This window comes from Silurus aristotelis, assembly GCF_946808225.1.
Source record: "Silurus aristotelis genome assembly, chromosome: 13".
NCBI classification, from domain to species: Eukaryota; Metazoa; Chordata; class Actinopteri; order Siluriformes; family Siluridae; genus Silurus; species Silurus aristotelis.
In genome coordinates, this window is record NC_139586.1 from 16,386,478 (window position 1) to 16,458,566 (window position 72,089).

Below are 72,089 nucleotides of genomic sequence, written 5' to 3' on the forward strand. Positions count from 1 at the left end.
CTTTTTTAGAATGCAAATAGAAGCTCGAATTAGCTTTTTTTTTTGCTTCCCAGGAGGAGGAAACTTGATTACCACTGCGTGCACACCCAGATTTCAAGGAAAGGCACTGGTAATGTTTCACAGAAAAAAAAGTATTATAAGTAAGACTGCAGCATCACAACTTTTTTTTTTCACTTTTATGAAGTCTAATTAGCCATGTTTCAGGCCTTCCTGTTGCAGTAGTTGTTTGTTTTATGAGACACCTGTATGTCATTTCCTAATGGATTACACACGGTGTGCAGATGGAGATTACTGTATTACTTTTACGCAGCAACAAAACAGTGGTGTCAGGTTCTGTTTAATTTTCAATTGTCTAAATCAGGGTTGTTTGGCATCTATCATTATGAGTAGAAATCTAGGTCTGAGTGTATTCTACTTAGAGTGACACACAGAGACAGATGCAGTCTTAAGAATTTCCTTGTCAGAAAACAGGTTAATAATCCGTTACTACTTTGCCAAACCTTATAATTATGACAATATTAGCCGGGAATGTCAACTTTTGTGAACACCACCTCCAAAATATGCCTATTCAGCAGTGGGGCTGATAACAGCTGCATGAGAGAGAGGGACATGTACTGTATTTCTAAACAAGCACCACTAAAAAGGCACACCGCCCTGTTTCAGGAGTTCATTAATGTTGAATGGCTCCTCTCACCAAGGCCCCTCAAAGTGGTATGATGTAGTGCACAAAACCAAAAGCAGAGCTGAAGCGCAAGGAAGAGGCCAGAGCGCTGAAAGGCCTAACCCATGATAATGTTTAATGTACAAATGGGACACAAATGCAAATAAGAACTGAATTCAATTATTTTTAAATCTCATAAGTCCATATTTTATTGACAATAGAACATAGATGACATATTAAATGCTTAACCTGCTTAAACTTATTTTACTTTTAACAACAGACTGTATATGTCAGGGAACTGAGGAGACTAGTTGCAGCAGTTTTGGAAGATAAGTATTGTCACATTTGTGTCCGATACAGATACTTTGAACTGAGCACTGATAACAAGCTGGATGGTCCCTCTCCTTTTTTGTCCGGAGAACTTTCATGGTTTTTAAAAAGAATTTCTCATTTTGATTGGTCTGACTGCAGAACAGTTTTCCATGTTGACTCAGTGAATTTAAAATGAGCTTTGGCCCAGAGAAGAGGGCAGTGATTCTGGCTTAAGTATATAATACATATATACATATAAAGAGAGCAAATAATATGCACAAATCACACAATTTTACATTTGGTGTTCATTTGGTTCATTAGATGACGTTATTTATTAACAAACATACAAATAAATAAATAACATTTCAATTAAAAAAGTGTAGTTAATATGAATAAAATATGTTTTATTTAATTTAACGAATCCAGTGGTGATATTAAAATGTGTGTGTGTGTGTGTGTGTGTGCGTGTGCGTGTGCGCGTGTGCGTGTGCGTGTGTGTGTGTGATTAAGTGAATACACCCTAGTGCAGAATGAACTTCAAGAGCACATCATAATTAATTACATAGGATATGAGTGGTAGAATAAAAATTAATAAAGCATACCATTCTGCATTTACTAAGGATATGTAAATTGTTAATTGGTACACATGGGTTTGGAAAAATTTATTTATTTATATATTTATATATAACATGATATCTAGCATCATGAAAGTTTCAAATTGGTAATGTAAGTTCTTGATCTGTTACTTCCACTTTATGGGGAATAGATTTTCAAAGTTTTATTATTTTACTCCCACATTTTCGTATCAGTTATTCAAATGTTTTTAACAGATAGTATCAGACACCACATCCAAGTCTTCACCAGTGTGTGTATGCATGTGCAGTACGATTTGTGAAAGCTTACAGATCATGTCCTCTTTTCATTAATTAATAATTTCCTTCCAATATCTAACACTTCCTGTTTTAAAGCAGTCACGAATGAAAAGGCATGCAGTCGTTCATATGTAGACACAATTAATCCATTGACGTTACAAAGGCAGGTAGCTACAAAGCCTACCTCTAGTCCCCCCAGTGCTTTCATCCTGGCTTTCCCAGGCTCCATTTGGCAATTAGCAATTTTAATGCATTTCATACAAACCCCCTTATTACTTAAACCTCGAGGTGGGAGATCCCCAGGCAGGTATTGTGTTTTTCTATTCAATTTTTTAAAATTTTTTTTACTAATTCTACCTCAAACTCATGGATACAGGCAAGCAGTAGCTGCGGGGTTTGATGAAAACCTCTCAGCACCTCACCCTGTGTCCTGGTGCACAAGCAGGACCCCTAATGTGAACTTCGAGGAGTAAGGGGACCACCCTGCGGGGCCTCTGCAAAAGTGAGGACTCGCATTCCAGTGTCCACCTATTGAAACACAAACAGTCCATTTAAATTGGCTCCTTGATATGACCTGGACGGGTCTCCTTTTAAAGCTTGTACAGAATGCACTCATTAGGTTTAAGATGGTGGAACGGGTGGCAGTTTGTGGTTAGAGAGAGGGGGTTGGTGGAGAGGAAAAGACCATGCTGGAGAGGCGCACCATCTGGAACAGTGATAGGGGAATTGGCCAGTGTTTGTATAAGCTGTGATGTTTTCTCTTATTCATCTCTTATTTGTAAACAGAAGGCTAGCAGGGCTATCTCCGGTGTTAATTGTTGACCCTCCTTGTGCCATGGGACAATTCATGCTGAAGCATCCTTTCTGTTTACCAATTGTGTTGGGGCCAAGTGTTGGGGTAATTAAAGACTTTTAATCGAGTGCTCTCCCATTGAAGTGCAGCAAGTCCACTCCATGTTCATTCGCAAAGTGAGACAGCACTTTCCTTACACTTACTTATGACAATTAACACCTTCATTGGGGGACACTTTAAATAAACACAACAAATAGATTTAAGCTTTGATGCAACCTGCTGACTGATTTCTGACTTTGCTGCTTTCCAATGTGATTTGTTTTCTTGTGAAAGCAATCAGAGGGTATTTGTCAATGTACATAATATTCTAAGAAGGACACTAAAGCTTATATTGTGTGTCTACAAAATACTCTCCTGCCCCTTACATGTTTAAGATACCTTGCAGAAAATAACAGTGCAACTTTAGCAACACTACACATTCAATGAGCTTTTTGTAATGTTATTATAAAAAATGCAATATAATATTTTGGAGTTGTTTAAATTGTTATTTTAGGCTATTTGTAGCCTTTCACATTGACATTATATTTTCAAACTCCTTTATCAAACTCCTGTTTGATAGCGTAACTACTTACTCGTAGTCTCTTTTTTATTTTTTTTCTTATCTTATCTTATCTTATCTTATCTTATCTTATCTTATCTTATCTTATCCTAACTTATCTTATCTTATCTTATTCATGCAACTAATTACCATTAATTCTAATGCAAAATAAAAAGCAAAAGTTGACCCAGACAGTGACCACATGTACAATCAGGGCGAAAAATTTACAGGAACATGTCAGAGTGTATTGCAAATAATGACGTTGCTGTACATCTGCTGGTGAAAGGGGTCGGACAAGGTGAACAACCACAGCCAGATGACCCTTCAGTGTCTCATCACTTAGTCACCAAAACTGCTTACAAAGCAAGTGAGGGGAAAAGAGAGAACAGAAAAAGTGACATTTACAATAAAGAAATAAGAAACAAAAGAGTGCATGTGATGGTTCAGAGTGGTTATCTTCTTAGATGTGGTGAGACTCAGGATTTGGGACGTAATGATCTGCACCAACAGATGCCCCGGGGCTGCAGCTGCCCCCGTGTTCAACTGCTGAACCCCTTCTGGTGCCCCCCGCCTCTCATACAGGGCGGCTTAGCAGTCGGTTTGGAGCGAGTCAGTCCCAAATCACACACACATGCGACGGGAAAAGAGAATGCTTTGATTGTGCAGAGCAGAACGCAAGCACCACCATACTCGTGCATTTATTTTAGCCTGTGTGTCCCTGTCCCTATGCACCATTCAACAGCTCTGAGGCTCGTGTACGCCTCACATGGTGACTCCCCCCTTACACTCCCCTCCTCTCTGCACCCCTCGCAACTCCTCTCACCCTGGAACTTTCCTAAAACCTCTCTGCAGGAGAAGCTGAAATAGCCAGAACAAAAGAAGGGAACCTCTTTAACATATTTTTTCTATCATTATTATTTTCATTCATTCAGCGTTCAGATGTAGCAGGATGACTGAATGCTATTGAGTCCATCTTCAGCTTGCATTTAACGCCTCTCTATCCCAACACTAAGAATGGGTTTATCAAAGACTTGGCAAAATGGTGTGTATTTCTAATAAGAGCAGGATTTTCCATCTTTTATGCACTTTGTGAACCATGACAAAGCAAAGTGGCAAACCTAATTACACCAGTGGAAAAAAAAACTATAGCCAATGCGAACTTTCAGGCTTTATTAAAATACACATTTAAAAAAGAAAAAAAAAGAAAAAGAAAAACTATTTTATTAACTTGTTTTGGGATTCACTGACCTTTAGAATTTCCCAAAATACTAAGCATGTAACTAAATACATTCAAAATAAGACCGTTTCAAATAGGATATGCAATATTCTATCGCTTTTATATTATTTTAAACTGAACTAGATGTGGAACAAGGTTAAAGAAAGAAAGAGCAAGTCAAATGGGTACTTACATCTTTAGGATCATTTAAAAATAGCCAGTGCCTTTAAAAACTGTAATAATAAACCTAAATCTAATATCAAAATATCGTCAAAAAAGGGAAACATGTAGGTGCAGACAGCGTACCTCCAATTTTACAAAACTATTTCCGTTGTAAAATACATTGCAAGATGAACGAGGGGTGAAGAAGTTTTGACAGTGGGAAGATAATAAAAAGGCTGGTATAGTTGAAATACATGCACACCTCTGTGATCCTGTTTTCCTTTGTTGTTTAAAAATCAATCACAGTTTGGAGTAGTTTCAGATAATTTTAATTAAGTTGGGCCTGACCTTTTGCTAAGATCTGGCAACTCTGGTTGGATACAAGGCTTGTGGGGAAAAAGTGTGTCAGTCCTAAAAATGGCATTAAATCTCAATTCAGACATGGATACACATATTCAGAGCACAAAACAAATAATTGTTACAGATAGTATTCTTGTAATTGTGTTATACCCCAACGAGTATCTTTTCAGGTTTGGTATCTGTCCATATAATCTTTGGGTTTCACTTTAACACATCAAACTGGATCACCAGGTTTGGGTTTGCATTACAACACTGTTAAAATGCTTTATTTATTACTTTGGCCTTATTATAAGCATGCTGATGGTTTGGATGCAATGTTCATCACTGATGCTGTTTACATGTCATTATCTGGTTCAGAAATTTCTAGATTATATCTGCAGTAATGTAAAGAGAATATTATGAGATATCATATCAAAACAGTCTTTAAGCTGTCTAAAAAGGTAGTCTAAAACGCTTAATAATCAGATTAGACAGTATATAATCAGATTAGTCGTGTATAACATTAGTGTATATATTATTTGTTTGGATCTGTACATATGCACAAACATAACCAGCGCATCATGTGCACCATTTCCAGGCATTCAAACAAAAAAAGTGTAGAAGTTTGAGTTTGTGTACATAATGTCCGTTTTCAGTAAATGTTGCAATTCAACTTTACAGGATATTACTTAATGTAATTGCGATTCAAGTTTCTCATGATCAAATTACCTAATTCTGGAGCCTGCATACGGATTTATCAGCAAATTCTAAACTATTTTTTTGCAGATAATTTTTTGTCATTTTTAAATTGTTCTGGTCAACATTTTATAAAATTACTTAAAAAATAAATAAATAAAGAAAAAAATAAAAAAATAATATATATATATATATATATATATATATATATATATATATATATATATATATATATATATATATATATATATATAAAACCAAGAGCAGAGAACGTAGAGTTGTCACCAAATTAATGATTAAATAATTACTGTATAAAATATACTGGACAAAATTATAAATGCAACACTTTTGTTTTTGCCCCCGTTTCTTATGAGCTGAACTAGAAAATCTAAGACTTTTCTATGTACATAAAATGACTATTTCTCTCAAATATTGTTCACAAATCTGTCCAAATCTGTGTTAGTGAGCACTTCTCCTTTGCCGAGATAATCCATCCACCTCACAGGTGTGGCATATCAAGATGCTGATTAGACAGCATGATTATTGCACAGGTGTGCATTAGGCTGGCCACAATAAAAGGCCACTCTAAAATGTGCAGTTTTATCACACAGCACAATGCCACAGATGTCGCAAGTTTTAAGGGAGCGTGCAATTGGCATGCTGACTGCAGGAATAGCCACCAGAGCTGTTGCTTGCTAACACAGATTACAACAGAAGTGTGAACAATATTTGAGAGAAATAGGTCTTTTGTGTACATAAAAAAAGTTTTAGATCTTGGAGATCAACTGAAAAAATGGGGGCAAAAACAAGTTTTGCGTTTATAATTTTGTTCAGTGTAACTTTTTTATAGATTTATAGCTGTGTATTTTAGTGTTTTGTCAGCCCAGTTGGGTTGGTATATTAATACTAACTAATGATCTCAGCAACAAATTATTGGTCGGAAAATGAGCATCCATTTGCTCAATACATTTTGCAATAAACTGAGGAAAAAGCTACAAACACAGAAATTTGTTTTCTTGTACACAAAGGTCAAAGCTAACTATTTGATGCAAATAAAAGTCATGTATGAGTTCAAGAAATTGTTTATACTACTGGTAAAAGTTTTATAGACATCAGCATTGATTGGAATGTCTCTGACTCTTATATCTATAAAATGCTATATGCAAGTTTACAAAGAATGCATACACATCTATAGAAATCAAAGGAAACTTTAATTAACTGTCAAATTCTTGCTACCTGTTCTGACAATTGTTTGTTTTTAAGACCATTATAATTGTGATATTTTGAACATGTGAAATTTGCAGTATTTCGTGTGGAAATCAAAAATCATATAATTACAAACGCTCAATCATGCTCCATGTTCAATGTGCTGTGTTGCAGTTCAACTGAGATGCTTAACCCTGTTTCTGCCACCTCATTTCAAAACTGCTGGGTTCAAAACCGAGAAGCCGTCCAGACACCAAACAAAACCTGCCAGTACCAGGAATGATCTAGTGCTTTTCTAATATGTTGTTAGAATGTGATGACTAGGAGTGACTTTGTGAGCCTCAAACCACAACACCGGATTCACTGCCTCTGCTTATCTAAACAATGTCAAAGTGTTCACTTTTACTGGTGGTCTGTGCCTCTCTTGACAGATTCCATCTGCTATTTTACAGGCTTATGGGCTATATAACAGAGGCCTTCTATAGCCAAGAGAAGAGCAATGAAAGGAGATGCTGGTATTTGACCGAAACATTAGACTTTTAGTTTTAAGGAGGCAATGATTTAGCCACCTTGAAATCCGAGCTTCCTAAAAAAAGAAATAAAAAAGCCCACAATCATATGTCCTCTACCCAACCTGTACGTGCATATTGTTAGAGAAGAAACCTTAATTGTCACTTTAGTGTGACAGCATGACAAATTTTTGCTATGCTCTGTTGACTCTGAACATTGCAGTTGCCTGGGAAGTACCTTTCCTTTATCTATACTTTATCTAAAGCGACGTTGCATGCAGCTGAGTAAGTGCCTTGTACTTGTGGGAGACAGGTTTTCACTGACCTCCATCTAGTATGATGTTAAATAACATCAGTGACAAAACTTAATTCTTGTCTGGGCAAGCTCCAACATGCCATGAACCATACTATGGTCACTCAGATGGAGGTCAGTTAAAATGAAATTAGTTAATCAGCATACAACTTCCTGGATGAGTGTAAGGAGAGGATTGCAATGAAATAAGCCCATAAGACAAAATCTAAGGAAGCCTGCCTTTACCATGGTATAGTTATTTTTGTGTGTCATTAACATAGCATACATGAACCAACCCCAGCCACTCTTAGTGCCGGTCCCAAGCCCGGATAAATGGGGAGGGTTGCGTTAGGAAGGGCATCCAGCGTAAAAATGTGCCAAATCAAACATGCGGATGATCCGCTGTGGCGACCCCTAATGGGAGAAGCCGAAAGAAAGTTATTAACATAGCATACATACTTCAACCACTGATTATTTACATAACAAATATAAAAATATAATTCTGTCACTCGTAGTCTTATCTGACCCTTATATTCTTTTTATCCAGGCTGAGGTTTATTCCTGGCCATGCCACTGGCTGATTAATACATTTGTGTGTCTTTGACTGGAAATGAGAACACTAACTCATATGTCATTCAGAACATAGCACTAGAGGGGGAAAGCCTTGACCACTGGGTGGTAATTGGCCATATACTCTACCTTCAATGTGTGGACTGTTTGATAAACATGTGACTTGTGTGTTATGTTTTGTTGGAAGTTGGTGGCAAAAAAAAGTGTACTAATCGTTTTGATGGTGTTGTGTTTCTGATTTCCTCTTCCTTACTTCAATTCATACATGATCAATTGCTTGATGATTAGAGAGTAATGATGTGGAAGAGTAAATATTTACAGATTGGAAATGAGTACTGGAGAAGCACCCAGAACTCCCCTTTTGAATAATACTCCTTACCTCCTCCCTTGCAGCAATAACATACATTCCTCTCCAAATCTGGATTCCACTGATGACAAATCCAGTTTGCCCAGGTTTAATTCATGTGCTGCAAAAGTAAAGGTCTGCATTTTGGTACTGGGTTTGGGGAGGCTGGGATAGGAAGGTCCCTCTAGTTTGCTCATTCACTTATTACCATTTCTTGATTGATGTCTTAAGATTACATAATCTAAGAGTTTTAATAGCGTTCTGCAAGTAAAAAAAAAGCTACTTCATGCTTCCTAATCAGCGGACGTATTGGTGAAGTAGAAGAAGACTACAATTGCATCCCAAAGGTGATTTCCTCACAGTATGTCTACTATTCATTCAATCTACTATTCATTTAATATGATCCTTTAATAATGATAAATGCTCCAGCAATCAGCTCCAATCCTTCTAAAAAAAAATGTCTGTGGTATCAAACAGAGCAGGACTGCCATGTCCAGGCTGCCTGTTCCTCTTCATCTATTGTACCTCATCAGTAGATCACTCCTGGTGAAAGATGGAGCTTAGGTCCGCATCAAAAGACATTCCTCTTGCTCCTAAAAGACAGGGGTCTCTGCTTTCAGTCCTTAGGCCAAAGTGCATACATGACCTCCCCTCCTCCCGCACCTCAGCCACTCCCCCTGGTCCACCACACAAGCCTTTCATGACTGGCCTGACTCAAAGCTTTGCAGCTTGTGAGAGGAAGTTTCCAATTTCAGCCATGCATGTGGGAAAATATGTACGTTTCTGAGAGGACCTTTTGTCTCCAGCCGTAATGGCAGCAATTGGAGTGCAGAGGTCATGAAATGCAGTGTGTCACTGACACTAAGCAGGCATGTATGTGACATTTTATAAGGGCCCCCCTGTGCTGGCAGAAAGACTGCCACTGTCACCTCAATGCAATATTGTAATTTAATAGATTGTACATCCTGGTATGTCCATAGGTTGTAAATGTTTCTGAAAACTGAGCTGAATGAAGTTCAGCAGGCTTTCCTGTTCTGGAAAAGGATGGCATTATTTTATAGCACTCCTTTTCTTACCATGAGGAGGTGGGGTGGGTCGGGGGTGTTGGGATAGTGCTTGTTGTTTTAACCCTGCTGCTGAGGGGTGGCAAAACATGGTGACAAAGACCAACCTGTCCAGTTCCAGCCTATAAAAACATGCACAGGCCTCAATGTGATGATCATAGCCTTGAGTTTGGCTCAGATCACCAAGGCCCCCAGGAGCAAAGACAGAAATAATTTCCCCATTCAGCTGTTTTTTTTATGACTTCTAATCAGCTTGCAGGCTTGGCAAACCAAATGTGTGACAGAGAAAAGAAAAAAAAAAAAAACTTGTAAATTCCTTCCAAACAAAGGAGATGGCGGGGAAAGGTGCTCTTATTTTGAAATAGTAACGGGAAGTCTTTCAGGCTGAACAGAGCAGGCTAGAAATAAAAGTGTTATGGTCCACAAAATAGCTTTACAATAAAAAAGAGCATCTTTCAACTAAAGATTACAAAAGTACCTAGATGTTTATTTAGTCTTTCATTCCTTTGAGCAAGGTTACTTTATAGAATTGAGACCCTAATAGGAGGAGGCTGCAGCATACCAATTCCCCCCCATGCCTACCCCCCACACTAGGCCCTGGTCGAGCCCCTGTCGAGTTAACCCCATGATTAAAGTGCCTATTTCCCCTCGCAAGGTTCAGGGGACACAATGCGTGGGCCTGGAGAGCCCTGCCACAAAAGAGGCCAAATCTTCCCACAACCCCAGCATGTCTCTCACTGCCAGGATTTCACAAAATCTATCACCATATCAAAAGTGCATTCTACCTGACCCCCATTCCCAAACACTGCGACCCCAAGCTTTAATTGCTGCGGCAAGACAAATGGTCACTACATGCCCTGTCTGAGCAGCCTTTTGTCCACTTTGGAGTCCCATCATTTTTGGCCTGACAGGTAAGTTACTGCACAGGATTCCCTTTCTCTCTAGTTTTGACAAGGAAATGGAAAAATGGTAAATAACTGAAAAACGCATTCATTAGAAATCCTAATCCTTAATAACATTAAAAAATGAATAACATAATTAAAACAACACCGTTAAAAACACAACAAAACAAAAGTCAACAGAAAACTTTACACAACAACGAAGCCAAAAAAATTACAACAAATAAGAAAATCTAAATAAAAACTTCATTAATTTAAAAAAGGAAAGGGTAGGTCCATGTCGAGCACAGCATGTTTGTTTCTTAATGGCTACAATACATGCCAAGAAAAAAAATTCATAAAGAGAAAGTAAGAGGCTATATGATCCTTTTTCAATCTTTATTTATGTTATTTGTATAGTTTTGGCTTTCTAGCCAAAATCATGGCTTTCTCAAAACATTTATTGATTATTAAATAATAAACTAGCTGTTGCTATATAATTTGATCACTGTTTTTCATGTTAATGGTGGTTAGGGAAACATTTCCTTACCATTTTTGGAACTGTTTCTAAAAGGGCTTGGGTGAAGTACTATTTTACATTTTCCTTTATAATTCATGATTCATGAGTTTTTCACATTGGCTTCATTTGATTTATGTTACCCCAATGGAGAGTTATAATAGTATTGCGGATTTGCTCATTCATTCAAGCTCCATTTGATGACTTCCCTGCCTGCTGTTTTAAAATTTCATATTAAATATAAATATTTTATATGTATTTACACACATCATATATTCATACAAATCTTTATGACATTCTCTCAATGTAGATGATCAATCTTGGAAATAAGTAAATCACACAGATTGTTGCTACCTGAACTTCTTAACAGTGTGGCCCCTTAGAGGAGGATCTTTCACCCCTCACTTCAATCCCCCCCTTTTCTCCTAACCCCTGATGGCTAGACAGCCCATGTGTATCTCATATCTCCCACCTCTGTCGTGCAATTTTACATGACCTCACTGCCCGTCTGTTGCATATCTTGAAGTCAAAAAGTCCACCCAAGTTGCTGAGTGCTTTCTACTGAGAAATTAAATATAAAAATCAATCAAGTAACATTTTCCTATTTAAGATTATTTTAGCTGGTAGAGATAGTGTTCAATGTGATGTTTCAGCTAGCATTTAACCATGATCTCCCACTCCAAGGAGAACCAATATTTATTATATGCTTTATTATATGCTATTTATTATATAAAAAAAAGAAAAAACATTTAGAACTTGAATAATTTTCATTTCTGTTGAGCTGTAATGTTGTCAACTTAAACATTCAGACTAATTTAGCAAGCTCAGCTGAATTTTCTTTCTCAATTTTTTTTAACATGTTCTCAAACGACTATAGTGCAAAACTACAATTAAACACACTTTTCTTTCTGCATGTTAGATTTTTGTTAGCAAATTCAACATGATTTAACACGATATTGTTTTACATTGAGAAAACATTTACATTAAATTTAACATTCCATAAAGCAACACAACCAATGCTATATAGAATCACATACGATGTTTGTTGATCTAAAAACATTTGTGAAATTTTATATTAACATTTCTGTTCAGGAACAGTTACCACTGAGTACATTTTCGGTTGCATTTTTTGTTCATTTTAGAATTTTTTTGTTCCTTGAACTAAAGCTCTACTTCTGTAAAAATCTGACATTACTGGATACAGGTTATAAAGAGCATCCGATAAATGCACAACAAAATTTTGAAATAAGTTTGACAGAAAGTAAAAATAACAGAAATAAATAGAACAACGAGATATATATATATATATATATATATATATATATATATATATATATATATATATATATATATAAACTCACTGTCATGAGGAAGTATATAAAAATATTCATTTATTTCAACATTCAACATTCATATTTGCATATGTCACAGCCAGCCCCGGCATTATTATTATTACTAAATCCCTACTTATGTCAGCTGCTTTCTTATTTTGCATGCATAATTTTATATGAAATGTATTTACCTGCTACCATATGACATTCTGTCTTTGTCACCACTTTGTAAAACACCTTTACTGTTTCCAGTAAGGGCAAAAAGCTTGCCAAAAAAGCAATCAGTTGTCGCTTCACTATAAAACTAAGTGTAATAAAGGAAGCCTTGGTTGCGAAAGAATTGACATTTCATATAGCCACTTCCTTTAACAATGCCACCTTAATGAAACATTTAAATAAGAAAACTTCCTTACTATAAGCAGTGCTCATCATGATATACAGTACTGGATTTAGTCTGAGCCTGTTACCAACAACAGGACAATTTCAGTCTCTCAACTTTTCCATTCTCTCTACCAGCTTATAGTAACTTCTTTACACCCAGATTTCCATGACAGGTGAAATTAGCGAGAGCTGCCGCAGCAACCCCGATCAAAAGGGCCTCTCTTCTCTGCAGCTGTTGCGTGTAAATCAGGAGCGATTTCCGCATGCTGTCTGCTCCTAAGAGAACCATGGAGGAGGGGGTCCAGGGAAAAATTGACCCGCTGGACTCGTGTTGTGCAACGAACACAGAGATGGCCAGGTTTAGAACATGGTGTTCAGATGACGAGATGACACTGTGTGTCAGCCACAGAGATACGTGGATGACAGCTGGCTTGGTCATGGAGGCACACATGGCCGCTAATGTATCATGCATTCCAAACCACTGGAATCACATTAAAAGCAGCGGTGGCGGTTTCCCTCAGAGGCGCCTGCAGCTTTAGTGCCTCATTGGCCAACCTCTCACGCTAATTATGCCCAACCTGAGCTGGTGAGACGGGTCATACAAGCAGGACTCCAAAGAAATGTTTACTCATCCAGATGAATTAATGAGCCTGAACACATGTGTGAGTTCAGAGGGACACCGTTACATAAGAAAAGCTACTTTATCAGAACTGAAGCTTGGTTTGGTGTGATGACAGAAAGGCTGCATGTGGGTTGACACTGATGTAACCTATACCAAAAAGTATCAGTTTCACAACAAAATCGCAGAAAGATTGCCATAAACTTAGATTCATCACCGTTAAATAAAACTGTAGAGCAAATCCATAACCCTTGCTGTGCATAAGAAGACATTTCTCCTTTTCATTTGTAGGTAAATTGTTTAGAGATTAAAAAGGCAATAAAAGCTGACAGAAAGTGGCGTGTGGTTTCTTTTTGCACTGAGAGCATTCATTCATTAAAACAAAAGGGGAAGGGCAATGCACAGTTCTTGGAAATGGGAACAGCCGCAAAGAAGGCAGCTGCTATAAACAGTAGAAGTGATTCTGTTGTGAAGAGAGGATGATCTCAGTGCACCAGGTGTAAAAAATTATATCGTGTGCATGAATAAGCAGTTGGAGATTTTAAGCGCGTATATTAGTCAATGTAGCAGGTACACCTGCATTATCAACTGCATACAAACACCAATGAGCAAAGGTTTAAGAGTTATTAAGCAATGCGATGACAAAAATCGCCAACTTGCAGTGATACTGTGGGGGTTGATCATAACTAGCATTTACTGTTTATACTTTAGTCTCTAAATACAGTAGGTTTACTAGTGGCGCTATATTGTGTTTTGTGTATCTGTCCTACACTGCAGCGTCTTTTGTCTGCACTGTTTGCACTAGGTTGCACACGATGCACTTTATGTGGATAGGAAAACTTATTTTAGTCCTTAACTCTGTTTTCTGTATGTAGCTCAGTGTTGTGTGTTGTGACGTAGCTCTATGTTGTTTTATGTAGCACCAGGGTTCTGGAGAAACGTTGTCTTATTTCACAGTGAACTGAGTCAGCTAAATATGGTTAAAATAACAATAAAAGCTTCTTGACTTGACTTGACTTGACTAAATACCTATACACTTACAAGGTGAGGTCCCTTGAGACAAGTGGACTAAAACAAGACACACTAATATAGTAATATAACCACAATTAAAAAAATATCTGGCCAGACCAACCATTAATTAACTTCATAGTAACAGATGGACTTGCAACTCTATTTTAGCTAATAATGATTTAATAATAAACATTTTTTAACTGCAGAAACTTTAGGTAGAACATAAACAAATATCTACATACAGTATTGTTTCTATTATTTTGTAAAGAGTTGCAATGTGATTTGAATGGCAGCTCCACAAAAACAGTTTTTCTGCATCCTAATTGAACTACTACATTTACATTATATTTACAGCATTTAAAAGATGCCCTTATACAGAGCAACGTACGAAAGTGCATTGAGTCTCTATCAATAAATCCATCCTAAATATTAATAAAGATTAGAATTTTTGCATCCCTCTTCATTGTATGTTGAACTGAATCTCCACTGGGTTGGTCTAAAGTTTGCTGTAAATTATCTAAATGTTGATGCGTGGACACTTTTGTGATGGGATGACTTTTAGAAAGCTGTTAAAAATGTGAAAAAATAAATTATGACAATAGTAAATAATATAGTATAAATTATATAAGGGATAATGAAGGACAAAAAACTGAAATGCAACTAGGAGTTTGTTTACATTGAGAGTGTGTAAAACTACTACTGTAAACCTTTTTATGTACGTTGTTTTCAAAAAAAGAGTACATACTTGTACAGTGCATAGTATAAGTTGAACAACTGGGAAGCAGCATTGACTGAAAAGCAGGTAGTTGGTAAAATAGTGATGTTTTCTGAAAGGCTTCACATTGAGCACCTTGTAGCATTTAAACTTATGCTGCGACTTTCTCGCACTAAAAACTTTTCAGGATGAAACACTCTTGAATGTGTGGTGTCTTGTTAACATGAAAAGATGCAGTTATGTTTTGCATTTGATTGCTATAAGTTATAACAGGGAAATAACTTGTTTCGTGGAAATTCTACAAAGTTAAACATAAGTATAAATAGAAAATATAATTGATATAAAACTAATTACATGTAAACAATTATAATAATTAAATAAAATAAATTATTAATAATTAAATAATTAATAGTAAATTCATTATCTGCAGATTGCGCTGATGTCAGAAGAACAAACAAATAGGACAAGAACCAATACCATTTGCTAAAACTTCAGTACCAGTTATAAGAAGATAATCAAAGGAGGGTGCTAACACTAACTAACTATAGTAACTACAGGCCTCATTACACTTGTTGTTGACCTATAGAGCATGTCTTATAGCATTTTATTCCATTAATATTTATTATTTATTGCAAATAGTCATAGACATTGTCAAATGCTAAATGGCAGACCTGTAATACAGGAATTAGAAAATAGTAATAAAATAAATAAACAAACAAACAGAAAAAAACAATGTATTAATAAATGTATATTACTTAATTAATTAATTTATAATAGATTTGTTTGTTTTATTATTTAAATTAAATTATATATTTATAATCTTCCCTCCAATTTTTTGCTTTATTTATCTGTTTTTTACAAAATTGATTCTGAATAGTTCATTTGCTTGTTACCCCCACAGAATGAATCCTACCCCAGTGGAACAATATTATTCAGCAAAAATCAAATGTCAGAATAAAAAGCCTGGATGAACTTCAATGCGCTACAACCGAACAGGGATATTGATTTTGGGGATTTGTGTGTATTTGTCGGCATGCACGCATGTGTGCACGCCTCTGTATGACTTTGTGTGTGTGCACTGAGTGGGGGTCAAGAACGGATGAGGTCCACTGGCAGGAGGCCACTATTAGCTATTCAAGCAATAACGGCTAGTGGTGGAAGAAAGACAAAGAAAGAGACATGGAGAGGCAGACAAAGACAGAGAGAGAGAAAGGCACACTAGGCCTGAAGTAAGTCACTTTCAGGGCCTGACAATGCCAGTGGAAGAAAAAGGCAGATGACTGCTGCTAGGAGACTCCATTAAGAGGCATGCGGATAGTGGGCCCCAAGGCCCAAAAAACATCAATGGGCTCATCCAATCCTCATTAAGGGGCTGGAATGATAGAGATATACATGAGAAAAAGCCCATAAGAGAAGAGAGAGAAAAGAGGACCATGCCACCCAGTTGAAGCAAGCTTGGCTCAAGCCAAGTGAGTGAGTGCCCGAGTCAGCAAGCACCACCTGTGGCACAACAATAGCACACAATATACTTTCATACTCTCTAACATCAAAATGTCTTTTTCCTTATTTTATGATTAAACTAAAATTACATAGTAAGTGTTTTGACACTTTCTGGTTGCATACAATGTTTTTTTAAACTCCAAAATTTTATTATTACAGGTCGAACGTAATGGCAATTATTTTTTTATTTAGTGTCCAAAAATGTGTATCTGTAATCAGACTTCACTTATCACGCATTTGCAAAGTTGTAATTTCTTTTAATTAGGAACTATAAGTTGAGGGCACATGTGCTTTATTTTTTCCTAGTCAGAATTGTAAAAATTCTGAGTTAATAGAATAAAGCATTAATTCCAGCATTGCTGCGAGCTTTTATAAACAGTTTTAATGTGTGAACTAGTAATCTCCTGGTTATTCACATAAAGCCTTCCTGAAGTTCTAAGTCTTGTCAGCTGCTTACACAGTGTGTGTCAGTGGAGCCATTAGAGTCACAGACAGTAAGTCAGCATTTGGCAATGATGTGTGGACCTGAGAACCAGTGGAAAGCACAGACTCCAACATTCACTCGCTCATGGCTCAAGTATCTTCAGTAGGTCCAAAGTTTAGATCAGCAAATGTGGTGAGTGAGAAGACTATGCAGGTATTCCCGTCCTCTCCATTTATCTTGTGGTTAATTTCAAACATGAGGATATGAGTTACTTTCAGTGCTGCTGTTTTGGCATCCATTAAAATCATGTAATGATTAGGAATGAGCAAGTGTTATAGTCACAAAAGCACATCCTTCAGTGTGGGAGGTTAAAGGGTCATAAGAACCTTGTGATTTGAAATTAAACTGACAGGAAAGCAAGGATAATCAAGAATTTGCCAGAAGAAAAATAAGCCGAAAAGTGCAAAATTGCATCAAGATGAACAGGAATGCAGAATATAGTGCACTATATAACTACCATTAAATTTGATTAAAATCTTTTAAAATTCTATCCAAAAGCAAGAATTTAATCAGATATAGGAATGTATTTTTAGACAATTGCATGCATTTTTTTTTTTTTTTTCTTTTTGGTTGTCAGGAGGTTGTGATAATGTGAATCTAAAGGGGTCGGTTGACTTCTACTATGTATGTAATATTTATGTTTACTTAAAAAAAAAAAAAAAGAAGACCATGGGCCTTCTCTGTCTTCATCTTTGCTGCCACATGCTCTGTGTCCTATACGTCAACTTGTCTCTTGGCTGCTGCATTCCTCAGTTCACCCATGAAACAATCGAATGGCCACAAACTAAGCACATAATCCCCCAACAGCAGAGCCACTCACTCAAGCCCCCCAATTTCAGAGGAGTAAAAAAGGAAAAGCTGAGGCCATAGAGGAAGAGCTATGGAAAGATGAGAGCAGGGGGGTGTGAAAGAACTGATAGAGAGAATAAGCAGCACCCAGCAAGGGCAGGGACACGACTTAAGAAGCTGAGGAGGTGAAAGAGAGTGAATAAAGAAGGCCTGGGGAAAGAGAAAGAAGTCAAATCCTGCGATGGGTGGAAGCAATTGTGGAAGAGAAAGAGAAAGGATTAGGTGACAATGTCGGACAGTGCAGAGGGGTCGGGGACCTGAGGCCCTGCTCGGCCCCTTGGGTAAGGGACAGATAAAATGAGGAGCTTGTCCCTCCAGGGTCCAGCAGAGTTCAAGTACAAGTAAGAAAAGAGGGCCTCTCTGGTGCTGAGCAGTCTCAATCCTCACACCTACTGCTTTAGTTCAAGACACTGAGCCATGCTGTGCCACATTAACCTTAATCATGCATTAATTCGTATATTTGAATTTTTTGGACAATTTTCCTAGAAAATCATAAAAATTTATTTTCTTAAAGTGTTAAAAAATACCTTTCAACTCCCACACTTTCAGTTACATTCTTATTCCAAACCTTACATACAGAGCCCCTTTGGTTTTGGTTTTGTTTGTCTTTCAGTATGTTTTTATTTAACATGCCATACGGCTACTTTTAAGCACTAGACACCTTCAAAGGGTCAAAATTCCAAAAATAAAATCTCAACTTAAACAGATGTGACAGCAAATAACAAGCCCAAATGCCCATCCCTGTTGTTACACACCATTTGTATTTATCACTAGAGATTGTATTGTGAAAGGCTATTTGCAATCGGCTATTTTAGCATGCTAACTAATTTAAAGAATGTATTTTGTATTGTAGGAATAAAGCTGATGTTTGTTAAGCTTAACCCATGGTACTTTGTGAGAGGTAATTTCCTCCTACTAACTAAAATCCGTGTGAATTGATATTGAAGCAGTTGTCTTTATTTATTTTTTGTGAATCTTTCTTTTTTTTTTATGTTAGTTAATACATTCTTGTATGCTTTCTTTAATGTCAGTGAATGATTTAAAGCTGTACTGTCCAATACTGACCAGAATATTTAATTAGATGAATTACTGTGCATTCATTGATATATAAATATAAATTATTATTATTATTATTATTATTATTAATTTTTTTATTTTTTTTTGCACTGTATTCTGTTTGTTTACATATACTCTTGGTTAAAGTCTTTATAGTCTTTATAGTTTATACAGTATACAGTAGGTTTACTGGTCTGCGCTATTTTGTGTTTGTGTTGTATTGTCCCACACTGACTTGTGTTGTCTGTACTGTCTGTCTGTATTGTTTTTTGTCTGCACTGTTTGCACTCGGTTGCACTCGATGCACTTTATGCAGCTTTATGTTGTGTGTTGTAGCTCTATGTTGTTTAGTGTAGCACCAGGGTTCTGGAGGAACGTTGACTCATTTTTACTGTGTACTGTGTACAACTGTGTATAGTGGAAATGACAATAAAAGCCTCTTGACTTGATGTATGTATGTATGTCAACATTATGGGTTTCATAGAAACAAAAATAGAAATAGAAAGTCCTATAAAATGTTTTTGTTGCAGCCTATATGCTATAGTTGTAGTTAATAAAAGTATTTACTATATTTCAACACCTTTTTAATAAGAAACGTAATAGATGCTTTGCCAAATGATTGAAAAGACTATTAGAGGGTTTAATGGTTAATCACTGATGTTTGGCCCACCTTCCATTGCTCCATGCAGGTAAAGGGTGTTTGTGTGTCTTTTTTCAATATTGTTTGTTAATAATTAAAAACAAAGATAAGATTTATGGGTATCATGAAATAAATTCTACAATTGCATTGTTATAAAAGTGAAAGAGCTGACCCAGGTCAAATTAAGACTGATTAGTGAATGTTTGTATTCATTTCTCATTATGTAACAAACAATACAACCCCAGGAACATCCATCATTTGCATATGAAGCTTGACCTGCTATAAATAACATGTAAAACAAAGCTATAATGACACATTTCATTCTTTTCATCAAGAGGAGTTCAAGACAGCAAAAGTTCAACATAACCCCAAAGTGTGAGAGACGATTTAATTGATTTATTTAATAGAAATAAATAACTAGATAGAATGGGTTCTTAGCCCTTAAACTATAATTCTTTTAATCCTATTGAAACTGATGATTAGTAACATTAAGCATCTCTGTTTGAAGAGGCTAAACCTCTAACTTGGATTACTCTAATGGTCAGCCAAGCATTTAATGTGCTATATTTTATGTTTCAGGTTTAAAACAAGTACTGTTACAAATATGAAGCGTAATAAGTGAATTAACTGAAGAATTTTATTCTATTTTTATTTTATTCTGTCATTAGTATTTGTATTATTTGTAATTATATTTGATTATGTAATTATGATATATTTGTATTGTATTTATTTGTATTCTTTTATTATGTGATTGTTGTATTTCTTATGAATATTATTATTATTATCGTTGTTAATTATTGTACAACTAATTAACTAATTAATTGGCCAATTAATTGAGCAATTAATTACTTGCTTTTTAAATGTTATCTATCAATTCATTTTACTGCATATCATACAATGTATGGTTGCATATGTGACAAATGAATGTAATTCAAATAAATGCAGTAACCATTTTACAAATATTCAGAAGGTATGTACTGTATATACAACATAAAATGTTTAAAATCATTTTAGCCATTGGATATCATCTGTTATATCTGTTAGTTTTAATTCATAAGGATTAGAAAGTAGGGATTCCACATTCAGTCTTCTTTTTGCTGCAATAGTAACCTTCACTCTTCTGGGAAGTTGTTAAACTAGATTTTGGAGTGTAGTCAGAGGTGGGAAATAATGAAGTACAAATACTTTGTTACTGTACTTAAGTGGATTTTTCTGGTATCAGTACTTTACTCCACTATTTATTTTCGGACAACTTTTTACTTTCACTCATAAAATTTTTACACAAATATCTGTACTTTCTACTTCTTACATTTTCCTCGTTACTTTTAGTATTATTTCTTCTCATTGAGCGCTGTTTCCAGCCTGTCATCCTATCATTGAGCTGCTTTGTCACCATATCACTGGTATATTATTTCCCGCCTATCAGACGTAGATGTAGGCTAGTGGTGGCTTTCAAGAATTCACCGTCAAATTCACCGTCAAATTTGAGGAAGCACATACATAATCTATGTATTCTCCTGGTAAAAACATGTGAATGAATAATGAGTGGATAAATGTAGAAAATTGAAGTTTGTCGTATTCATTTCTGCTACTGATTCATTGAGATAATTTAAGATGTTGCTTGTTTTAAATCTGCCCAGTGGAGCTGTTTATACAGAATCAGTGTTAATGAACTCAAATAGTTTTACCCATTCATGTTTCAAATTGGAAGCTGGAGACGCTTCATAGAATAGTTCAGCTTTAATCAAGCTCTGAGAAAAAGTTCAAAAGCCTTTCAAACAGTGCTTTCGTATCAATTTTCAATTAGATGATGCGATCTATATAATCAAACTGTGTAAACAAACATGGCAACTTCCTCATCAGTTGAACTACAGTGTAGTCAACATAGAACTAACCCTGACTATAAACACACACACACATAAATACAATGAGCTTGGTGTCTGGTAATTAAATCACTCCCAATTTAAAATGTTAAACATTTTTTCATTATATTTATAATTGGTTTGAATTTTTTTAGATTTGTTGTTCATAGTCTGGACACCTTTTGCTTTTTAACATGTAAACCAATCACTGATCTGGAAAGTCAATTTATAAAAAATTGAACAATTCTGAAATAATGTCATCTTCACTGCTCAACAGTTGAAGGAGTTTTTGTCCTGTCTATACCATGCTACCAGAACACCTTTTCCACAAAAAAAACAACAAAAAAAAACATTATTTTGCAGAAAACACAATGATCAAAATTAGAGAACACTTTCAGATACCTCCCAGTTATTGGTGTTAATCTGGCACCTGGTGCTAATTTGCTTGATTGTCTGTCAACCCCTATTTAACTGGTAGCCTACCTTCCAGTTTCACTGACTCTGCAAGATGGTGGGCCGTTCTAAAGTGACTGAAAGCCTCCAGCAGCAGGTTGTCCAGATGAAGGCCAATGGTATGACCCTATCAGCCATAGCAAGACAAGTTGGTCATTCCAAATCTGTAAATTCAAGAATATTGAATCTTTACAACATCACAAACTCATTCAAGTCCGCCAAGAAGGCTGGTCGTCCACAGAAGACAAATACAAAAGAGGACAGGATACTGCGGAGGATCTTAATGGGCAATCGTTTCCACAATGCAGCTGGAATTGCTCACCGGTTCAGCGCTGAACAGGGTAAGGATCTGTCTCATCGTACAGTGTCTCGACGTTTAAGAGCATTTGGACTGAAAGCCCACTCTGCAGTGACCAAACCTCTCATTAGCAGAAAGAATCAAAAGGATAGACTAAGCTTTGCTGAGGAGCATGTTGTGTGGACAGAGGAGAACTGGTCCAAAGTTCACTTCAGTGATGAAAGCAAGTTTAATTTATTTGGGTCTGATGGGAAACATTATGTTCGGTGACAAACTGGAGAAACACTGAACCCAAAGTGTGTAAAGAAGTCAGTGAAAAATGGAGGAAGTGTCATGGTTTGGGGCATGTTTTCTGCAGCAAGAGTTGGGCCTATTATACAGTTACATGGCAGAGTGAATGCAAATGTTTATCAGAACCTTCTTCAACAACATATGGTTCCAACGCTTCATGTCACACAGCAAAATGGGTAAAGCAGTTCCTTAAAACTGAAAACATTGAAATAATGATATGGCCTGACCAGAGTCCTGATCTAAACCCAATAGAGAACCTCTGGAAAATCCTTGGCGACAAAGATATGAACAAGAAACCCACTACAGTCACCGAACTGTGGAGGAGACTGGAAGAAGAGTGGACCATAATCACACCAGAGCAGTGTAAGAGACTAGTGCTGTCCTGTGGCTGCAGATGTGCTGAAGTCATTCAGAGCAGAGGCCTGTACACTTCCTACTAATTGATGACTGTTGTAACTTTGAGAAAATTTTGTTGTAATCTTTTTCTATGCTACAGTCATTGTTGTTCTCTAATTTTGATCAGTGTGTTTTCTGCAATATAATTTTTTTTTTGTAAATGCCTTAGTTAATTTGTGGAAAAGGTGTTCTGGTAGCATGGTATAGACAGGACAAAAACTCCAACTGTTGAGCAGTGAAGATGACATTATTTCATAATTGTTCAATTGTTTATAAATTGTTCTCTAATATATATATATATATATATATATATATTTCTTTCTTTCTTTTCGGCTTCTCCCGTTAGGGGTCGCCACAGCGGATCCTCCGCACGTTTGATTTGGCACATGTTTTACGCTGGATGCCCTTCCTAACGCAACCCTCCCCAATTTATCCGGGCTTGGGACCGGCACTAAGAGTGGCTGGGGATGGTTCCCTGACCGGGAATCGAACCCGGGTCGCAGCGGTGGGAGCGCTGCATCTTAACCACTAGACCACCAGGGGACTCTAATATATATATGTATTAAATCCATTTATTAGTAGATTTAGATTACGTGGAATGTCTGCAGCACAGGTCCTGTGTAGGAAATGTTACTAAAGAAATTTTTTTTTTTTAAAGTCACATTAATATTAAAGCTCTCACTGTCGGAACTACTGCCCGTGTCATGCTGTTATATACAAAAATAATGCACACCTTCTGACCAATCAGATAGGTGAATTCACTGGCTTTGTGAAATATTACAGAATGAGTCATACAGAATGTCTTCCCGTTATCAGAGAGAGTGCTATTTATGGAGTAATGTATCGCTCCAGTTTCATGCATAGGAAGCCATCATCCTATTTAAATACAATAGAACTAGTTGTTCTCCAAGTGACATTGACAGTGGGAGTGGACAAAGTGAGGACACAGGGGGGTGGGGGGGGGTGTCTCCATATCCTTAATAGAGCAGCAGGGGCTTACACTTTTGACCTATCCACCCTCGGCTCCTCTCTGGCCATGTCTGGACTCTAATGGCTCAGAGCAATGGCGAGGAAAGTCAGACCTGCTCCCATTTGTTGTTCAGGACACTCTTCCTTCCTGTCTCGTAGACAATAGAGAGGCTAAACATAACTCCACCTTTATCCTTCCCCACACACGACCAGGCAAGACAGACCCCTTACCCCAACAAACTCGTCACACACACTCATATGTGCACAAAAGGAAGAAGACTTTTACAGTGTGATGCAGGGACAGAGGGAGATGTTGGAAGGGGAGGGCCTGCTCCTGAATAGCTTTATAGAGGATGTAGGATCTATAGTTGGGAATGAGGGGAATCAATGGTGTTCACAGCTCCTTGGTAAAGACCACAGAGTAAAAGCCTCCATGCCAGTGCTTTTGTGCTCTTGCTATGAGAAGCTGAAGGTGTCAAATCTGACACCACCACCCTATGAGGTCCTTTTCCACACATCACTAAGACTGTAGAAAAAAAAGTCTAAATTCAGCATAGCGACACAACCAGACATATCGTCTCCTGGCTTAAAAAAGATATGTAAAGTGAGAAAACCCCAACCTAAACACTACATGCGACTATGTTTACTTAAAACTGGTTTCTTGGAATCTTAATTCCATTTAAGAACTACTGGAATGTTTGACGGTTATCAAAGTGTGTGGGTTTTGTTTCTTGTAGCATTCTACTCAAAGGTAAAGCTCAAGAACCTTTAAATACAACTCCACTAAACTTAATTAAACTTAAATACCTGAACAGTAAGGAATATAAAACAGACTTTAAAGATTAAGTTATTTATTTAACAGGCTTTTAAAAGTAATTTTTAAACAAAATTATCGATATGTTTGATAGTAGCCTTAACAAATTCCATTGTAATATTATGTGATGTCACAGTACTGTGAAAAACAGTTTGGCGAATAACAAGCTAATTCTGTTACCCACCTTTCTCAAAATGGGGTCTTAGATTTTGGAAATCTTAGATCCACCCCTAGCGGCTCATAAAGTGAAACCAAATGATCTGATATTTTAATTAAAATCACAACCTCCTTTAATAAAAATTATTCATTGAGTTCCTATAATGCAGATAAATCAAGAAATTGACTGATACTATAGCGATTTATCTGTCTAACTATCTATCCAACTATCTATCTATCTATCTATCTATCTATCTATCTATCTATCTATCTATCTATCTATCTATCTATCTATCTATCTATCTATCTATCTATCTATCGCAAGTTAGCAGTCTTACCTTAATTACATGTAAATGCAAATGAATAGGAATGAGATTTCACACTATTACAATAAAGTTTTACACTTTGACAAGAAAAGTGTTGCCACAGAGGTAATACAAAGACCCTCAACAACAACCCTCAACTGTTGGGTGAATGTCACCTTGAAAGAAGAGACTTGCAAAAATGGCACAATTTCAAAGAATGCATAAGAGCTTGCTGTTTGCATAAGCCAAAACCCACAGTACAAAAGCCTTTAGTCACACCTTGGAATACACAGAAACAAGTATGGTATTTCAATTCTTATTTAAGCAACAATTTATTAACAGTTTGAGTGAGGTGTAAACTCACCCAGTCTCCCTGACTAATCTAATAAACAGACATCGGTGCTCTGAGATAAAGAGCAGGCCTTGGTAGGATTTCAGCACAGTCAAAGGAAATTATCATTATACAAGCAGATGTTGCAAAATTTGCAACAGTCCAAACTTAAATATAAGCACTTTTTTCTTTCATAATATTAGCTACAATGAGGAGCAGCAGTCCAGCACTAAATTTTGTTGATATTTTCAAAAAAGGTGATTGTTTTTAAAGCAATTAAACATGTAACCCTGTAAATAGGAAAAATTTTTCTTTAAAATTTTGTAAATGTAACCATTGATGACTGATCACGATTTTAAATGTAACAGTTCAAAGTTTTGACACTTTCAGTAAGTCTGTGTTTTTAACATAAAACCATTGCAGGTGAACATGCAGGGCCTTGATAGGCATAAAACTATTACAAACAAAGTCATTTAAAGACTGAAGTTAGCACTAAAACATTTCTAACTATATGACTTCCCCAACAGAGTTTCTAGACTGATATATTCTGTTATATTCTTAGTCTGTGACTTAGTGAACCAGTAGCAGTGTACATTTATTGATAGAGACTTTAAAGCACTTTTGAAAGTAGAATAGAATAGGCTTCATTTGTCACATATGCATTAGAGCAGAGTGAAATTTGTTCTTCGCATATCCCGGCTTGCTCGGAAACTGGGGTCAGAGTGCCGGGTCGGCCATGATATGGTGCCCCTGCAGGACAGAGGGTTAAGGGCCTTGCTCGAGGGCCCAAGAGTGGCAGCTTGGCGATTCCGGGGCTTGAACCCCCGACCTTCCGATCAGTAACCCAGCACCTTAACCACTGAGTTAACACTCCCCCTTACTTTTTTTTTACCACTCCAAAAGTTGCTTTTAATAAGTGTGTCTGCCATAAATGTAAATGATATGCATCACTATATTTTCTTTTAAACTTTAAAAACTTTTAAACTTTTAACGCAAGTCTGTAATTATGCTGTATTCATTGAATAGAGTTCTTTCATCCAAACTATACAAAATGTACAGTTTTGATTTTTGTGTAAAGTGTACTTTCAATGGATGGATACTCATTATTATATCTTTAATGTCTTGTGCAAATGCACAATAAATCTCATGTGCTAATAATTTTGACATGACTACTATGAGATAGCAGGTTGGGCTAGAAAGAAATCAGCCACAGGCTTTACATCATAGACTTTTGTGTATCTTTTTAGCAGGGGACAGCAAGGTCCTGCATATCCTGAACAAAATGATCCTTAAAACTATGAGCACCATGCCACATGTGTTAGAGGTTCATCAAACCTGAGGTCAGGAGGTTAGGAGGTTAGGATTCTGTTTCCTGTTTCACACAGAACATGGCTTCATCTGGGCCCAAAATATCAGTAGTTCCATCAAAGTCCTGACAATGGCAGCCATTCACATCTTGGCCCACTCTCAAGTCATTACAAAGCAGGCATGGAGTAAGCCTAATGATTTTTCTCTGAGTATTAGGAGATATGTGGCTAAATAAGTTATACTCTGCATACTTTAAAGATGAGAGTTAAATGAGCTGAAACATAATGATTGCTGTCTATTTTTCATTCACTTTAGTAACTGATTAGTTGTGTCAAGTTAGAATTACAAAATATTGGGTTTATTTATGAATTAAAATATAAAACTGAACATGATAAAAAAAAAAAAAAGAAAAATCCACAGCTTTTTATATTGATGCAGCTCAGATTATGTTATGTCATGATATGACAATGACAATTAGACTTTAAATGTGCATGAAGGTAACTTTCAGATAGAAAAATATGTGGAGGTGTAAGATGATGCATGGGCAGGCAATCTCATATTAGACAAAAAAAACCCTGCAGGGTTTAAAATAAAACACATACTATGATCATGTGGTAAGGAACATTTTAGGTATACACGGCAAACACTAAACAGAGAAACAACCGAACTCAAAAGAATAATGATACTAATTGGGTGAACCAGGACAAAGGTGAGTGCTTAGTGCGGCCATGTGATGTGCAAGGGCTGATGGGTCATGTAGTCACAAATTATATGTAATGTTATAGTGATAGTATTTCCACTGATAATTTTTAATTTAGTCATAACCAAATCCCACCCACTTACCAGTGGTACCCTGTCACATAACAGCTACTAATCTGAGTGGATGAAAGCTGGTAAACTTCCTCTCAAGCCAGTTATCTAATCTGCTCATAGCAAAGTCACAGGGCAGCTGAACATGCTGGGAGGAGAGCACTAACCACAGGCTGTCGTATACATTTATTAACAAACACCTGTGATTAGCAAGTTTTGCACTGATTACAGTTTTTCTCATTTTCAGTTTTTTTTTTATGCTTGGGAGCATTTCTCAAATCATCCTTCATATTTGCAAAAAGTGCATTCTCAAAACAATTTGTACAAACAGCACAAAACATTGGATTTCTTGCAAAAGTCTGTACTTTTTTCAAAATCCTTAGTTCATCTCTCAAAAGTAAGTTATTGTGTCAATGAACATGACATTCCCATCAAAATGAAAAGTCCCTTTGTCATTGTTCACAAACAAAATAATCAAAATGTTTAGTCATGTTGTCAGCATGATGGCACACAGTTTCTGGATTTCTTGATATAAACTATGGTTTGGATTCCAGTGACTGAAAATGCAAAAATTACTTTCTTCTGTATGGCATCTATGAATTTCAGCAGTACAAATTCATTTATTTGATTGCATAAAGGATTTATATTGATGGCAAGAGACCAGACAGGATTCACACCTGTACTGTACTATAAAACATTTAGTTTATATATATATATATATATATATATATATATATATATATATATATATATATATATATATATATATATATATATCTACACACACTGGAGATCAAAATTAGAGAACAATTTATAAACAATTGAACAATTCTGAAATAATGTCATCTTCACTGCTCAACAGTTGAAGGAGTTTTTGTCCTGTCTATACCATGCTACCAGAACACCTTTACCACAAAATAACTAAGGCATTTACAAAAAAAACATTATTTTGCAGAAAACACACTGATCAAAATGAGAGAACACTTTTAGATACCTCCCAGTTATTAGTGTTAATCTGGCACCTGGTGCTAATTTCCTTGATTATCTGTCAACCCCTATTTAACTGGCAGCCTAACTTCCAGTTTCACTGACTCTGCAAGATGGTGGGCCGTTCTAAAGTGACTGAAAGCCTCTGGCAGCAGGTTGTCCAGATGAAGGCCAAAGGGATGAGCCTATCAGCCATAGCAAGACAAGTTGGTCGTTCCAAATCTGTGATTTCAAGAATATTGAATCTTTACAACATCACAAACTCATTCAAGTCCGCCAAGAGGGCTGGTCATCCACAGAAGACAAATACAAGAGAGGACAGGATACTGCGGAGGAACTCAATGGGCAATCGTTTCCACAATGCAGCTGGAATTGCTCACCAGTTCAGCACTGAACAGGGTAAGGATCTGTCTCGTCATACAGTGTCTCGACGTTTAAGAGCATTTGGACTGAAAGCCCACTCTGCAGTGACCAAACCTCTAATTACCAGAAAGAATCAAAAGGCTAGACTAAGCTTTGCTAAGGAGCATGTTGTGTGGACAGAGGAGAACTGGTCCAAAGTTCACTTCAGTGATGAAAGCAAGTTTAATTTATTTGGGTCTGATGGGAAACATTATGTTCGGCGACAAACTGGAGAAAGACTGAACCCAAAGTGTGTAAAGATGTCAGTAAAAAGTGGAGGAGGAAGTGTCATGGTTTGGGGCATGTTTTCTGCAGCAGGAGTTGGGCCTATTATACAGTTACATGGCAGAGTGAATGCAAATGTTTATCAGAACCTTCTTCAACAACATATGGTTCCTTCCCTGCGTTCATCACCCAATCAGCCCGCAGTGTTGATGCAGGACAACGCTCCTTGTCACACAGCAAACGGGAGTTTGTTGAAACTGTTTGTTTAAAGCAGTTCCTTGAAACTGAAAACATTGAAATAATGACATGGCCGGCCCAGAGTCCTGATCTCAACCCAATAGAGAACCTCTGGAAATCCTTGGCGACAAAGTTATGGCCAAGAAACCCACTACAGTCACCGAACTGTGGAGGAGACTGGAAGAAGAGTGGACCATAATCACACCAGAGCAGTGTAAGAGACTAGTGCTGTCCTGTGGCTGCAGATGTGCTGAAGTCATTCAGAGCAGAGGCCTGTACACTTCCTATTAATTGCTGACTGTTGTAACCTTCAGAAAATTTTGTTTTAATCTTTTTCCATGCTACAGTCATTGTTGTTCTCTAATTTTGATCTGTGTGTTTTCTGCAAAATAAAGGTGTTTTTTTTAATGCCTTAGTTAATTTGTGGAAAAGGTGTTCTGGTAGCTTGGTATAGACAGGACAAAAACTCCTTGAGCAGTGAAGATGACATTATTTTAGAATTGTTCAATTGTTTATAAATTGTTCTCTAATTTTGATCTCCAGTGTATATCTCAACACCAATATTACAACACTGAAATATAACTACATAAATAAATAATGATTATACTATAATGCAGTAACTACTACTACTACTACAAAAAAAAATAATACATACATATATATATATATATATATATATATATATATATATATATATATATATATATATATATATATATATATATATATATAAAAAGCTTATGTAGATAGCAAACTAGGCTAAAGGAGCTAGGATAGTAATTGTCAGTAAGGTTATACGCTCCACAAAGCATGCTAAAATGATTTAAAGGCTAAAAATGCTTCAGTGAAAAAAAGTGTATTTTAAGACTTTCTTAGGGAAGAAATGACACAAGTTGCAGCGATATACTAGTGTAAATAAAACAATGATTTAAACATAGTCATTGTTTCCTTCTTCTTCTATGTTTATTTGTGTGAAATCAAAGAAAGGGCTCAAAAGAAGTAATTGTCCTGCTCAGGAGGTGTTTCCTCCCATAAATATGCACAAAAGGTATGTAGGCAAGTATGTACAATGTGTTTCCGTACTTCCTGTGTCAAGTGTAACCTTTACTTGCTGCAAAACCTTTACTTAGCATGCAGTGCTGTGGGTTAGTGTCTTGAACAATGACGGAAGTAGCACACTGTCACAAAAAAGTTAAACACAGCTAACAAAAAGTACTGTATAACTGAATTAGCTTGTAGTGAATTGTTGTATCTTAGAAGCAAAACAATTTGCCAGACATTATTATTTACATCAATTGTTTTATTTATTATATAATGACACATTTTTTCACTGTTTTTATATATTTGGAAATGTCTTTCAGTCACAGCTATAGTAGTCGTTTCCTCACTGGTCTGTGCTGATTTTAATTGTTATGGAGAAACGCCAAGTTCTCAATCCTGAACACTCCTGAACGCCACTGAAAGAAAATTTATTACTGATGCTGTAGGCTCTTTTCATAGGTGAAAAATAAACTTTTTCATAAACCTTCCTTTTAATTAGCTAAAAACATTGTTTCGAATTAAATACATGTAAACCTGTGATGTAAACTAAACTGGGTCTAAAGGCAGAGACACTGCTTTAGATATGTCTAAACAATCACACAAGTCCCTTACGAGGGAAATATCAAGGTCCGTGACGTGGGGCCGCCTTCCCGTGGGCTCACCACCTGCAGGAGGGACCGTAAGGGACGGTGCTGTGAGGATTGGGCAGCAGTCGAAGGCAGGGGCCTGCTTAGACTGCTGCCCCCGCGACCCGGATTACGGATAAGCGGGAGAAAATGAATGAATGAATAAACAATCACAATAAAACATTTAACAGCAAAATGGTATGAGTAAACACTCGGTGTGCGTTAAATTATTTAAATGGACGACATGAAGGCATAACACCACCACAATAAATCTTGTAACATGCAATTAAGGGAAGGGGTAGCTCTGTGGTTAAAATGTTGGATTTCTGATCAGAATGTCATGAGTTTTAATCCCATCACCACTAAGCTGCAACTGCTGGGCAATTACCATGTTAACTTTTTTGCTAGTTTATATGGTGTTGTGGTTTGTTAATTCTGTAGTTACTGGTTTAGTTAATGTAAAAAAACAAAAAACTCACATCAGGTCGAAGTATCTGTATATGTCAAGAATTTACTCAAATTCCGAACTGAAGTAACAAACACCTATAAAATAGCTGGTGTCTGTTATTAGATATAACGACTTAATTTTGTCATGAACACTTCTTATGCAATGAAATGTTTCTCCTAAAAACAGAGCCAGCTACAAGTCAATAAAGTTGAGTGTTTTGCTTTGCTTATTTTATTTTTTATGTTTCTATCGTTTGAGGCTAAATCTGCTTCCAGCCCTTCTTTAAAGCCAAAACTTTTTAACCATTTACAGGCATCAGAACATAGCAGACGACTTTTTCTTTTTCAGGTTCATTAAAGCAGTCTTTCATACCCCCAGGACATTCCAATCAATTATGTGAATACATACAAGAGAGCTAACTTGCTCCATGCCTGGTGGGAAGGTCATAAGCAACTAATACATTACTTTTATAAACATTAGTTCAAGCATAGACTGCTATATGTAGTGTAAGCATGCAGGTATAGGGGCAGGAATCTTTGGGGTCTATACCTTAAACTGCATCTTGCACCTAGTTCCCTTGTTCTGTTTTCCATTGCCCAGATCCATTTACAGTTATCCAAGCTGTGTGATCTGGATTGCAGAAACCATATATGGAGTGACCTCGGTGCGGCCCCAGTGCTTGTGTGAGGGCCCGTACCCAGGTATGTTGCATGTCTCATCACCCTACCTCCCCAGCACCAGGAGTTCTGCTAAATTCTTCACCTTTGTATAGCCCCCATAGACATGCTGCCATACGAGGGCCCATCCTTCCGGTGCTAAGATCTGACAAGAGATCATAACAAAAGTGAGTGTTCAACACCAAGCAGAGTCTGAACTCCAGACTACACAAACACCCTGTGGCATAAATTATGACAAGAAGGGTTTCAGAGTGTGCATTCTGGTAGGTATGAAATGCAGAAGATTACTGCAGCAACCAAAAAATGCACACTGTGGTTGCTGCGCAAAGACAGACACACCTGCATTCCAGACCATGGTGTAGGATTTACTTAAGGTAAACCTTACTGATTGACAAAGGCAAGCCAAGTTAGAGGCTTCAAGGTCATCGACATGTGATTGACATGAGAAAATGATTGTTAATTAGACAGAATAGATCCTTACATATTGTATGTAGCTTATATATGTGATTGTATGATCATAATCATAATAATATAGACAACTATCATTGCATGCCATTGAAAATATATTATAAATATCGTTATTATGCAAAATGACTTAGCATCCTTATCATTATCATTATCAAAGTGCGGTATGTGTTTTATCTTCACACCCCTACACACTCACCTAAGCTCACGTTCACACACATGTGTACACACAATGAAAGAGCAAAATGAAAAGGGAGTCGATTGTGTAGGTGTACTTTGGTATGAGCAGTCCCATGTGAACACACTGTGTTTGCTGCAAGGGATCAGGTAACCACACAGAGAGGAGGGTGCGACTGTTCAACCAGCCATTACTGAACAATGCAGTTGGGGATCTGCAAAAGGTCATACAAGTGAGAGCAAAAAAAACGAGCCAGAGATTTACCTCCTCCAATACGTGGCATTCTTCAACACACCAAAGCAGTCTGCAAGTTTCTTGTCCGTGACCCATGCTGCTCATAACACTTAAATATAACATGGCATTTTTTTTTTTTCTTTCATTGTTCACAATTACAGTATAGGGATTATCAGAATTGTGTACATCCATCTGACACAGTATAAAAATGCATTACAAATACATTAAACACTTGTTACATTTTGGATAAGCTTTGTTAAACCAAAATTAATCAAATAAAATGTTTTGCTGGACAGATGCACAGGCTGCAAAGATGACTGGAAAGTTACTACACTTATCATAAACATTCATTGTGTCTGGGTCTTGGATATAATTGAGCATAAAATGTTATTGATATACCTCAATCTCTGATTTCTGGCAGCAGGACTAAATGACATATGATTTTTGCACCTTTCTTGCAATGAGCTTCTTATTTCTTATTACTGCACTTTGCACTCTAGCATTTCAAAGCTAAATCTAGCACGAACACATGCAAAACTGCAACATATTTGTTAAAAACTTTTATGTAAAGCCATTGGTGGTTAGTAAGTGAGACAATTTTCTATTTGCCTACTACTGAAAGTGGTTCTTCTTCACTTTTTTGTAGCAAGCACTCATAAGACTATTTTCCCAGTAACGTTCAGGTTTTCATCTTTATTTACACTTGCAGCATTTAAACAGTATTTCACATTAAGGAACCATTACACATGGCCTGTTTACCTGATCAGTTAGTTTATTGTAGTTTCTATTTCAAACATTTGTAGTTGTTTATTACGTGTATGTATGGCACATATTTGAGAAGACCTTATAAATTACACATCCCAGATTGTAGATTTCCTTGGATGAAGAATTTTATCCTCATTAATGCTCTAAAAGCTGTAATGTAATGTTCTTTTCTTGTTCATCCTTCACTCAGCTAATTTATTTTTGCTCAGCGAGTATTTGCATATTTTCTAGCACATGCATAGGTTTGTAGATAAGCCTTAAATTTTTTTGGGGATTTATATCATGTCCTGTCTCAGTAAAATTGAATGTTATACTATTAACTGCAGCCTGCATTTAACCCTAAACCCTAAACTTATTATCATTTATTAAGTTCAACTAATAATGATATTCTGCATAGTGTATGTGCAAAAGCAGATATTCATTCATTCTGATTTTTCTGCCTTATGATGGACTGCCTTTCTGTCACTAAAACATTTGTCAAAAACACACTCTAGATGAAAATTCTATATTTAGAAAATGCTCATGACTGCTCCTTAGCATTCTACTGAGGCAATGACAAACAGCTGGCCAAGAAACAGTCAAATTTGAAAATTACTTACAGTCCCCAGAAATGGAAACCAATTAAAGTTGACATTCTGAAGTTTAACATTATAGACAATGCAACTTTCCTAATTACACACAGTCATACAAGCAAATCTGTCTATGCACATGGTAGAGTACACAGAGTAAATGAATCAACATGGCAAATAGATTAGTCTTAGCATTGACTGCTGTGTTTTGTTTCTAACAGAAGGATTATTTTTTAAATACCATCAGTCTTCCATATCCTAAAGACATGCAGAGCATTTATTATTTGATGTACAGATTGAATCTGACCCGTGACACGCCTTTTAAAAACATGTATTTCCTTTTCCTCTGTCCCTTTGACAATGTTTAAAAAAAATCAACAAAACTAAATATGCATTTTGATCAAACACGGTCTGGTGTTTTGTCATGTGGAGCCTGCTATGCACACTCCAGCTAAAATAGGTGAATAGGCAAGCAGAGGGAGGAGCTCCTTTTCACTGTGGTTAGTTGATAAATAATAGCCCAAGCCTGTATTTAATTAACCTAGTTACCCTGGCTTTTAGACTCCCACTTTTTAACTGATACAATGGGTGGGTGATTTCTTGGAAGCCGACCATCTTCCAACTTTAACTTTCACTTTTACTGGGTGCAGCTTTATTACCAGTACATATGATAAAAAAAAGTGCCAACACTACACAAAAGATAAATCGGTTACATATTTTGCCATTATGAAGCTAGAAAAAGTGCGTGGGTGAAATCTGTTGATATGATAAGATTGTTTCTATATTATTATTCACTACATTTCAAACAGCCACACCAAACAGCCAGTCGTCCAGTCAAGTGCACAATAGGTCAACAAAAAGATGAATCAATGTGCAGTCATAAATGAGATGATTTGTGCCAGTGTAATCACATCCAGGTCCAGGAAAATACCCACACTTTGGAATGCTTTAATGGAATTCTGTTCCTCTTAATAATCCCATGCATTCTTTGGCATGACAAAAACCCATCCACATTTATATGCTATATATATATCATGAAAACAAAGCTCCAAAAAAAACAAACAAAAAAAAAAAAAACACTTGTACACTTTTTTTTTACACTTATTTGCATAAGAGTGCCAACCTGCAGTTTTTGCAAGTGCTGTGAATGTGGATGATTATGGCTGCTGATCAGTTTGTTACCCTGTGGACTGGCAGTACAAACCACAACAATAACAGTTTTGGTTAAGACCCAAATGTAATATTGGTAGTAGTTCCTTAAAAAACACATATCAATCTTTATACATTTGGACAAACTTGACCCTGACCAAAATTTAACAGTTACTAAAGATATATGAATATATATATATATATATATATATATATATATATATATATATATATATATATATATATATATATATATATATATATATATATATACATACAATGAGCTTTTGACTATTTCTCCTCCACTGTGAAATACACACACTCGTAAAAATATTGACAATATTGACAGATATATTTTACTTTTTTAACTCTATAATGCAAATATATTCCTAGCTACAGAAATACTATTCACAGCATTCTCAAAAATAACTATATTAAGGGGATTAAGCCTAAGGTGCCAGTTGTATACATGCTCAAGAATCAACTTTGTGCATCAGATTGTACTGGACAGGAAGTTAGACTGACTCTGAAGAACTAGTTGAGAAGACTGCCTTGTGGGGAATGTGGTTCTCTTTATTGTCCTGTCACATAATCAAGCCCATATTTAAGAAACTTCATAAGCCAAGGCAAATGTAATTAAAATCAAGAGTAAAGGTTTGTCTTACCCACATAATCTTCCCAGTAAAGAGATATCGTTAGTATCATAATTTGAATGTTTGAATCTAGGAAAGATTTCCTACATTAAAAAGCAGATTCCAAAAGGAGTACCAACTAGACCAGAAGTCATTTTGGCCTTAGTGTATGTTATAGCATGTCAGCCAGGCAAAGAATACCACATGTGAATTTTATAGAAGTCTTTAAGAAGTACATATAAAACAACAGTGACAAAGAGAACAGAAGCATAAAAATAAAGGGCAACATGCCTGTGGTCCTGCAACTGTCTACAAGTGCATGCTTAAAATGGGACATTGAAAAAGTCATTCTAAAAGAATGTCACCCAAATTTAAAAACACTGACTCAGTTTCCCGTTAGAGGGTGTACTCTGGGCTTTACTGGATAGATAGAGACAGTCTCTGGATATGTCTTATGTATTATGGGTCAGCAGGGAAAGAATGATAAATGGAAGAGTCCCTTTGCAACTCAGAAAACAAGAATTTTTTTTTTCCTGAATTACTAGATACAATTGTAAGATTATGAGGTGGCGCTACAAGAAATCCACCAGGAGCCGAGCTGATGGGAGTGGAGGGCAAAAAGGGGCCAGTTGCTTCTTGGAGGGCTCCTGAAAAGAAAGTGGGCCCCATTGGAGGAAAAATTCCAAGCTGGCCCATGGTGTTTGTTTCTGGTCTTTGTTGTACTGAGGCCCAGGGCAAGCAGCGTTGCGTAAGCAGGCCGCGTGGCTGCTCTGGCATGCGGGCGGCTGAATTACTGCGGCAGATGGTAGAGGCGCTCCTGTGGGGGCCCACCATGTCGTGCCAATGTTCCGGGTCGGGTGCCCCCTTTCCACCCTCCCCTGTCCACCCAAAGCCTTGCTAACGCACAAAAGCCCCAGGAAGTAAGGATGAATGCGTGGCCGGAGCGGCGTGCCGAGGCGCGGGCCACAATTGGAGCTTTCAATCAGCGAGCGCTCGTTAAAGACGAGCCACGCTGCCTGGCTGCCTCTGTGTGCCGAGCTCACATGGGCCCTCGCACCCTTTCCTCCTTTGTCCTGGAGCGCGCCAAAGTGTGGGGCCCAATCGCCTGATTATTTAGAAACCAATGTTGGCTGGCGGTGTTGTGCCCGTGTTGCTTTGAATTGGGCATTGTGTAGTCAAGGATCAAGCTCGTTTGCTGCTTAAGGATCCCACTCCTTTTTTATAGGGCTGACTGCTTTGTGTGGGAGTGTGTGCTGGAAGCTAGAAGGTTGCTTTTACTGATCACAAGTTAAGATGTTTTTTGGCTGACAAACACTGTGCCTTTCCAATACTGTGTAAGTGCAGAACATTGCTGCACTCGCCTCTGTAGTTCAGGCCAAAAAACAGGATAGAAATGACTAGTGATTGCTGTTTCTCCATATTTAAGGGATGTACCCAGGTAATTATTTTAGTGATGTGTAAACTTTTAAGCTTACAAGCTTCCAAAAGTCTATTTTATTAGAATTATTTTTTTACTTTCACTGTCCCTCAACTAGGTAAGCCATCAGCTACAATGTGCTTTATCCAAAATCCAAAAAAAACTCCCCACCTTTTCCAGCTACGACATTAGTCACAGGGTTAGTCAGTGTACATCAAACAGTGAAGAATGGAAGCCAGTTTCAAAAACAGGATGTTTGATTGTGAAAATCTTATAAAATGTATTAAAAGTAAAACTCGTCCTTTCAGTCAACTAATATAAATTAATTCAAATAATAAAAAATAATGAATTAAGTATTGGTAAAAATTATTTGGGTTTATTCATTTTGATGGGGGTGAAATTTATATACAGTTGTTGTTTGACAGGCATGTTTTAGAGATACTTTACTAATTTGGGTCTGATTTACACTAAACATTAGTCACTTGCTCAAACTGATTAAATCCTCCTCTGATAAGATTCTCATGAATCTGCTTGCTGTTCTTTAAATTCAGACAGATCAGTAAGCTACTGCCAGGTTTGTTTAGATTTGGTGTCAGTATGGCATATCTTGCACAGTAATGGCTGTCACTTAAGCATTTCAGCGACACATCACCCTGAAATTTTGTTTTAAAATGAACTACATCACCATATATAGCTGAATCAAAGAAACCATTCCATGGGGGCTTTAAAAAGTTAAACAGATATAATTCCTGGCAGGTGTAACTTTAGACAGGTGGTTCTTTTTCTCATCAAAACTTCCTTGACCTATTTCAGCTTTATTTCTGTGTATTTTTTAATCATCTGCTTGTCTCTGCAAGCAAGGTATTTACTATGGCCTGTTCTAGCAAGACACACAATGATAACTTATTGGAATGCCACACAAAGTAATCCAATTACTTAAACACAGTTCTTTGGGCTTCCCCAGAAATGAGAGTAAAACATGCAGCCTCAACCCAGAAAGCTCCTGGCAGCTCCTCTGGGATCCTCCTTTACTGTCTTTCTGACACATGTGGGTCTTGGTGGGGAGGACAGAGTGAAAGAACCATCATTTTTATAATGATGTTATAATGCTGTTAACTGTGTTTATGGATGACAAACAGATGTTTTTACTGAGGCCTAGAAACAGGGACCTAAAATGGCCTCTGGACAGAAACACACATAAGGCTGTGCAACTTAAAGCTCAATATAATAAGGCTGATTTGAGATGACTGGCTTTTTTAAACAGTCATAATCCCTTTTGCAGGACCAGAAGCCGCCCAGATAAAAAGATCCATTGTGATGGTGTGGAGCTAGTGGGAGTGATTTACATAGCCAAAGGAAGGTAATCAGCTAACACCACGACCATGGATGAAGGGTTCAAAGAAAGTTTGATGGAAGCCCATCGAAGGAAAAGCTAACTAGATTGACAATCAGCCCATCCCTATCAGTCCCCCACTCTGGCAGACCACAGAGCATAGTGCCAGGGGTCATATTTTAAAAGGGAAAAGGGGAACCATGCTCAGGTTTGCATGCTTGTTGTGTGTGTGCAGAGCAATCTAAACAAGCTATAAGTTACGAGTCCCTCCGGGCATGCAGGATCTACAAATCCTACCTTAGAAAGCACAATAGGAACTCATGAACCCCTTAGTTAATAGATTGTAATGTCAGTAAATCACACAATTATGCCACTGAAGGTATTGATTTCTGAGTTTCCAAGTCAACTTTCTGAGTTGGCAGCATGTAGTAACAAAAAGTCATAGTAGCTGCTGATATTGAAGTGTAGGGAAGATAGTAAGATTCTATTCAGTTCTTCATTTCCTTTAAGTATTCAAAATAAATATCTTGTCCTTGATAATATAAAAACAAATAAAAACAAAAGTCATGTTTTGCACACTGTCAATATTTCCAACCAAAACCACTTGAATACACACCACATCGTAATCACCACCTCCAAACTCGTACACAAGAACTTCTGAGGAGGACTTGAAGGCATCACTGGTCCATTCATCTCTTTCCCTAGCCAAAGGACACGAAGAGAATCATGGCATTTATGATCGTACTGTGCAAAGGGAAGGGCGTTTTAGGGTTTTACTGCAACCACTTTATAACAAATGTGCTCACTACCATCATAACCACAAGTCACTTATTGCTGAGAAGAGAGATAGCAGATCTTCTGATGAATCATTCACACATCAAAGCTGTGAGAACCACCCCCATCTATGATCTACTTCATTACACCCCTCATTTAGTTATGATAGGCAGGGTGCTTCCGATCGGTTTGTATCAAATATCAGCCGGCTGGGTTACTTTGAGTTTAATGATGGGAAAGGAAGTAGCAAAGAGAGTTGGATCAGCAAGGCGAGTTCAGATCATTTAGACAGGGTTAGACTAAAGGAGCATGCGAGCTGGGCCAGAAGGATTTTGAGGCAGAAATATCCACTTAATCTAAAGAAAGTTTTTTTTTTTTTTTTATTCAGTTAAACAGAAAACACAATGGCTGCTCTGATTCAGTGTCTCTTCCTTCAGGGTCTCTTTAAAAGCTTTTATTCCTTACACAAAGCACTGTTGAATTCTGGACAGAAAGTGTTTATTTAATTAATTAGTTGTCTATAACAACAGTTTGGATAATACAGTAATTGCAACTGCAAAATTAATTTTAATACACTCATTTTAATACCATACATTATGCTAAGAATTACATAAAGCAGTGGTCCCCAACCCCCGGGCCAATTGGTACCGGACCACACAGAAAGAATACATAACTTACATTATTTCCGTTTTAGTTATTATTTGATTCTGAAAGATCTTTTATTTTGGAAAATTACTGGATTCTCTCCGCCACATCTGTCTATGACTCACTCCTAATGCATGTCAAGATGCTTGCCTCTGTCACATGTCTTACCTACATCCGCTACCTTCTTAAAGGGGCTGCTCCGGCCAGTAACACATAATACATTACTGCTAAATTGAAACCCCCAAGCTAGCAAATGAACAAAAACAACACAGTGGATTCACGTTTATTATTATATTTGCGAAGATTCCAGTTTTTATGCCAGTCGTATCATTTTATTTTGCTGTATTTATCCGCCACACCTCAAAGGCCGGTCCATGAAAATATTGTCTGACATTAAACCAGTCCGTGGCGCAAAAAAAGGTTGGGGACCGCTGACAAAGAGGACACTTCTTACAAACCAGATAAAAGAAAACGTGTAATTACTGATATTTCCAGTGATATTACTGAGTTTCCAGTGTTTGATGTAAAACTGTAACTTCTGGCAAACAAATGCTTTGGGGATTTTAAATAAAATTACAAGTTACAAGAGATTACAAGTGATTATTTACATTTTGGAAGATTATTTATAGTTTATAAGTAATAACAGAAACTTGTTTTTTGGATGTTTCACAGTATTAAAGGTAAGTAGAAACTGGTCAGATATAACGTGATATTCTCTTAGAAAAACAGAAATGTTTAGCTTCTATGGTATAGAATGAATAAGAGTCATGATGTTATTAGACAACACTCAACTTCAGATTTCCATGCAGTACAAATGACTGTACACTGTAACTGATAAAGAAACTGACCTTTTTTTTTTCTGGTTAAGCATGGACATATGTATGTGCACACACACACACCTCACAGTCACACACACATAAAGACACACAAGGTCTCCATGCAGCTGTCAGACTTCACAAAGCCCAGCCTGTTAAGCTAGGAACAGCCAGCTGGACACAGCACACCAACTATTCACTCTCGAAAACAAAACTGTACCCCCCTCACAGTGCCCCCTACCACCCTTACACTAATTACTGCATGCCAAGGCATTTGCCAAGCAGGCAGCTGTCGGCATGGGTGGCAGAGGGTGGACAAGAGGGGACTGGGACAACAGGCAGACCGAAAGACTGAGAAAAAGAGAAAGACTGAGCAATGTTACCATGCAGTGAAACTGATAAGTAAAATCGAAGAAAGTGAGCACTCGGCCCCTTATCTGTCCCATGACATGTGCCTAGGAATAGCACCATCATAAAAAATTATCACGTATGTGTAGCTGCAACATAGTTGACCCAATTCTCTCCAGGGGCTATTAGCCCACATTTGGTGTAATTGGGAGTCTGGTTTGCACAAAATCAAAGAGACTTGCTGGTTAATTGGCACAGTTGGTGTAGCAGGCACTGGTCACATGTATTCAAAACATAAATGAAGATGTTCTTCTGTCTGCTATTGAAGCTGAAATAAAAACACGATAGATTTATAGTTATAATAGCCTTAAGATAAGAGGCATGTTATCTTGTCTTTTGGAAACCAAAAAAACCCCATCTAACAACCTTATCTTTCTTTCGACAGGCAAATTCTTCTCCACCCTCCTCTCGTTTCCCTTCTCCCCCTGGTGCAATCGTACAGAAAAAGGGAACGTTATCAGATGCTGGAGGCTGAGGGTGGATCCAGCTGCTTTTTCGTATGGATGTGGATTTCTATGAGTGTATGTGTATGTGTGAGGGTGTGAGTGTAAACCCAGCTGCTTCTCGAAACAGTCAGACTCGCTGGCATCCTTGTGTCTGTGTTGAGCAGCAATGCCGGGGGCAGCTATCTGGGTGGCAAGGCCTGCTGGCTGGCATATGGGTTCCATGGGGAGCCTGTGGGCTAGTCAGACTGCGTGAAGCAGATGTTGGGGAGGTCAGGAAGGAAAAAAACACTTGTGGAACTCTCGTGTTTGTTGCAGGTAAAGTGTAACCGAATTCAAAAAACAAACAACAAGAAAAAAAAAACGCCTGTGTCATTTGCGTGGAGCCAAATTAGTGGAAGATTGAGACAGGAATTAGTGGCCATTTGATCACAACACAATTATGGAGAGACAAAACAATGCAATCAGTCATAACACAGGTCAGTGGAATTACTTTACACAAATAACAAGTGGTAATATGTGTTGCACAAATGACACACAGTAAACAGAGAAGAAGGCCTGCCAGGAAAGGCGCTTTGAAGCTTTCAGAGGGCCTATAACAAACTCCACCCCCTCCACCACCCCATGGTAAATTGTCTTAAATGAGCCCTCTATGATTTATTACATTCAGTGGTCTCAAATTTGTCTGGATATAAATAAAGGCTTAATGTACAATCGTGGATAGATATCTACCTGTGTGCTCAGTGGAATGTAAACACCTTTTTGCCTTAAAGCCTCTTCATGTTGCTTCATGTGCTTCAATCCCACGCTCAACCGCTTCTGTCCCAAACACGTGGAGCAACAGCAGGAGGTAAAAACAGAACAGGCCCAAAACAGCTGATTTGGTGTGGGCCTCATTGACCATGAGGTTCAAAGCAACATGTAGTGGTCTACAGAAGGGCTATGAGGCTTGCATATGCCGCCCCTAAATATTTAGACAATGGCCTCTGTAATTGGACCAGCCGAGAAGGGGGACAACGGAATTGCTAATTAAAAAGCAATTAGAACAAAGCCTCCTACACTACTGCATGTGTATTTGTATTTGTGTGCATGTCAATGGGGGTGGCAGGCAAAGCTGATCTTTTTCAATGATTAGTGTTTTAGAGTGGGATGAGGAAATAGCATGTGGTCAGAGAGACAGCATCAGATAAATTAGAAATCATTACCACAGCTCTATATATACACTCAAAAAGCCAATTAGGCCATTTACAAATGGCTTATATATTCTCTCTGGATTCTTCTGAACTTTGGATTATCTTTAGGATCTCAAAAACAAATCTAAAAACCCCACTATCTTTGCCTAGACTCCGGCATTAGTGCATTTCCACCTCTGCGATATCTTTAAGCTCTCAATCATCAGCCACATGCCATGCAGGATGCCACAAAAGCCTAAATAGCGTAACTCCTTCTCCTCCCTTCCTCCAGCGAAAGTAACTCTGTAATTTTCTTTTCCAATCGCATTGTGAACGTTTATCCCTGAAGACAGATTGGCTGCACTATAAAACAGGAGAAAAAGCTGTCATGAGAAGGCCTTTATGGCTATTGTTTATTCTGCACTGATTCTGGACATGTTCTTGTCTATAAAATTAGGTCTGCATCTCTCTTATCTTCTTTTTTAAATGTGCCAGATAGAGGAAACAAGTATTGTCTTTCCTTAAACTGTTGTTTTATCATTGAGAAGGCACTTTTTTTTTTATATGTAGCAACTGGAAAACTCTTCCTTGACTAGTATAGACTGATAATGATAATGCTGTATGATATTTCTAATTGTTTGATGATAGCATCTGTTGTGGTGCCTTAAAAAAAAAGAGAAAAAGGAACCAGGACTCACACTGCCAACCACAAAATGACAGGTTTATACTATCTATAAAACTGAATCAGAAATCTTTATCATTTGTTTATATATTGTTTAAATTACTTGTTCATGTTTATAGTAATTGTTGTCTAGTGCAACAGTGATTTACAGTTGTTGTTATCTAAAAGCTCATGCAAAGTTCAGATAATCATTAAAACAATTACCTTATAATAAATAATTTTGGTGCATTTTTAAATTGGACCAAAATCAAACCCTATGGTCATGGTGAACATCACAGCAAAAGGCAAAGCTCCCTCTAAAATATGGGTATAGTTCTCTGACGCTTTGTTTTGCCACTGGTGGGATAATATACCCCCCACCCAGGTTGCCTCTGCCAGGAGATTTTCACGATGACGAGACAAACATTTCAAACCATCACAAAAATGACAATGGCAAGCAGAAATCTCTACTCTAATTTTGATGTTAATATTATTAGTTGTTAGAACCTAAGTATATCGCATATTGTCATAAGCCATGCCATAATGCTTTGAATGGTTTATCTTGTGGATTCCAGCAAAACAGCAATTTTTTTCAGATTCATTCAACATTTACTGACATATGGATAAAAGTCATAGATCAATTTTCAAACAAAACAACAAAAAAATAAAATACTGTAAGTAAAGTAAATGCATGAAGTGGGACTAATCACCTCCCTGCTAAGCAAACATTCTCTCACCCGCCTTGTGGAATGCACTTTTCATAGATTTGCATGTTTTGCATAAAATTTGGATAGTACTCCTTAATTTCCTTGTTATTGTATAACTGAGCTGACATGAAAAAAAAAGACATTCAGCTCTCTACAGCTCTCTAAGCACCTGATTCAACTGTCTACAAAAGAAAGTCAAATAGATCTCCAGATTAGATGACTGGGTATGACTGGCTTGGGCAAGTTATCCAGACTTCAGAGTAGACAGCTTCTCTGTGATCTATTCATTCCCTTTAGGCTGTAACTGTATGGAGTTCTCTCCGGCTTGAACAAATCAACTTTGAGCTCTAGCAAAAGGGAAAGGACAATTCCCCTTTGAAAAAGCACTGAAGCAAACAGAGCATCCATCACATCCAATCCAGGCCCATTTTCCAATGACTCAACCTTGACCCAATTCTGTGGGCATTTATATACAAGGCAACTTTTCACACATTAATAAGATGCTTTTAAGACATCATGAGGCTTTGGCAAGCTAACAGGCCACAGTGGCAAAACCCCTAAGCAATGATTCGACAGCAGCGGCAAACAAGTGCAGTATATACATTAAAGTATTTCTCCTTGTAAAGTGTCATTGGGTGACAGAGACCAGCTCTTTTAAAATCCTGGAGGTGGATATTAAAGTAAACAGTATTTTTCCAATGTCTCCACATTCCATCAAGCCTCTTTTGTATTGAAGTCAGAAAAAGGCTTGGAGTGATAAATGTGCGTCTTTATTGAACATGTAGGTAAATATTTAGCAATTTGGGACAAAAATCAAAAGGAGTTCAGGGGAAATAGTGAAAGGCACGTGAAGATAAGCATGAGAGACACAAAACACACTCTGTTTATAGCTGTACTATTGAACTTGCAGGTGCCATAGAACTACAGTTGGCAAGTATGTACAAAATGTATCAGTTAAGCAAAAATGTGACAGTTCTGAAATACAACAGTGAACAGTGAAAACTTTCCACCAAACTATAAGCACAACAACACATTTTGCAACATGACTACAAACCAAAAATCTCAACAACAAACAAAACCAGACAGCAAAGTATGAACACACAACAGCCAAACCCGAAAAAACAGCAATACATTCAGAAGTATAGCAGGAAATTTGAAAACACAACAGCAAATATAGCGTGACAACAAAACCAGAAACACAAAAACAGAATATTCTGAAGCAAGACCACAGATTTGGAAACACAGCAGTCAGACCAAAAACACAAGAAATTGAGCAACACAACAGCAAACCCAAACAAAAAAAAATACAAATAAAACACATAACAACAAAGCAGGAAACAAGAAAGCAAAACAAAAAACACAGCAACAACACAACAGTTAAGTCAGAAACAGGAGAGCTAAGTAAAAAATTGAATGATCAAAATCCAAAGTGTAGGTCTTTATTGAACATCTCTTGCTCACTGCTGCTATAAAAACAGACATAAGAATCACATATTTTTAGTCTGTTATCCAGTAAGCGTAGCAAAAACAACGTCAAAGAGGGAATGAGACGCTGCATCAACAATGCTATGAGAACGCTTCCGCGTTGTCCATTAATAGAGCTACAACACACAACATCAAGCTACATAAAGTGCATCAAGTGCAATCTAGTGCAAACAGTGCAGACAAAAAAACAATGCAGACAGAGAACACATAACAGTGTGGGACAAAGATGCATAACACAAAATGCAAAATAATGCCGACCAGTAAATATGTATATGTTACATATGTTGGAGTTAAGCAGCAGTTATGAAACTGCTAGACAAAATCTGCACATAAAGCCAAAAAAGTTACTTTTATAAAAAAAACTTTTTTTTTTTTTATGTTGTCTCAAATGCTTTTTGCTTCATTTGTCTATCCTTTTCAGCCAAATTGTATTAAATGTAACTACTGCTTTAGCTAAAAAAAAATAAAAATAAAGTTTCCCATATATCATTTTTCATCATAAATAGCTAAACTGTACATTGGCACCTCTGCAACAGGGTTGTTTTTTTTTTTCAACAAAACAAAAAACAACAGTATTGTGAGAAAAATAGCTTTTTTAGTCAGTACCCAATCTGATCTGCCCTACGGAATAAACGGTGACACATTTTGGAAGCATGAAAATATTCCAGGAATGTCGCCCTCTTTTACTGGCATTGCTCTTGAAAAATTGTTCCTCTGAACATAGCACCCAAATAGCACAGCAGTCACTGCCACCCAATCACAGCCATGTTCCCAAAGATAAAAGACTCACGTTTCACAGCCTTATTAAAGAAACATTGTAAATCAAAAATTATGTGCATATGTTAGTCACGGGATGCCATGAACAGAGGAAACCTGAGAAAGTGTGTGAAAATTTGGGTATTGTCTGCATCCCAGGGACGTCATCTAGCAGACCCAGCAACAGATTTTATTGTCTCAAATTTGTCTCAAACCTTCATAGTGTGTATATACTCTGTTTTGTAGTATATCTAATCACATGCATCTGTGTAAATTACGTATCTGAATGTTGCTCATCAGATAGAAAATAAGAAAGGGGAGAGTTTTTATAAATCTTTGTAGTTTTGGTCTGATTATCAATCTGACAAATTTGTTAAAAAAACAAAAAAAAACATTAAACATAATGTTTGAAGATAAATTTATATAAAATTCAAAATGAATGTGTCTCATAACATGGCATGCCACAGTGAAATTAAATATTTTATTTACATAATTTATATATAATTTAATTTATTTCCATTTTATAGCCATAGTTATTATTAAGCATTTAAAAGGACTTGTTTGTAAGCAAGGAATGTTATATAACTGAATTGTTCTGATTTCTCATTAGTCTGGATGTTCAAACCAGAATGAAGGTAAGAAAATTTGAAATGGTACTGGCAATAGGATGAGCTCTCTCTCACCCACACGCACACACACACACACACACACACACACACACACACACACACACACACACACACACACACACACACACACACACGCACACACCAGTCCCACGCTTCTCAGTGATGAGTTACACTTCAGTTACCTCTGTGATGGGAACGTGGAATTTAAACGTGAGTGTGGGCGTGAGAAGAACCGGCGCAAGTCGCCTGGACACTCGCTTTGTCAATATTAGGCTGTTGTCTTCACACTGTCAGTTACATATTTCCAAGTGAGCTTGGTGTTTGCTTTGATTTGTCTTTAGGGATGGCTGCCTCCTTGCACAAATGGAGGAAATGAGCTCTGCTTTACTGCACATCCCACTTGGGTTGGAACCACGGCAGCTTCTGCTACGGTGGACTGGAGATGACTGTGATGACTGAGAACCTGACTGAAGAACAGTCTTACTGTGCATGTAGGTAAGTGTGCTAAAGGAATGTGGTATGGGCAGTGACCTGCATGCTTTGACTACCTTAGCCTAAATAGATGAGGAAACAGATGCATTAAAGTGAGATATTAGATAATTGCAGAGTGGACACATCACTAGTTTCAGTACCTGGAACACGCAAGATTTATATTTATATTTAGGGCATTTTAAAAAAGGCATTTTCTAGTATGATATACATTTATCTCATTTATACAATTAAACGGCTGAGAAATGTGTTCTTTTTAATTAGATATATAATAATGAGATAATGTAAAATAATACAAATTAGATTTAAGTTACATATAAAAAGACTGCAATAATTGCACTGCAACTTTAAAGACAGTTAAAAATTCAAGATAATTCCTTTAAATTTATCCAGAGATGATGGGGGCTCTCACTGAGACAATATGAGGAAGAAACCATGAGAGGAACCAGGCTCAAAAGGGAACCTATCCTCATCTGGGTGACACTGGATAGTGCGATTTTAACTAATCCTCTTCTAAATTATGAGTATTATGAGTTCAAATAGGAAATTCATTACAGTTGTAACATAAAGCCTATTTTGCTAAAATAAATAAATAAATAAAAAACTGTTCCCTGATGAAGACTCTCCCAAATATGTTTATAGCAATGAAACTTACTATCTCCAAACTGTATGCATTCAGCAAGACATATTTGACAGGATAAGATGAAAACATGGTTATATGATTTGTTCTTTTCTATATTATTCGCTACACTGAACAGTAAATAGGAACTAATTGTAGGAAGGAATGTTGTGAGAAGGAAACAGAAAAAAAGATTGGACCATGTGTGCTATAGGGCTGATCAGAAGGATCATTCAAACCAGAGCTGTTAGCTATACCAGGTCATAGGAATTGAGAATGTTAAGCTGTAGTTTTGTCGCTCACTACTGTCACTGAAATTAAGACTCTACACCGCCTATTGGTTCGTTGGTTGCTAGTCTGAATCATTAACTAGCATAATATACTATGATAGCAACCAGAACATGGGATTGGACACCATGTACCCTTCCACTAGCCTACTAGGATAACTAATAAAGACTTGTCCACCCATGCTAGTGAATAGCATGCTCTTGGAGAAAGTGTGTGTTTCCCCTTATTTACTCTTCTGTGATTTCACACAATCCTTAGATGGCAGCACTTTAGAACTTAGATACCGGTTTGCTTAAATTATATGCTTGTGCATAGGGCTGAGTCAGGCTGTCCTCGGAGGAGAAGAGATTTACTGTCAGAAATGTCTGCCCAAGGTCTTTTGTTTTAAATTACCTGAGATATCCGGCTCGTCGTCAGTCATCTTCTCTCTCTCTCTCTCTCTCTCTCTCTCTCTCTCTCTCTCTCTCTCTCTCTCTCTCTCCCCCCCCCCTTAAACTCTTTCATGCGATTCTCTGCAGATGTAGCATGTTCCAAAACGTGTTTTACTCTTGCCTGTCATTCTCACACATTCAAATACTTACACGTGAGCTCAATTGTGAACTATGTCTCAGATAAATCACATTGCAAGCTGTCATACATTTATTGTAGCTACAAAGCATGCTAACTCTCTCCAGATGCCTAATTGACAATGCCTTCTTTATTCAGCCCAGTGCTTAAGGCCTTGTGCTGTTTTCTTCCTCTCACATATACTAAAGCTATTCAATTTCCTCAACACAAACAGTCTGCCTCTTATACTATCCATGCCCATGTGAACAATTAACATTCCCTCCACAGCTTATTGTAGCAAAAAGAAAAAATCCCAATTAGGTTTATTGCACCCTGCATTACATTGCACGTTCTGTTGTAAATGAAGCGCATAAAATTACAAAGGCAACAGTGTTTCCTGAGAAAAGGTTCAGGCGACAGGATAGGGAGGCATCCTCTAAACACTAAAACAGGATTGCACATAAGTCAGAGAAACCCTAATTGACCTAACCCTTTCGTTCATTCACAAAACCGGATGTCTAGAAACCATTTGCATGGCTTTCTGACTCTCTCTCTCTCTCTCTCTCTCTCTCTCTCTCTCTCTCTCTCTCTCTCTCTCTCTCTCTCTCTCTCTCTCTCTCTCTCTCTCTCTTCTCTCTCTCTCTCTCTCTCTCTCTCTCTGAGCATGACTCCCTCATCATCTGCCTGCAGGTTGATTTTGTCAGCATGTCTGTCGTTGGTTCCCACTTATGGTTTCATGTGATTTCCTATGAAGTCCAAACGACATTAAGCTATTTTTATCAATAGCTGCCCGCCTATTGTCCCTCCTAACCTCAAACCTCCTGTCTCCTTTGCAAAACTGAATGCAGTTCAGTAGTTTATCCTGAGCTTGCAGAAGTAAAACCGGTCAGCTGACTCTCGGCTTGTCTGTGGTGTTCGTGATCATGAATTAGTGTTAATATTAGCAGGAGTAACAAAGAGACAAAAGGAAACAGGAACTCACGGCTGCAGACAATCTGATAAATTATACAAAAAAGGGGCAGAAAAAAGTAAATTGAAAAGTTAATAATACGACAAATGATATCATCAATGAAATGCAGACAAACTTTTTGTGTTGTTGTTAAATCCCACAGGATGCAATTACATGAAACTTCTCATTACACCAAATCTCACAAACGGCATCTACTTTTTAGCTTTTGTTTGAATTTGACACAACGAGCAAGCAATAGGAAACTATTTAAAATTGAGGTAAATGTTTTATATACCCTTGCCGGGAGTGGCTTACCCTATGGCAAAACAACTGTGTTTCAACTTGTCACTTTACCGACCTGGGTTAAGTGTATTGCACCAATGTAAACTGCACACTATGAATAAATCCTAAAGACAAAAAAACGTGCTAAGAAAAAGATCACCAGAGTGAATGACGGTAATATTTACTGTTTGAGTCATGCCTGGGTGTTTCAGAGCTGCTGGAATTTACTTGCAGTTCTCTGTATAATTGGATCTAAATGCCCTTTCACACACTTTGCTACCTTTTGGGTGCAACCTGCAAAGATATTCTACTGTGACATAAAATATCTTAAAGTTTTATTCAAGTTTATATGACTTGCTCTAAAAGATTTTTGGTGATACAGTCCATGTAGCCATTTATTGGTCACAAGCTGGCATATATAGCAGGAGATACTGTCATCTGGTATTTTTTTTACAGGTAAACTAATTAAATGCAATACAATAATTTACATGTAATACATGTTCCAATATGCATGCAATTAACAATCAATTTTGAGCAATGATTTCTTTAGCTTTCTTTTTTATTTTTGCAGAAAGTGCGTATTTTTTTAAATTAATTTTAAGACTGATTGTTTTTAAACCCATTTCTTTCACATGACAAGTCACTATAAGAGCCTGTTTGATTAGAATTGTGATAATACAGCTTTTAAAAAAATAATAAGCCATATTTCAATCTTAACCAGGAAGTGAAGTAAAACAATAGGGTGGCTCTTTGAGAAAGTTAATAGTCATGCATAGACTAGCAAAACAAAATAAATCAGCAAATAAGTTACAAAACACTTCACCAAAGAACCCACTTTAAAAAAGATAGGAATGATTTAAATGATCCCCTGGGTCCATGGTCACAACTAGCAATGCAGACATCAAAGTCTGGACGATAATCCTGGAAGATATTTTTTTAATAAACATGCCTTAATTTTAAACATCGGGCACTTTTGCGTAAAGCTAACGCTCATCTAATTTTGGTAAAAATACTCACAAAAAAACAGCAATTACATTTTTATGAAAGAGGAAAAATGCGAAACAATTAGCAAAGTAAATAGATAAAGTAGATTATTTGTAAGATTTCTACTCAACTATTCTTTATTATAGAAGTTTACTGGCATATTTTATATTGAATTCTATAAGAAATAGTCATAAAAGAAATAAAATAAAATAAATTAAATATTTCTATTTTTCCTTCCCGTGGGCTCACCACCTGCAGGAGGGACCGTAAGGGACGGTGCTGTGAGGATTGGGCAGCAGTCGAAGGCGGGGGACTGCTTAGACTGCTGCCCCCGCGACCCGAATTACGGATAAGCGGGAGAAAATGAATGAATGAATGAATTTCTATTTTTTTGGGTGCTGAAATATAAATTGGGTAGTTAAGGATTAACAGCTATTAGTTCAGTAAAATATACAGAGCTTTTTCTGCAGAAATGCGAGGGTAACAACTAAAATTACAAATTGAAACTGAATAAAAACTGAAGTAGTGCAACCACTTTGGTTGTACATTAACTAGAAGACTGTTACTACAATGTGACCCTCACTAAAATTTTTATTTTGGTAATGACTGTGATTGTGTCTACTGGACTGCTGGAAAATTCAGCTGCTTATGTGACAAAAAAGACAAGTGGAAGCAGCCAGTGGCCAGCATTATCAATTAATAAAATAAATGATAAGAATAGACTAAACAAACAATAACAAAAAGAGTCCAGTGTGGTTGTAGGCCGCAGTCACATTCCTTAAGTTAAGACCAGGAGGTCGGCTCAAGCAGCTCATTTCCCCAGGTCATCGTCTTTCACAGGGACGCGCCGCATCAGAAGGGCCTCCACTGGAAATCAGATCCAATCAGATGTTCCCAAGGCTTTGAGAGGGCCGGTAGAAGTCCCCCTATTTGATATTTGATCAGATTTGCCAGGCTCTCTAACCCCCACCACAGCTCAGCCACTCTCTTTTCCCCTGCTTAATGGGAAGTAAAAGTCAGTAAGCCTTGTGGAATTCAGGACTCCTGTTACATGAGCATGTGCTTGCCGTCTGGACAAGGGTCTTTTTTTGCTCCCTCTTTCTCCTCCTCCCCCTTTCTCTTGTCCTCTCTCTTTCTCATGCCTATTTCTCTCTTCTTTTTTTTATCAGTGCACTTAGCCAAATGTCACTGCATGCAACTGCATTAATGTGTGGGCTAGACACATGCCTCGATAAATTGTTCTTCATTGTGTTCTCAGTTGTCATCTCATTCATTTCCAAAGTGCTACACCCTTAGGTACCTGGTGGAGCATGTCCCTGGCTTGCAAAAGTGCAAAGTTTCATAGAGTTATTGAAAAAGATTGCATGCCAGAGGTGCTATTCTAAGCTATCTCAACATAAAGGAAAACTAAAAGCTCCCACCAATTATATAGGTTAACTGACTATCAAATGTGACAAACCATCTTGGCTAGGTTTATTATTGAGTTTAAGGTGTCAAAGTAAACAATGTAATACTTTTGTACAAAAGATTATCTTTCTTTGTATTGGATACTAAAATTCAGTACAGTGCATTCATTGTCATAGGTTGTAAAAAATGGCCATCAACCCAGGGAAGTTTAGATTTTCTATGAATGAAGAAAAACTGTTTCTAATGTAACTCTTCCGTGCCAAAATGTGAGAAGTTCCAGCTGTAGGGTTGAATACAAAAAGATAATACAAAGTACATAGCAGCATACTGAAATCTGTATACAACTGAAGCTACAAATCACTTAATCGAGATTGTGGAGTGGGGCTTTTAGTAGCTACAGAAACATGATGTTTCAGTATTATTGCTCTCAAGCAAAGACTAATTAAAAGTGCCAACTGCTGTCATCAGATGTTGGATGTGCAGCTGATCTGCATCACTGAATACACTGATTGTGCCAGATAGTTATACATATCCATGCATCTCAGCCTTTGCCTTCTTCCCCATGTGTCCCTGATTAGCAAGGCTGTCTTAGATAAAATTGCTTCTGCTCTCCAGACATCTCCACGCACACCCATAGATGAGGACAACCTGAAGTTCAAGTAGTCCTGTGCTGAAGGATGCATTACATCATACGCCACCCTGGACATCCAGACCGTGCATAGCTTAGGTCATGTGATTTACCTTGGCACAAGGCACAAGTTGCAGATTATTGATAGCTTGCTCTGAATTTATAAAAGGTGACCTCCGCATCTTTCAAAGTTAGAGGATTCATTGTTTAACAGACACTCAACACAGGATCATTCATTTATTCATCTTGAATAAGCACTTTTCCCCATACATTGCTTGACCAATTGAGGACTACAGGTGGTTTCTGAAAATATTCTTGGGTGTGAGGAAACAAGGACAGGCTTTAGAATCCATCACAATTATATTTTTTATAAATAGTGCAAGTGGGCCACCATACACAAACCTACAACAACAAACCATTTACTGTGAGGCCATTTTCTAGCTGCCCATGGGCATAACGTCTATAATATTGCTGACCCCTCACCTCACCCCACAGAATTGCTTCCTCTGGCAACACTGTGACTTTCATTTGTAGTCATTGGACTGTTTTAGGCTGAAGTTCGAAGATGCTTTTTAGAGGGGCAACTGGAGTGAGCACAAGCTGAATAACTTCCGGCCACTTCAATTGCAACCGAAGGAGCAGAGTTGAAAGGTCATGGGTAGCTGCAGCTCTGCAGGAGCCATGCATCTCAAAGAGGAGTAGGGTGTGTGTGTGTGTGTGTGTGTGTGTGTGTGTGTGTGTGTGTGTGTGTGTGTGTGTGTGTGTGTATGTGTGTGTGTGCGTGTGTGTGTGTGTGTGTGTGTGTGTGTGCGTGTGAGAGTGTGTGTGTGTGTCTGTGTGTGTGTGAGAGTCTGTGTGTGTGTGTGTGTGTGTGTGTGTGTGGGGGGGGGGGGGCATATTTGCTTAACCCTAAGTAATATGTCTATATGCAGGGATATACAGAATGCACAAACTCAAGTCAGAACAAACACATACAGGGTGGACTTGTTAGTTAATTTTTATTACACTGAAAAATAACTGCCTCCTTAAAATTGCATACATGCGAACTGTATTTGCTCAACAGATTAAATGCAGGGTATAAGACAATGACAAGCCCTAGCTGTCCTCTGCACTTAGTTGGTGATACTACTAAATGAATTATATAAACCCCTTTTTTTAAATAACCCTTTGAGAAGCTTGCATTTGTGACATCTCACCTAGTGATTGTTATGAAGACTGTCACACTGTATTAGAGATCAGTAAAGAGATGAATGATCTGCTTGTGGCATACGTTTGGTGCATGAGAGGGACTGATTCATAAAGCACACCGGACAGAGGAAGGAAGCATGGCCACCACCACTGCTACCCTTACTTCCTTTTTTCTGCTTTTACTGACAAAAAACCCTACAAAGTTGTGGAAGTGGAAAATAACCATCAGGTCCCAATGGTTTACTGACATGTGAATGTCTTCTCTTTGTGGGTTTAAACCAGCAGCAGGTCCAATAACAGATGCAGAAACATAATATTCCTCTTTCTGCAGACAACCACATGCACACACACAGCAACACTGCAAGTCTTCCCTTGTTAGAGGCAGGATCTTATCTCATTGATCCAATCAGAAAGCATGTGTTTCTGAGAGAACGACCAGTCGTGTTACTGCTCTTCTGACTGGTCCACCAATCCTCACAGACTTTCACCCCCACACCCCCAAAGCTTTCGCCATTCACAAAAAGCTCAAGGCACCTTTCTCATGTCTCAATTGTTCTTCAGTGAAACTATTGTGCAATTCTTTTAAAAGAATCAGGAACTGAAAAAGCTGAAAGTGCATACACCCAAGAATGCCTTTTTAACTCTTTAAATCTTTTGAAAAATGCCTGCAGACAAATGTTTTCTTCTTTTCAGAGCACAGTTGTCCAAAAGTGGTCAATGGTCAATATAAGCTCTGTTATCATTTACTGTTTTTATGCACTCTGTATAGTGTTTGGGCATCTTCATGCACCTAGGCTCTTTTTATAAATAATACAAAAAACATGACTGATTTGATCTGGTAAGAAACGATTTGGGGTGTATTTATGGTTTCTTCATACATCTAATGTTGCAAACAAATTCTTTATTTTTTTAATCTCTTTACATTAGATTCTTTATCTATATCCAAAACAAAATATTAATTGTCAACAATTTTCCAACCAAGCACAAAGACAAAAAGTGTCTGGGCTTATCACAGCAGCATGGGTGTTTACAACATCTATATAGCAACACATCTCTCTGCTTGGCTTCAGCTGAAGTGGGAAACTTCTTTAACTGCACTGTCAAGCACTTTTATGCAATTACAGTAACAACTTAAGGAACTGCTGGGTAGGGGGTAACTGGCCAGTATGGCTGTTATGAGAGGGTGTATTTCATAGGGTTGATGTGGGTGGAGGCTTGAGAAAGCCAAACAATCTTGGTGGGGGATGATTTCAAAGCCAAGCACTCAGCAATTCTGTAGGTGTTCTGTGCAGGCATACACTTGATCGCAGACAAGTTTGATGATTATCGTCCCAGTAAGTGAAAACTTGTTGTGCAGATCATGAGAAGCCCTCGGAATACTATATCTCCACAAATCAGTATGTAAACTTTTAGTAAGGAGGACCATATGTAGGAGAGGAAAGCAACAATAAAACGTTCTAACACAAAAGATTTATTACTAATGGCCCTCTTCTTACTTCTATTAGCCTTAACACTGTGTGTTTAAGAAAAGAATGCAACCAACTCAACAAAGTATGCCATCTACCCAATGTGGCCTTCACTGGAATCTTTGCATGTCAGAACTAGTTCAAAGTCTATCTCTAAAAGGTTTTTCTAAAAGAATTCAAAGAAATAAGAACTAGCCTTCTTTGCCCTGCTAACAAGGCTACCCTGGTCAGCTAGCTGGACTGCATGCTGCATGCTAGGCTGAGAGCACATGGTTCGGGGGAGAGAGCTTATGTGGGAGCATTACCCTTGCCTAGTGTGTGGGCTGGAAAGTCTTTGTTGTAGATTACTGTCCCATGAGAACCAGGAGCAACAAGCAGGCGGAGAAAGCAGGCTGCATGAGGGAGGGGTGTATACAGAGACCAACGTGCATCAAGCCAGGAATGCATGCTGCCCTATGATACACTCTCAAACACCAAACATGTGCAGATAGACACAAACACCCACAGACACAATACTCAAGTATAATACAGTAAACAACACTGATGAGGGAACGACATCAGAGGATGTTCCTGAACAAAAGGCAGTTGTAGAAAGTATATAAGACAAGCTGATTTTCCAGACAGATACTTATAACTGATGCTTGGAATTCCATCGGATTTGGGTCATGCTTAAGGTAGATTCAGGATAAAAAAAAAAAAAGTCAATGGAGCTGGCTTTGGTTGCTGCATGAAAATTCAACTGAACTTTCTATCGAAAGATCGAATGAACTTTCCATTGAACTGGGCTTTCTCTTCATTCCTTTGTAACTGATATTATCCATCAAACTTTATAACCTTTCCCACTCTCCTGACTTGTTGATGTTTGACACTTCACTATGCCATGTGTTGAATGGCTTGATGCAGGACAAGAAGTGTCTTGCTATGCCTTATGAGTCATAAAAGTTTATCCTCTGATATGCCATGCACAATAATTATCGTTCTGCTTGTATACTGTAGAAGTATCTTAGGAATTCTGGAAAAAAAAGTAGTTTAATCTTATGAGTGGGTCGATGGAGTGTGTGTGTGTGTGTGTGTGTGTGTGTGTGTGTGTGTGTGTGTGTGTGTGTGTGTGTATATATATATATATATATATATATATATATATATATATATATATATATATATATATATATATATATATATATAAATAATAGTGTGTGTGTGTGTGTGTGTGTGTGTGTGTATATATATATATATAAATAAATAATAGTGTGTGTGTGTGTGTGTGTGTGTGTGTGTGTGTGTGTGTGTGTGTGTGTGTGTGTGTGTGTGTGTGTGTGCTTGTTGCTGCACCCCATTGTTTTACCTGCTCTCCTGCTCACACACTTGTAATATTAATTGTAACTGTGAGTCCCCCCCACAACCACACACACACACACACACACACAAACAAACACACCCATCCCCCATTTATTCAGTTTATATTCCTAGCCCTCCCACACTCTCCAGTTCTTTTAGTGCAGTTGGATTAAAAGCGCCACCTTGAGGAATTCTATCTGGTTTGCACCTCTTTTATGATAATCCAGATCCCATAAAAAATGTAAGCAATATCGGTAATGTTAGCATTTATTTATTTTTCCTCGTCCGGTGCGACAGTTACAAATTATACAGTGAATTGCTCCCAACTTAACTTTCATCCAACATATGGTGAAATATGCTTTCTCAAAGATTCCGTTTCTAAGCTATATGAAATACAATACTAATAATACAACATAAACCTGCAATAATCTGTTGATAACAAATAAATAAACAAAGCAAATCATATATAGAAAGTAACAGCATGTTGGTCAAAATGTCATATTTCCTATATCATGGAATGTTTTAGTACCATGCAATGAAAGGATAATTCTTAAATTGCAGAAGACGTGAGCTGTGCAGATAAGTACTACATGGGTGTAAATGGTTATTGCATATGTTTGGAGATATGCTATGTATATCTATTATTGAAGCTGATGTTTCTGGGCTTATTCTTGTGAAACGTGACAAGGGGTTTACATCTGTCAGTTCCTGATAAGTACAAATTATTTGACACCCTTTCCTCCAAGGGTGTGTTAATGACTCCAAAGTGACATTGCATTAATGATGATGGTTAAAGTCTATCTAAACATTTCTAAAAATTAGAGAAGACACAGTTCCATTTTTTACTTTTCTGATACCAATAGTGATTTTTTTTTTACAGACAGTACAGACAACTATACTACTTTAAAACTATACAATAAACTATACAATGAACACTACATCAGCTATAATCTATAGTAAATAAATATATACTGTATATGTAAAATAGAATATATAGAGCATTAATATGTTTATTAATGAGAAATAAGCGTAACAGTGCAGATGCATACAGAAAAGACTGTTAAAAAAAGCTTACATTTACATAATTACAATATTACAGCAATAATTACAAAATATTTGAATAGGTAGATACTCGCTGTTGTTATAGTAACACAGGCAGTTTTGTTTCTGTTATTTCTGTTATGATCATGTCCTAATTTATTCTTGTGATTGGATTTTGTAAGAGATCGGATTTGTTTTATCTACATTGTAGGTACCAAAAATGTTTGAGGGACAAACACTGATGACATAGATAAAGGTCATAGATAAAGAGTTATATATTAATATTTGATATTTATATATTTACAGTTCACAACAGAAGCAAGTTCAAAGGAGGTTATTCTAGACTTCAGGAAGGGGTCAGTTGACCCTGCACCCCCACTCATCAGTGGCTCAGTAATAGAGAGAGTCAGTAGTACCAAGTTTCTTGGTGTACACATCTTTGATAACTTCACCTGGACTACCAACACTAACTCCTATGTGAAGAAGGACCAACAACGTCTTCACTTCCTGAGGAGGCTGAAGAGAGCGAGCCTCCCACCACCCATACTTACCACCTTCTGCAGAGGAACTGTGAAGAGTGTCCTGACCAGCTGCATCACTGTGTGGTTCAGAAACTGCAAAACGTTAGAACCCAAGACCCTACAGCACATATTAAGGACAGCTAAGAGGATCATAGGAGTCCCTCCCCTCTATCCAGGACATATTCAATACACGATGCATATGCAAAGCTTCTACCATTGTGAAGGATCCCTCTCACGCTCTCACTTTTCAAAAGCTTGCAATTAGGCAGGAGGTTCAGAAGCATCCGGATCCACACTTCAAGGTTCTGCAAAAGCTTATTTCCCCAAACTGTCAGAGCCGTAAACACCCTGGTGTCACCCATGACCTTGCTTCATCCTCCTTAACTGAGCACTTTAGACATTAATGATCACTACATGTACATTAACACTCACTTGCACTCAACCACTTTACTGTGCATAACAAAATGCACACTGGTCATTGTAGCACATCTGCAGACATCTGCAATCAGGGACTTAACTGTTGACTGTTTAATATAGACCTCCCCTTATTTAGCAAAAATATGCACACTGGATATTGCACACACTTGCACACAGTCACCTCTGACTGTGCACTTGCACTTTACACTTACATTACTTACATTTCAACCTCATTCATCACATCTACCTTATATTTATCGCACCTTAACTCCGCTATGTTTAATGTTTACTCTTTATTTATGTCTGTTTACTCTACTGTTCACTGTCCAAGCACATTGGTCCGTAGTAACGACATTTAATTTTTTTGTATATTGTGCATGTGGAAGAATGACAGTAAAGCTTGAATTGAGTTGAGCAGTTCAAGCAAGTTAAAGTGAGGAACAGTTAGCATAATGCTAGTTTTCTTTACTTGCACCATTAGTACCCATGGGAGAGATTATACCCAGTGGTTGGGAGGGAGGGGGGGGAGGGGATATCCCCAAAGGTAGTCTTTTCCTCCGCCTTTATTGTGTCATCAGTTAGCCTTTTTACAAAAACCAGGGTCAGCTGTCAGAGGTGAGACATTCAAATCGTCTCACTAACATTGAGGACATGTACAGGACAGGGAGGTGACAATGGTCATCATGCATGTTTTGGCTTGCTTCAAGTCAAGTCAGGTTTAAGAAACAGACCAGGTGCAATCAATCAAGAAGAGGCCACAATGCTGACCTGGGACCAGGTCCTTGTTTATTTTTAGCTAGCTCTACACTCATTTGTAAGAGACACATAGTGTTGCCAGGTCTCAGTAAAAGCTAATAAGTGAATAAAGTTGAGTTTGGTATGGGCACAGAAGGTGTTTTTTTTTTTTTCCTTTTTTTTTCTCTCTCTTTGGTTTTGCGATAGGATAAAAATTCAGTGTAGCTTTTTGGTTTTGCAGCATGTGCAATACAGTACACCTTTTAATCATCACCTGGAAAAGCCATTATCCACTAAATAATCCCTATTTTGCTGTCCAAATCTTAATGACATAATTTACAGGATGTACACTGCTTGCACTTTGTTTGCTATAAACTACATTTGTAAGTAATTGTTTCGACTTCATTGCAATTATTTGCTTACAAATAACATCTTGGCAGCCACAGGCTTATTTCCACAGGTGCATATAAACTGCTCACCTGGCAACCTGCGTTCATGCTCTACAAAGCTGCCGGTTCTGTTTAGGCTGGTCTATCCTTCCGTTTACTTGTAGCTGGGTCAAGATCCAGACAATCGCTCAAACTTTGAAATAATAAAGGGAGAAGAACTGACACAGAGGTGATGAGTGATACCTCCATCATTATTGCGTTGTGTAAATATGACAGTGGTCTTTTGTGTGCGTTTTCTTTTTTCTCCAGACCAACTTGTTTCAGGCTTAAATGCATTATTAAGAGGCCCCATGGGTACACACCCTATAGTAAAACATTCCTAAATAGACACAGAGAATAGAGCTTTGTTCTTGATAACCATGCATGCTCCAACTCCATATAAAAGGATAGGTCTCTTTGATATTTCCCTTCTGAAGAATATTTTATGACAGGAATACAGTGCAATGCAATGATAAGGGCTAACAAGTGGAAACGTATTGCTGGACTGCAATAGTACTTTGTCTTGGTTTGTCTTATATGGAAAACAGAAAAAAAAGTAAACCAGGAAAAACAAACACATTTGCTAGACCATCTACTGAGTTGTTATTTTGACCTACATAAAGTAGATTAAGTAGAACTATCTGTAGATAGTTTTTGTGTTTTTTCCCTGACTTTCTTGGGCCAAGTTATTAAAAGAGCCGTTTACATTTACTCCATATCCTTTGCTCTTACACCTTCAGTAGGAAATGAACCGTATGCAAATATTGATAAAAGCACTAACACTAAAGGTTTTGTGTTCTGCCATTTTGGCTTCCACCCCTGTTTGAACAGTGTAGGTCAGATGACTAATGGCATAAAGAAATTGTGAATGAAGGAGGGAGCTAGTGATATGAAGAGGGTATCATTCATGCATTGCTGCTCTTTAGGAAACATGAGCCTTAGCGAAGGGGTGGGCTCGTAAGATCCTGCTGCATGGCTACTGAAGAAAGATGCTGTCAATCATTCCTGGAAATCTGAAGATCATGCAAGTAAAGTAAAGCCTGACAAATAAGCCAGTGAAAGAATGAATGAATGAATGAATGAATGAATGAATGAATAATTTAATTAATTAATACATGAATTAATAAACAAATGAATAACGATTTACAATTTAAAAGACTGGGAACATAGCACGATAGTACTGTTACTAAAAGCATTAAAAAAAAATCTAAATATCTAAAAAAAAAAAAAAAAAAAAGAATCTAATCGCTTCTGACACTAGAGACTCCTATAAATTTTGCATAAATGTCTCCTAACAAAAAGCTCAATTAAAGCTTATACTCTAGGAATAAAATACATTATAATGAGCAAATTAAGATTATAAGATAGATTATAGATCTATCATTTATCTAATGATTAATGAATTACATATTTCTTTGGTACAAATGCCATTAAAACACTGACCTCACTCTCTGCTGTAATAAATAAATGTTTTATGTTCCTCCAGTCTGAGTCTGAAGAATAAGTTTGTTTATGGCATGAACATCTGTCTGCATATGGCTGCTAGTGTTGCATTATCCTCTTGTACAGTGTGGAGGAGGTAACCTAATTCCAAGGCCAGCTGTTGCCCAATGGGTGTTCTTGAGCAGGGGGGGACATTACTCTTCTCTCTGGCTCCTTCTGTGAGCACTTCTGAGGATCAGTTTATAAAAATTGAGGCGGTGTTTCTACAAACTGGCTCATTCCAGCACTCTTGCCTGACCTCCCCAAATTTAACCTTTGGCCCGGAAGGCCAATATTAACTCTCAGCCAATTGTCTGGGGGCTCCCAACTTCCCCTGAGCAGCCCGTGAGAACATTCCAGGACTGGTTGCCAGGCGAGGCTGGGTGTTAGAATGCTGACCTCCAATATGTCCCGGGTTACCCTTGATCTCTTTTCTGACCCCCCTCCCCCCGCCCTCTTGTACCACCACCACCTCTCCCAACATTCAGCTTAGAGGGGCTACTGCTTACTCTCAGACACAACACCTTGAGTCTTTGTCAAGCCTTACTACCACCAGTTCAATTACCACTAAACACCTGTAGCTGTTTAGGTTTTCTTAACAGCTGTTCACTTCCTGTGTCAGAAATTTCCAATTATCTGTTGGATCTGACCTTTGAGAGTCTTAAAAATGTACATGGACCAACTATTCTATGTTAAAGCTCCTGCATGCCCATTTATCTCACTGTACACTCAAGAGTCAAGAAACTTTCATTGACATTTCAACCATAAATAGCTGATGCAGTTCACAGTGAAATGAGACAACATTTCTCCAGAGCCCTAGTGCTACATAAAATGACATAGAGCTACATCACACAACATAGAGCAACATAACAGAGTGTGTGCATGTAAGTTTCAGTTCCAGTTCAGTTTTGGGTGTTAAGTAGCCTGAAAGCTTGAAGGAAAAAACAGTCTGAATGTGAGGCTAGGAACCTCTTTTCTGATGGTAGGAGGGTGAAGAGTGTGTGTGAGGGGTTCGAGGGTTCATCAACAATGCAACTAGCTTTGAGAGGGAAGAGAGACGCCGATGAACTTCTCGGCTGTCCTCACTATCCTCTGTAGGGTCTTGAGATCTGAGACAGTGCAGTTCCAAAACCATTCAGTGATGCAACTGTAAGTAGGAGGCTCTCAATGGTCTCTATGTAGAGCGTGGTCAGCATGGGGGGAAGGAGATAGTCTTTCCCCAGCCCTTTCAGGAAGTAGAGACGCTGCTGGGCTTTCTGCTGGCTGTTTCCTGAGCACTCTGCCAAAAGGTGTTGTCTTCCTTGCCACATTGTTCTGCACCTCAAACTGGGCATAGAAGTCATTCAGCGCATCTGGAAGAAGGTATCACGGTCACAGGCGGGTGAAGTTGTCTTGTATTTTGTAATCGCCTGGATTCCCTGCCACATTTGCAGTGTCTCCGTTGTCCTGGAAGCGCCGTGGATTCTCTTGGCGTGTGTGCACTTTGCCACTTTGCCACTTTGGCTCAGGACTGTTTGGTCCTTGCTGTTCTTAAAACCATCTTGTCTTCTGCGAAGTCTCTAGACTTTAGTAGCGCACACATCTTTGCGATCATCCACGGCTTCTGGTTGGAGTGTGTAGTGATGGTCTTGGAGATAGTTAGTGGAGTGGTCTGTATGCTTGTATCAGCATTACAAAGTTGTGGTCCGAGTAGCCAAGGTGGGAGTGGGGCTTTGCCAGGTATGCACCCAGGATGTTTGTGTAAACAACATCCAGCATGTTTTCACCTCTGGTTGTAAAGTCCACATTCTAATTAAATTTAGGAAACACAGTCCTGGGATTTGCATGATTAAAATCTCCAGCAACAATAAACAATAGGTCAGGGTGTGTGTTCTGCTGTTCATTAATGGTTTCCGTAAAGTACACAGAGCACCTCCTTAGCATTAGCGCTAGGTGAAATGTACACTCAATACTAGACTACAATAATAGTGCTAAATTTCTGGAGTAAATAAAAAGGTCTACATTTCACAATCATAAACTTCACCAGCGGTGAGCAATAGGTGGAATTGAGGACAGAGTTACTTACACCATTCTGTTTCGATGTAAACACACAGTCGGTCACTGCAAGTCTTACCCCACAGAGTTGCATTTCTGTCGCCATGAAATGCGACTAGCCCGTCCAGCTGAATGGCGGTGTCCGGAACTCTTTTGCTCAACTACATCTTCATGAAAACGAACACACAGAAGACTCTGTACTTATGCCGAGCAGCTTGCTGGAGTCTGATGCAGTCCAATTTATTGTCCAGGGAGCAGACATTTGATTTGAGGATGAATAGTTCTAATGGTTCTTTAGCCTACCACTAACCCCCGTTCACTTTCTGTGCTTCCGCTTCCTCGCACACCACTTTCGATGCACCCCCTCTGTCCGTCTGCCTCAGGCAACGCCGAAGTCTGGAGGCCTGCTCCTCGAAGCAAGCCAAGGTCACTTAGCTTCTCCAGCAGATTATCATTGATAATGTTGTTAGAGTTATTTCTGTATTTCTTGTGTTTGGCAATAGTACACAAGGACATCAATGTCCACATATTGCGTAAGTCAGGCTACAAAATTAAAATAGCACCATTTTGGATCCGAAACGGCCACTGCAAGCTACTGCTGTGACCGTCCTCTTGGTTCTTAGTTAATGGTTCTGCATATAAGATTAAAAAAAAACTTCAGTTTGGTCTTTAATACTATTTACAGTTTGAAAGCTGTGGACAGTTAGCTGATGTATTTATTTCCATTACACATGGTTAACTGGTTAAAATTTCCTTTTGTCATTGTGTATCTTCTCTTTGGGGGTGAAGTATCTGGGTGATCTGGGGGTGGAGGGTTTATTTTCTGCAGAGTCACTAGTGCATCGAACTGGGAGCGACCTGTCAGAACAAAGGCCAAAGCCGCCGTATCGCTGTGTGGGAGGATGAAAGGCTGGTTGCTATCATACCAGAGCTAAGGGCAGCCACACTCAGCTGAAAAACAACGCAGGCCACAATGTAAGAGGAGCAACACAACACTGTGTGTGTGCAGGCAATCAGAGGGCACGGACCTGCAAGAAAGGAATGGTCCTCTGCTGCAGAATGCAAGGTTTTCCTCAAAGTGACAGATCTCCTAACAAGCTGCATGTTAGTTGTTTTCCTAATCAGGTTTCCTTAAGCCAAGCAACATGACTGATATCTGAGGTAAACAATGCAGCTTTGATTAATTAGAGACACTAAATCATCATTAGTCAGGCACTTAATCAATGATGCCAAGAAAAAGATTAATGATATCAATAGGATCGAATGTTATGAGTCAAGGCCTGGGCATGGTAGGTGAAAGTATGAAGAGACGTTTTTGTCTGCGATTTGCATAGGCAAGAAATATATGCTGTAGTGCAGGGTCAATTATAGCATTGTCCAAATGGGCATAACTTCAGTTGTTCCTTCAGTTAAATGCTAAACATTTTATGTAATATTTACTACATGAAGGTGGTTATAATATAAAATACGACCTCTTTTTATCAAATAAGCTACTGACAAACCACCAAGAAACCACTTTGTGTCTGTAGGTTTATGTATTTATACAATGACATATTATGTATGTGTTATGTCCAACGATTGTTTTATTGTATCCTAAAGATATCCACTACATCTCTAAAAACTGCTGAACCTAAGAGCAAATGAAGCCCAAAACTCATGACTCGTCAATCAATGACTTTCTTCACACTGTGCTACATATGTAGTTTGTCACTTACACTAGAATGACCTCTGCTTCTAAAAGGCATGAAAACATTCAAACTCTTTATTAGAGGTTAGTTAATGATAAGTGGGCAGAGGCATGGGAAAAGGGCTTGCTTATCACTTTCACAAGTTAACAATGTCTTGGGTGCAAAGTGTGCTTTTAGAAATATTGAAACTAAAAGTAGAATACGCTATAGTGGAAAAGAATGCTCATGTTTTTGGATAAAACATTCCCCAAAAACAAATACACAAAAATTGGTAAAGATCCTAACAGTGATACAAATACAATCCACATGACGTTTAAGAAGTTTAATTTTTTTTTATCTTACAGTGAACACACAATAAACACAATAAGCAGCATTCAAAATCTGCAAATAACCCTCTACAAATAGTAGGACTGAGTCAGCCTTCTGCCCTAAATGCGACCTTTGTGAATAATTCACCGCTACAACACATTACTCACTAACCTTGAGAGTCTCTTGAGAAAAAAAACTAAAGTATGACTATTTTCATTCCTTAAAAGCAACACTAGCATGTTTACTCTTTGTTCTATGAGTCACACAGGAATCTAACATAGATACAAAAAACATAATGCCTTGATACATTAACTAATATATTTAATTAATTAAATTAATTTTATTAAAATATTGCACAAAAGCTTTTATTGGTTTATTGGAACTCAAAAAAGTGATTTTCAGCCTTCCCTAACATCCAAATGATTCAGAAATTTTATTTTTGATAGCTGAGGATCACTCAGACAAAAGCAGGGAGTATATGGAGGGCTCTCCATTCTTCCTTCTGTCCTGTGATTCTAGATATTTGTATCTCACCTGGAAGGGCTACAAAAACTGAAAAACTAAAAACTGAAAGCTAAGGGCTTTCCAAGCTTCTCTGGTCAGCAGCCATCGATCAAAGGAGAATTACTGGCAAGCCGTGAGAAGCTAAAGCCATTCTGATTTAATGCATTTATGAGAGGCATTTTGAGTCAGCAGGTTTGGCAGTAAGCCACTTGATTCATCACTGTTACACAAAGTAGAAATTAATAACCGGAAAGACACTGTTTTGGGCAATGACTTCAAATGATTGTGGGGCCTGTTCATGTGATGTCTGTGTAGGTCAAAGCCTTTAAAGTTATTACATCATTTTGAGTTTCAGGTATTCTGATTAATATTGTTAAGAAAATTTTAGGATAAAAGTTAGAAAAGAATGCTAGCAATCTAAAAAAAAAACTTATAATTATAAGAACTTGATTTCACACCTTAGCACTTTCAACATGCAAAGTGGAAAACACAGAGACAGACCTCCATAAAAGTGTATTTTGTTTGCTCTGTCAGAGCTCATAAAGCTCATATAAATCTACTTTAACTTTACTCAAAGTTACATGCCTGAGCGGCTATTTGTACTGTTCTACTATAGTTCATACATTTATTCAATGTTTAAAAAAAAGGAAAATAAAAATACAATTAACATTTTCATTATAAAAAGATGAATTTACATTCACAATCCAGCATTTACAAACAATAGAAATAATAAACTGTATGAATAATTCTAAATTTCAGGTAATCTTTTTAAACAACAGTTACTATGGTCAGTATTATACATTTAACTAAGTCCTCTGTCTGTATATCAAAAGCCAGTGCTGTTCTAAATTTAAGTGTAGACTTACAGTGTTCAGAGCGTGGCCATGCCATGTTGATTTTTTTGTTGTTCAATGTTCAGGAGAAGGAGAAGGAGAAGGAGAAAAATACACCAAGTTAAGAATTTCTAATTTGGCCCTTTTACTGGTTCTAAATGGGGAATTACAAGTTTAAAAAATAATAATAATCTTATTTTCCTTTGGAATAGATGCTTTTAACGTGATTTTTGTGGCACATTTAAAAACCATGCACCCACAAAATAACAAATTTTCTAAAATGAATGACTAAGACGTTCCATACATTACCAAACATGTATAAACTAGCTCTTGTTCTGCTATGCTTGTCACAAGACAAAAATACAGTGGCATTTTGTTGTTGTTTTTATGTAAGTAAGAGAGGAAAACAGAGAACAGAGGATGATAGAGCATAGGGCTTCTGTAGCTCAAAGCAAGAGAAAATGTCTATCCTTGTTTGTTCCACCAAGAATTGTTAGGTTGGTTAGGTGAGAAATGTCCAGCAAGATGAAGCTCAAAGGGGCACAAGGGAAAAAGACATTCCTGTGGGTGAATGATTAAAAGGGCCGATGGCTGCAACAGGCTCTTCACACAGATTCGGACTGTCACTATGACTCTTTAGCCTATGACATTTTTTGCTCTTGTTTCACACTCCGTCATTCAAATGGTTAATGTACATTGTCCAATTTTAATCAGATTTTTTTACAGAGTACCCAATTTTCCAAGCTTGAAAATTAACCTGTGCTTAGCTGGGCAAGCACCTGACTGACAGATTGGCAAAGTCAAGCATTGTTTTGTTAAATGAATCAGCTTCATGGTAAATGCATTCGGATAATTGGTTCTGATTCATCTGAATCCTGGTAGAATTAGATATGTTAGAACCAAGCCTGAAAAAAGCATCAGTGTTTTAACTGGTCATTAGTTTGTTGGTAAACAGACTGATACACAGGTACACATCTATTAACACATCTATTGAGGCTTTCTTAAGGGTAAATTAATGGATAACATAGCAGCCATCTGTGGGAACCGTTGAAAAAAAAACACTTGGATTATTTGTCCAGCATTTTGTTTTGTATTACCTAATACTACCCATTTCTTTGTTATGTGATTCCTATTGACCAATCATTAAAAACCAGTAATTGAGAGGGCGGTAATAGCTATGCCCTCTCATGTTCAGAGGAAAGAGATCCACATGGCCAGCTGTTCATGTAGAGAACCTGATAATCAAGAGTCTCCTCCTACTTGGCCCATGTCTATGCTATGGGAAAGAGTTATCAGGGATGAACCCCCTCAGGCATAGAGCAAGGACATAGGTGGACACCCTAATATCTCACACTGTACCACCATGATAATAACCTTATCAACATAGCCCCATCTGTAGCCAACAAAATGTAGGCAAAAGGCCTTTGAGGTAGAAGTGTCACACTAGAAATGTACAAACTACTTGGTATGCTTCCTCAAGGGCCTACTCTTCATACCTTGACGTTTTTTTTAATCCACAGACTGCATGGAAGAAAACATTCAGAAGTTGTCAGCTTTGAGCAGGTGCAAGAGAGGATATGAGATTAAGAGGAGCATTTTAAGTGGAACAGAAAGGTAAAGAGGGAAGTTATCATTGGTGAATAAAGTTGCAGCTGGGCACCGCAACCTTCAGGGATTTATGATTGTGACACATCTCCGATTTAAGTCCAACAACAACACGCAGCATGCTTGATGAAATCTTTAAAACCAACACACTGTCAAGTCACTTTACATTCACACAGTTACTTCTTTCCATTTATTTTTGTTTGATTATTTAACATATCCTCTGATGTGCAATCTTCACAATGCTCTATTTAATATGTAAGGGGTCAGGTGTTACAGTGGCTTTACCTTGCACCTTTGGGTTTGGGGCTGAAATCCTGTATTCCCCTATGTGTGTAGTTTGCATGTGTGGATTTTGTTTTGGGGGTTTCCTTTGACTAGACATGCATTGTAGACTGATTAGCATTTTGTCCAAATGGCTGACTGTGTGTGTGTGTGTGTGTGTGTGTGTGTGTGTGTGTGTGTGTGTGTGTGTGTGTGTGTGTGTGTGTGTTGTGTGTGTTATGTGTGTGGGTGTGTGCGATCTTGCTCTGTGTCAGGTTAGCACCGGATCAGGTGTGTTTCCTTCCTTGTGTCCTGAGTTCCCTGGAATAGGACCCCTCAGGACCCTGTTGTATTGTTCTGTTTGTTTGGTTGTTTGTTTGTTTGTTTGTTTGTTTTACCCTAAAATTTAAATGTGTTTAATTACTTTACATTTATAATTAACTACTATTTGTAGTAGACTTAATAGCTGTCTTATTAGAAGTGCAGTTTTTACCATAGCTGTCAAAAAGTCTAACTTTGGCTTATTTTGAAACTATTATCTGTCTTATTGACAATGTTCTTTTAATTTGCAAATACATAGTAAAACAGAGGTACATCTTCCAAATTTCCCCATTCAAAAACCAAAAGTGATGCAAACTTTTGCTGTGTACAATATATTCCACATTAACCAAATTAGCAAAGACTCTATGTGAATTTCCTACATCTGCCATCAGAGCTACAGAGAACAGGGTATGGCAATTCAAAGAAATACTTTTCAGCATCTGCACAAAGAATATCACAGGAACTATTGACCCAAAGCAGGTTAGGCTTGATGTCAGAGTTCATGACCAAAACTAACCAACAGCATGCAGGCAGATTGAATCAAGCTTGACTGCACAAAGACCAATGTCACTTCCAGGTGGATGTGATTTTCTAAAAAGCATGGTTTCTGACACACAAAGCTCCAATGTACCTAGTCCAATATTTTTTATACTAAATGCAACAATCTAGTTAAAAATATTACTACAGGCTGAGTGAAACAAATGAGCACACCATCATATAGCACATTGTGCTTGACCATCTAATCAAGTACGCACTTTGCACCTAAGTTGTTATTTGGTATTTGTTTGGTTTTACTATGAGGTGACTGATGCTGTAAAAAGATCACCTTGAAACGAATTAATCCATGTAATAGAAACTATCTTACTATGAAGCAGATCATCAGTGTGAAGGCACCATCATCATTATTAACAAAGTAATCATGGTCTGTTACAACACTTCAAAAGCCAATAAATGTAAACATACATGCTAAATAAAAATGCTGATTATGCCAAATTAAAGTAAAATAAAATATAATATTTCCAGATGTTCTTGAAATGAAACAAACTCCAAAACAATAGTAAAATTTACTGGTATGAATTAGCAGTTCCTTATATTGGAAAATATGTTTTAACATATTTAGCCAGACAAACCTATAGACAGTTCCAGACATAACTTCAAAGTGTTTCCACAACAAACAATTTCAATGCTTATTTCGTATTAATCTAGTTTTTTTGTGTCACTGCCAATCCTTTTGACTGTTAAAGGTATATTCCCTTCCAAGCCTTTATTTGCTTAACGTCTTCTAAAAACTAAGTATACACCAAAAGGGACAGGTGGCGAGCGCTTAAGGATAATGAAATAGCAGATAGGAAGAGACATATTGACATTTATATTGTTAACTCCCCTTCCTTTATGGCGGGGAATTTACCTGAGTGCACACCTGCAGCTCCATTCATAAGCTCTGGATGAGTGTTTGTGCATGTGGGACTATGAGGAAGTTCAGCGCACAGAGAGGACGTTACATAACAGCTAAGTCAATACATCTTTGAAGATCACAAGAAATTCTCTGCTGCTGAGTTCTGCATTTTGTAAAATGAAAAAAAAGGGGCTAATAGCATTGGCTCACCATGAATAAATACATAAATAAATGTATGCATACATACATACATACATACATACATAAAATACATTAGTCATTCATTTTTATTTAGCAAGTACTTGAATCACAAGAATCACAAAGTGGATTTGTCAGAATAGTGGACCTGGAATTTATCCAGGATGCTATTAGGCAGGACTACATCCTGAATAGGTGCCAGGCCATCATAGGGCAACATTCTTACACTCATACTCACCTTTGGGGCAAGTTCAAGTCCACCTGCAGGCATGTTTTTGGTAAGTTGGATCAAAGAGAATAACTTGGCCCTTGTGAACACTGGGAGACATCCAAAACTTCAGACAGACAGTAACCCAAGATAAGATTCAAATCTGGGTACCCAAAGCTGTGAGCTGGCACCGCTACCTGCTGGGCCAACATGGTGCCCAAAACATTAAGTAATAAATATGTCTAGAAGAACCATACCTCTCTGACAGCATACTGATATTTACTATTTATGTCTACAAATGAAATTTTTAAAGACATTTAAGATATTGCAGAGACAAATCTTAACTCAACAATTTACACTACACTAAATGGATACATTGATTAGCATTTTCTATTTCTATTTGCATTTCTTTTTTTTTCCAGCAAACCTCTGCA

At 37.6% G+C, this 72,089-nt stretch overlaps 1 long non-coding RNA gene across 1 annotated transcript; it reads left to right on the forward strand.

Annotated features, from left to right (window-relative positions):
* The first annotated feature begins 47,621 nt into the window (after positions 1-47,621).
* LOC310736245 lies at positions 47,622-59,661 on the forward strand. The gene is made up of 3 exons (XR_014536496.1): positions 47,622-47,700; positions 47,832-47,985; positions 59,022-59,661. It is a non-coding gene; the product is annotated as an uncharacterized lncRNA (long non-coding RNA).
* The last annotated feature ends 12,428 nt before the right edge of the window (positions 59,662-72,089 follow it).